This window comes from Neoarius graeffei, chromosome 8 (assembly GCF_027579695.1).
Source record: "Neoarius graeffei isolate fNeoGra1 chromosome 8, fNeoGra1.pri, whole genome shotgun sequence".
NCBI lineage: Eukaryota > Metazoa > Chordata > Actinopteri > Siluriformes > Ariidae > Neoarius > Neoarius graeffei.
This window is the reverse complement of record NC_083576.1, coordinates 84,965,149-85,037,237: the sequence shown is the minus strand read 5'-3', so window position 1 is coordinate 85,037,237 and position 72,089 is coordinate 84,965,149. Positions and strand designations below refer to the sequence as shown.

Genomic DNA, 72,089 nt, shown 5'->3' with positions numbered 1-72,089 from the left:
GAAGGTGTTGATGAATTTTCTATAACGGCAGCTCTGACAGTAGTGCTGCTGCTAATCAAAAGTTGATATTAATCAGGCACTCATTGGAACATGGTATGGCTTCTATAGTCACAGCTTTTTCACTTAACCAGATAAAAACAAAAATATATGTCAAAGTATTCATAAGCATAAATAATCCTTCCCCAAGGTTACAAGGGTTCTCCTGATGGACTCGAAATTTCTAAATTTTCAATGGGATTTGAGCCAAGGACCCATGCAAGGCCTTCTTGAGTTATTTCAGCTGGAGGTTTTCTCTCCTTCTCCATCTTCTCTCCAGATTCAGTTTCTTGGCCAATTAGATTACATTCTCCTCTGTTTTTTTGTACATCGCTCTGTTCATGTTTCCTTTGATGGCTTAAAAGTAGCCTTTGCAGAGAAGCAGCCCCATTTCATGATGCTCCCACCACCATGCTTCACTATGGATATGACGATGATGATGATGATGATGATCTTGGGCTCTTACACATCCCCCTCTTTATTCAGACATAACAAACTGAATTACTGTCAATGAGTTCTATTTTTGTTTTGTCTGACCAGGGTATATTGTTCAAAAAGAGTTCTGATTTGTCTAATCCATCATGCAACTTCTTGCAAGTGCCTGGTGGCTTCTTTGTTACCTTCCTTATATCCGTGAAAGTCAACCACAAATTACGTCCCTGCGACTCAAAACTCTCCGAGGTCGATGCAGAGTCACAGTGTTTTCCGCACGTCACCATCTTGGTGTGACGCAGTTCCATAGTTATGCTAATTAGTTCAATCGCCTCACGTTCGGCTGTTTCCTGTCTGCTGTTTCTGACTGTAAGCATGTTCATCTCATGCTAAAACTATAACGGTACGTTCCCCGGGATGACACTTGTTGCAGCCACATTTTGGAATCTTGAAGCTGATCTAAAAACCTGCAAGAATTTAAATTACATTATTATTATTATTATTATTATTATTATTAAATTGCACTGTTATTATTTTAAGTTATGGGGTGTGTCAGAAAAGTAACAGGACTTAGTGTGCTGTGTGAGTTATGAGTGGGGTACGAATTAGTGGGTTGCGTCACCGTGTGAAATAATATCCGGGGAGTATATAACTGCAATTTCAGCTCTCTGTAGCCATTGTATGTTTTTTCACGTGCTTTTGTTAACAGCTCCTCAATTTTAGCCATCAAGCGATGGGTATAGAGCAATGAACCAACCTGAAGTTTCTGGTCCAGCTGGGGAAAACTCTGTCAGAAGCACTCTGACTAAGGTAGCAAGTGTATGGAGGTGAGACGATGTCATGCTCACGGGTTTTCGAGTGGCACAAGAGGTTCAAAGAGGGACACAAGGACGTGGAAGACGACCCCAGGAGCGGAAGGTCTTCAACGAGCAGGACTGAGGCCAATTGAGTGCGTGAGGCAGGTGGTGTGTGGCGATCATTGGCTGACTGTTTGACTGATCGCAAGTGAGCTGGGCATGAACCATGACAGCATCTGGAAGATTATCACCGAAGATTTGGGCATGCAGAAGATCTGCACGAAGATGGTGCCAAAGCTACTGAACGATGACCAGAAGGAGCAATGCATGCAGGTGTGTCAGGACATCCTCGAGCATCTTGAAACCGAGCCAGACTTGCTTGGGAGAGTCATCACTGGTGATGAGTCATGAATCTTTGAGTACAAGTACAACCTGGAGACCAAGTGTCAGAGCCTTCAGTGGAAGAGTCCAGAGTTGCCGAGGCCGAAGAAAGCAAGACAGTCAAAGTCCAAAGTCAAACTCATGTTGATCACGTTCTTTGATGTGAGGGGCATCGTCCATATAGAGTTCTTGCCACAGGTCCAGACAATCAACCAGCATGTCTACAAAGAGATCCTGCGGCATTTGCTTCATTCAGTGCACAAGAAGAGATGAGAGTTGTGGCAGGACAACTCATGGCTGCTTCACCACGACAACATGCCGGCTCACAATGCCCTGAGCATCTGGCAGTTCCTTGCTGAGAAGAACATCACCGTGCTGGAGCATCCTCCTTACTCACCCGACCTGGATCCGTGTGATTTTTTTTTTTCCCTTTTTCCCAAGCTCAAGGGGGTCATCAAGGGGACCTGTTTTCCTGACATGGAAGCCATCGATTGGGCCGTGACGATGGAGCTGTGGAGAATCCCGGGAGAATCCTTCCAGGAGTGCATGGAGACGTGGCGGAGAAGGATGGGAAAGTGCATTAGACTCAAGGGGGTTTATTTTGAAGGTGAAAACTTGTAGTTTGGATTTGAAATATTTTTTTTGTAGCCCCAGTCCTGTTTCTTTTCTGACACACCTCATATGAAATGTTAATGTACTTACCTTTGATCTAGCCTGCAGCTCCTGTACTTACCTGTTATGTCTGTTGTGAACACATAGCTCCTCCTCAGACATGCGTCACTAAGACGTGAATATGCAGTTGTTATTTAGTTGGTTTGATCTGGTGTACGGCAGGTTAGGTGGTGGAGAGGAAACAGTTTTCCAACCACATAAGTTTTCGCTTTATTGTTTAGTACCACTTTATTTTATAGCCTTTGTTTCACTTCTGAAAAGTCAACCGGACTGTTGATGGAATAAATCTACACCTTATGATTTCATTTCAACTCTCCGTGCATGCTTTATCTGGAATGTGTGTCGGGAGACTCCCCATCAACCTCACATGGCTTTTGGAAAATTTTGGATTAAAATAGCCATGACAATAGTAGGACAACTACACCGAAGACCGACATTTTTCAAAGGATAACCAAGTGGATCATATCTCTGTGCATTACATCACTATGGACTGTGGAAAAGTTTGCTGTGGAAGGACGCAGCTGAATGAATGAAACAATGCATCGGTTGTGAGTAACCATACAATTCAATGAATGAACATATGCTGGAAAGGAACGTTTAAAACAAGGCATGTAAACAAGTAAGACGGTAACGCAAGCAGCGAAGCTTTATTGCTTGAACTTGGTGATTTGAATGTTTTGAAGATACTTAAAGAGAACTGTGAACTGTTTAAAGCAAAATGACTGATGTGGAACCTCAGACTGCCGAGGACGCCTCAAAGCTCTTAACATCACTCACTGCAACACGCAGAGGTAAATTAGGAGCATGTATGAGGAAGATTAATGAAATTAAAGCTCTACTTGTTGAAAACAAAGATGTTAATCAGGTTGAGGAGCACAGGAAAGCATTAGTGAGCTATATTCATGACTTTTTAAAACTGTGCATAAATCAGTGCAAGATCTCCTTGATGATAAATAAAAGGAAAATGATCATGTGGATTGGTATGAGCCTAGAATTACGCACTTTAACTACTTCATGAAAGAGGTTGAAACCTGGAAAAATCGACAGCAAAATCTGCAAACAACTATTGAACCAAAAGATATCATCTCCAATCTTTCTAAAACCTCTTCTACGTCTTCTTCTGCTAAAATAGCTGTGGCAGAAAGGGCCAGTCTGGAGGCACGTTCTAAAGCTTTACCAGCTATGCACGCACTACAAATAGAGGAAGTGGTTTTAAAATCAAAATGGGAACAAATGGAATTGCAAGCACAAATAGCTACAGCAGATGATCACGAGCAGATTTGATTTGTTACATAAATGACTTAACCACGACTTAAGCCGTGGCCTAATGGTTAGAGAAGCATCGTTGGGACCAAAAGGTTGCCGGTTTGATTCCCTGGACCAGCACGAATGGCTGAAGTGCCCTTGAGGAAGGCACCTAACCCCTAACTGCTCCCCAGACTGCTCTGGGTGTGTTGTATGTCGCTCTGGATAAGAGCGTCTGCTAAATAATGTAATGTAACCACAGCACTGTTGAATTCTTCATTCAGGGTGATTGTTCTGAAGGTGTTGATGAATTTTCTATAACGGCAGCTCTGACAGTAGTGCTGCTGCTAATCAAAAGTTGATATTAATCAGGCACTTGTTGGAACATGGTATGGCTTCTGTAGTCACAGCTTTTCCACTTAACCAGATAAAAACAAAAATATATGTCAAAGTATTCATAAGCATAAATAATCCTTCCCCAAGGTTACAAGGGTTCTCCTGATGGACTCGAAATTTCTAAATTTTCAATGGGATTTGAGCCAAGGACCCATGCAAGGCCTTCTTGAGTTATTTCAGCTGGAGGTTTTCTCTCCTTCTCCATCTTCTCTCCAGATTCAGTTTCTTGGCCAATTAGATTACATTCTCCTCTGTTTTTTTGTACATCGCTCTGTTCATGTTTCCTTTGATGGCTTAAAAGTAGCCTTTGCAGAGAAGCAGCCCCATTTCATGATGCTCCCACCACCATGCTTCACTATGGATATGACGATGATGATGATGATGATGATCTTGGGCTCTAATATATCCCCCTCTTTATTCAGACATAACAAACTGAATTACTGCCAATGAGTTCTATTTTTGTTTTGTCTGACCAGAGTATATTGTTCAAAAAGAGTTCTGATTTGTCTAATCCATCATGCAACTTCTTGCAAGTGCCTGGTGGCTTCTTTGTTACCTTCCTTATATCCGTGAAAGTCAACCACAAATTACGTCCCTGCGACTCAAAACTCTCCGAGGTCGATGCAGAGTCACAGTGTTTTCCGCACGTCACCATCTTGGTGTGACGCAGTTCCATAGTTATGCTAATTAGTTCAATCGCCTCACGTTTGGCTGTTTCCTGTCTGCTGTTTCTGACTGTAAGCATGTTCATCTCATGCTAAAACTATAACGGTACGTTCCCCGGGATGACACTTGTTGCAGCCACATTTTGGAATCTTGAAGCTGATCTAAAAACCTGCAAGAATTTAAATTACATTATTATTATTATTATTATTATTATTATTATTATTATTATTAAATTGCACTGTTATTATTTTAAGTTATGGGGTGTGTCAGAAAAGTTACAGGACTTAGTGTGCTGTGTGAGTTATGAGTGGGGTACGAATTAGTGGGTTGCGTCACCGTGTGAAATAATATCCGGGGAGTATATAACTGCAATTTCAGCTCTCTGGAGCCATTGTATGTTTTTTCACGTGCTTTTGTTAACAGCTCCTCAATTTTAGCCATCAAGCGATGGGTACAGAGCAATGAACCAACCTGAAGTTTCTGGTCCAGCTGGGGAAAACTCTGTCAGAAGCACTCTGACTACTGTAGCAAGTGTACGGAGATGAGACGATGTCATGCTCACGGGTTTTCGAGTGGCACAAGAGGTTCAAAGAGGGACACAAGGACGTGGAAGACGACCCCAGGAGCGGAAGGTCTTCAACGAGCAGGACTGAGGCCAATGTTGAGCGCGTGAGACAGGTGGTGTGTGGCGATCATCGGCTGACTGTTCGACTGATCACAAGTGAGCTGGGCATGAACCATGACAGCATCTGGAAAATTATCACCGAAGATTTGGGCATGCGGAAGATCTGCGCGAAGATGGTGCCAAAGCTACTGAACGATGACCAGAAGGAGCAATGCATGCAGGTGTGTCAGGACATCCTTGAGCATCTTGAAACTGAGCCAGACTTGCTTGGGAGAGTCATCACTGGTGATGAGTCATGAATCTTTGAGTACAAGTACAACCTGGAGACCAAGTGTCAGAGCCGTCAGTGGAAGAGTCCAGAGTTGCCGAGGCCGAAGAAAGCAAGACAGCCAAAGTCCAAAGTCAAACTCATGTTGATCACGTTCTTTGATGTGAGGGGCATCGTCCATATAGAGTTCTTGCCACAGGTCCAGACAATCAACCAGCATGTCTACAAAGAGATCCTGCGGCATTTGCTTCATTCAGTGCACAAGAAGAGATGAGAGTTGTGGCAGGACAACTCATGGCTGCTTCACCATGACAACACGCCAGCTCACAATGCCTTGAGCATCTGGCAGTTCCTTGCTGAGAAGAACATCACCGTGCTGGAGCAACCTCCTTACTCACCCGACCTGGATCCGTGTGATTTTTTTTTCCTTTTTCCCAAGCTCAAGGGGGTCATCAAGGGGACCTGTTTTCCTGACATGGAAGCCATCGATTGCGCCGTGACGATGGAGCTGTGGAGAATCCCGGGAGAATCCTTCCAGGAGTGCATGGAGACGTGGCGGAGAAGGATGGGAAAGTGCATTAGACTCAAGGGGGTTTATTTTGAAGGGGAAAACTTGTAGTTTGGATTTGAAATAATTTTTTTGTAGCCCCAGTCCTGTTTCTTTTCTGACACACCTCGTATGAAATGTTAATGTACTTACCTTTGATCTAGCCTGCAGCTCCTGTACTTACCTGTTATGTCTGATGTGAACACATAGCTCCTCCTCAGACATGCGTCACTAAGACGTGAATATGCAGTTGTTAATTAGTTGGTTTGATCTGGTGTACGGCAGGTTAGGTGGTGGAGAGGAAACAGTTTTCCAACCACATAAGTTTTCACTTTATTGTTTAGTACCACTTTATTTTATAGCCTTTGTTTCGCTTCTGAAAAGTCAACCGGACTGTTGATGGAATAAATCTACACCTTATGATTTCATTTCAACTCTCCGTGCATGCTTTATCTGGAATGTGTGTCGGGAGACTCCCCATCAACCTCACGTGGCTTTTGGAAAGTTTTGGATTAAAATAGCCACGACAATAGTAGGACAACTACACCGAAGACCGACATTTTTCAAAGGATAACCAAGTGGATCATATCTCTGTGCATTACATCACTATGGGCTGTGGAAAAGTTTGCTGTGGAAGGACGCAGCTGAATGAATGAAACAATGCATCGGTTGTGAGTAACCATACAATTCAATGAATGAACATATGCTGGAAAGAAACGTTTAAAACAAGGCATGTAAACATGTAAGAGGGTAACGCAAGCAGCGAAGCTTTATTGCTTGAACTTGGTGATTTGAATGTTTTGAAGATACTTAAAGAGAACTGTGAACTGTTTAAAGCAAAACGACTGATGTGGAACCTCAGACTGCCGAGGACGCCTCAAAGCTCTTAACATCACTCACTGCAACACGCAGAGGTAAATTAGGAGCATGTATGAGGAAGATTAATGAAATTAAAGCTCTACTTGTTGAAAACAAAGATGTTAATCAGGTTGAGGAGCACAGGAAAGCATTACTGAGCTATATTCATGACTTTTTAAAACTGTGCATAAATCAGTGCAAGATCTCCTTGATGATAAATAAAAGGAAAATGATCATGTGGATTGGTATGAGCCTAGAATTACGCACTTTAACTACTTCATGAAAGAGGTTGAAACCTGGAAAAATTGACAGCAAAATCTGCAAACAACTATTGAACCAAAAGATAGCATCTCCAAAGTTTCTAAAACCTCTTCTACGTCTTCTTCTGCTAAAATAGCTGTGGCAGAAAAGGCCAGTCTGGAGGCACGTTCTAAAGCTTTACCAGCTATGCACGCACTACAAATAGAGGAAGTGGTTTTAAAATCAAAATGGGAACAAATGGAATTGCAAGCACAAATAGCTACAGCAGATGATCACAAGCAGATTTGATTTGTTACATAAATGACTTAACCACAACTTAAGCCATGGCCTAATGGTTAGAGAAGCATCGTTGGGACCAAAAGGTTGCCGGTTTGATTCCCTGGACCAGCACGAATGGCTGAAGTGCCCTTGAGGAAGGCACCTAACCCCTAACTGCTCCCCAGACTGCTCCGGGTGTGTTGTATGTCGCTCTGGATAAGAGCGTCTGCTAAATAATGTAATGTAACCACAGCACTGTTGAATTCTTCATTCAGGGTGATTGTTCTGAAGGTGTTGATGAATTTTCTATAACGGCAGCTCTGACAGTTGTGTTGCTGCTAATCAAAAGTTGATATTAATCAGGCACTCGTTGGAACATGGTATGGCTTCTGTAGTCACAGCTTTTCCACTTAACCAGATAAAAACAAAAATGTATGTCAAAGTATTCGTAACCATAAATTATCCTTCCCCGAGGTTACAAGGGTTCTCCTGATGGACTCCTTCTTGAGTTATTTCAGCTGGAGGTTTTCTCTCCTTCTCCATCTTCTCTCCAGATTCAGTTTCTTGGCCAATTATATTATGTTCTCCTCATTTTTTTTGTACATTGCTCCGTTCATGTTTCCTTCAATGACTTAATGGCCCAGTACCCCTTGCAGAGAAGCAGCCCCATTTCATGATGCTCCCACCACCATGTTTCACGATGGATATGATGATGATGATCTTGGGCTCTTACACATCCCCCTCTTTATTCAGACATAACAAACTGAATTACTGCCAATGAGTTCTATTTTTGTTTTGCCTGACCAGAGTATACAAGAGTTCTGATTTGTCTAATCCATCATGCAACTTTTTGCAAGTGCCTGGTGGCTTCTTTGTTACCTTCCTTTTATTCATGAAATTCAACCATAAATTCCGTCCCTGCGACTCAAAACTTTCCAAGGTCAATGCAGCGTCATGATATTTTCCACATGTCGCCATCTTAGTGTGAAGCAGTCCCATAGTTATGCTAATTAGTTCAATCACCTCACGTTTGGCTGTTTCCTGTCTGCTGTTTCTGACTGTAAGCATGTTCATCTCATGCTAAAACTATAACGGCACATTCCCCGGGACAATAGTGGTCTTATTTCTGCTTCCTCTTCTTCCTCTTTATCTAAATAATAGCAGAGTTATGTTTCCATGATCACAAGCAGATTTGATTTGCAGTGTTGGGAGTAACGCGTTACAAAAGTAACGAATTACTGTAATGCATTGCTTTTTGCAGTAACGCGGTAATGTAAGGCATTACAGAAAAAAATTTGGTAACATTTTACTCGGTACAAATGTCAGTAACGCGCGTTACAATGCATTTTTAACCTGGAATGAAGTGGTGGGTTTTTTTTTTCCTTCATACAAATTCGCCAAAATCACGCGAGATCAGCAGAGGTGAAACATCCATGCAAAATGTTTCACTTTCTTTTCCTTTAGGCTAGTCAGACAGGACAGAGAGATGAGTGAACCTGCAGCTGATCTAACATCGGATAGCACATTCTCCAGATGGGCATACGCCCATTACTTTAAGTTTGTGAAAAATAAGGATGTGAAGAACATCATAGTCAAATGCACTTTGTGTGCTAAACCTAAAGAACTGTCCACTTCCCGAAATAGCACCAGTAATTTAACTAAACATTTACAGAGGTGCCATAGTAACATGAAGTTAGCAAGGAAGCAAGTGGAGGATGAGAGTGGCGATAAAAATCACAAAGCAGCCAAAATTAACGTTCTGCTGCTCTGAGATGCTGCTTCAGCCTCAGGAGGTTAGGAGACTTGTGGCGGAGTATGTTGTTGAAGATATGCTGACAGTTTGTTCACATTTTTGTCCTGTATAACTGAGTTTTTTTCTGGTCGGAAGTCAGACTAAAGTGATTGAGCTGCCTTTCCTTCGAGGGCTAATATGCCTAAGCACTTCAATCTCATTAAAAGCACTTTGATTTTGTTATTTCTAATTCCGTTTTTCGAAATGTGACTGGGTAGCCTCATATAGCTAATAGTCATTGTCTAGCCGTGATTTAAAAGGCTTGTGGGTTTTTTTCAGGCCAGTTTTATTGTAGGCTATGATTTGCCATAATATGTTCATTTTTGTTAAATTTCTGAAATGGAGTCATATCCCTTAAGGCTAATTTTTTTTATGAAGCATAAACTATGCTTAATGCTGTAAACTTGAAAACAATAAAGGCATAGAAATGCTAATTTTGTATCCTGTCATATCTTTAGACATTACAATACAATACAGTTCAATTAATGTTAATATGAATCGGCCTAAAGTTACAGTATTTCTATCACAATTTGCCAGACTTTCGCCTTTTGTCTGTTCTTGCAATGATTGTTCCTTGTATTGTGCCATGAGCATCACTGTGGCTGTTATATTCTAGTGTTTTTAACCATAAGCCTAGCTCAGTCAGATACCACATCACCTTCCACTGGATGTGTGATGAGCGTCTTGAGCTACATTTAGATTGCCAAATCCATACTTCCAGTTATTTTGGTGAGAGTAACTTAAAAGTAATGCAATAGTAGCGTGCCTTACATTTTAAATACAGTAATATTGTAATGTAACTAATTACTTTAAAATGACAGTAACAAGTAATAAATAATGCAAAACAGTTTTGAAGTAACTTGCCCAACACTGTTGATTTGTTACATAAATGACTTGACCACAACTTAAGCCATGGCCTAATGGTTGAAGAAGCATCTTTGGGACCAAAAGGTTGCCGGTTTGATTCCCTGGACCAGCACGAATGGCTGAAGTGCCCTTGAGGAAGGCACCTAACCCCTAACTGCTCCCCAGGCTGCTCTGGGTGTATTGTACATCACTCTGGATAAAAGTGTCTGCTAAATAATGTAATGTAACCACAGCACTGTTGAATTCTTCATTCAGAGTGATTGTTCTGAAGGCGTTGATTAATTGTGCCTCCAGTAGGGTGGTTCTGTTTACCTCAAGAGGGAGGAAAACGGTCCCAAAACAAACAAAAGCAACCCTCAAGACATCAAAATGATCACATCTTGTCCATATGATATTGTTCTTATGAGACACAGGAAAATGCCATGCACAATAATTTTTTTTTGACAATTTCAGATGACTTTGCAGTCAGCACCTTTTAAGTTTGTACTAAAAAAAATAGTGTTCTAAGACTTTTGCACAAATTACAGTTCCCGTTCTAATGCTACATTAGTATTGGGTTGTATCTACTTTAATACCATAGTTGACTCAATACAGGGTTAGTCAAAAGTATGTTAACACTAATGGATTATTTTTCTCCTGAATGTATGGTGCACTGTGACCGCTGCTGGAGTAATTGGGCCCTACTTTTTTTGACATCCCAACAGTGACATCAGATGTCTACTTGCAGATGGTGCAGCGGTACGCCATGATGAACTTCCACTACAGATCCGATTGGTTTCTACCATTTAAGTGTTAACATAATTTTGACTAACCCTGTACTTTATATATATTTTTGTATATATAGCGCTAGAGTGAACAATAGCCAAGTAGTTTCCAAAACTAAAGGACTAATCAGATGGTTCACAGCAGCTTAGACAGCCAGAATAAATCAGTGGGGCCGAGTTTTGAATGATGCCAGGCCTGCCAGGGTGATGTTACCAACCACACTATCTGGCAGAGTGTTCCAGACTTGGACTGCTTGGTGGATAAAGCAAGGGCAATGTGTGAGTCCTGGCATCTGTAATGGCAAGGGCATGGACTGGAAGGGATGTTGATGTTCGGGTGACACGTTGTTTAATTGGTTTACTTGGAAGCATGGAGTGTAGGTCTCATCTCATCTCATTATCTCTAGCCACTTTATCCTGTACTACAGGGTCACAGGCAAGCTGCAGCCTATCCCAGCTGACTACAGGCGAAAGGCAGGGTACACCCTGGACAAGTCGCCAGGTCATCACAGGGCTGACACATAGACACAGACAACCATTCACACTCACATTCACACCTACAGTCAATTTAGAGTCACCAGTTAACCTAACCTGCATGTCTTTGGACTGTGGGGGAAACCGGAGCACCCGGAGGAAACCCGCGCGGACACGGGGAGAACATGCAAACTCCGCACAGAAAGGCCCTTGCCGGCCACGGGGCTCGAACCCGGACCTTCTTGCTGTGAGGCGACAGCGCTAACCACTACACTACCGTGCCGCCCCTGGAGTGTAGGTCTGCTGGGCAATGTCCAGTGTGCATTTTGAATATCACTGATATTACAGCAATATTGCGCCTATGAGCTAGGCTAGGAGTGGAGTACTTGGTTCTGGTTGTGACTTCGTCAACTTCTATGATTTTTAATGCCTTTTTTTAATGGTATCAAGTTGCTTCAGGATAGTTAGGGCTGTATTTATCCAATATAGACATGCATGTTCCATGATGCTGCGGACTTGTGCATTGTATACTGTGGCTCTTCCCTTGGTGTCAAGCTATTTTGCAACCTTTCTTAATGCTCCTCGTTTTTTTGTTTTTGTTTTTTTCTGCTCTGAAGGCAATGGTTGTTATATGCTTTGACCAGGTGAGTTTACTGTCAACAGTCACACCCAGAATATTGATATCAACCTTTATGGCTATCACAGAGTCACCTAGGTGCAGAGTCAACCTCACTGGGGCAGCACGGTGGTGTAGTGGTTAGCACTGTCGCCTCACAGCAAGAAGGTTCTGGGTTCAAGCCCAGTGGCTGATGGGGGGGCCTTTCTTTGTGGAGTTTGCATGTTCTCCCCTTGTCTGTGTGGGTTTCCTCTGGGTGCTCCGGTTTCCCCCACAGTTCAAAGACATGCAGTTAGGTTAACATGGGGCTGCCTTGGGCTGAAGTGCCCTTGAGCAATGTACCTAACCCCTAACTGCTCCCCTGGCGCTGTAGTATGGCTTCCCACTGCTCTGGGTTTGTGTGCACATGCATTTGTTCACTACTTCAGATGGGTTAAATGCAGAGGAAGAATGTCACTGTGCTTGAGTATGCATGTGATAAATAAAGGCTTCTTCTTCTTCTTCTTCCTTGATATCATCATTGCTTTGCACTTTGATGGTTCAAATGTGACTTTCCAGCTGTCAGCCCAGTACTGTATTCTTTCAAAATCTTTATTGAAGCTGAGTTCAACAGCAGATCTGTCCTTTTGTGATAATATTGGTGCATAAAGAGTGACATCATCTGCATAAAGATACACTTCATTATTACACACATCAGTAAGGTCATCGATAAATATTGAGAATATAAGTGGCCCTAAGATTGATCCTTGGGGCACAGAAGCATTGATGGAGGAATCTCTTGAGACCTGGCCTGATAAGACTACAGCAATCGATTTCACTGAGATAGTTCTTTAACCAGGTCTATAGCTTTCCAGAAACACCCTTAGAGCTGAGTTTGGCCAGGAGCCCTTTATGTCATACCTTGTCAAATACTCCTTTGATGTCTAGTGTAATGACACACTTCTTCTCCATTGTCCAGTGTGTTGCACCATTTCTGGGAGAGGATGGTTAGCAGATCTGCTGTACTGTAGCCAGGTCAAAAGCCAAACTATCTGCTGGAAATCAGTTTGTTCTGGAGCAGGTACTTCTGCAAGTGATTGTTCACTCTAGCTTCCATGACGTTGCTGATGATACTTAGTAACAATATTAGTCAGTAATTTGCAGGCTTAGCTTTGGCACCTGCTCCAACTACTTCATTGTTGAACTTGTGTTTTTCACATTTGCATTGTTTGCTGCATTCTTTGGACAGTCAGAGGATCAGCTTCCTTCGTTGTCTAACACGTCTTTTGTGTGGCACAACACTACACAATTTCATTGTTTTTCTGCACATTGTACTCAGTTGTATGTTGCTACAGTATATTTAACAGTTATTCCACGAAATCAAGTCGTACATGAGCTGATAGCCGACAAGGCACTTAGCACCAAGTTGTCTATTGCTGGGTTTCACATGACGTCACATCCGCCTCATGAGTTATTTAAAACTTTAGCTGGTGGTCTACCAAAGCTCAGTTGACAAAGCATTTGTAGGGAGAAGGTGCATTGCTCGCATGAAAAATGCTTTATGTTTGCATTGTTTTAGGTTGTTTAAATCGATCAAACCATGAAACTGATAAAAGTTTCTTCAGGGTTCCCCATGAACTAATAATAAAGGGTGAACAAACGCAGGATTTCACAAAAAGACGTACAGAAAGGTGGCTTTCGAACCTCTGAGTGAAATCAAAGGGAGCCGAGTCGAAGCATGCTCGAGATTGCAGTGATCACTTGGTGAAAGGTTTGTATTTCCCTCTCAGCTCTGTCCTTAGTGTTTTCCAAGTACTTTTCTTGCTATGTGTCATTATTTTACGGTACTTTTTTTTAGTCACGAAGCACTAAAGTCCCCAGCTGTTTCTTTGTTTACTCCTCACAAAGTCCATATGCATGAAGGTCACGACAAAATTCTTCCCCAGCCATACAGTAACAATGCACCGTGATCACTTCTGCGTCTTGTTTAACTAAGATCCAGGTCTTTAAAGGGGTTTCTGATGATCTTTGTGAATGATTTAGCCAGGGCTGCCAACTTTTCAAAATTCCTTGGAGTGAGATTTTTTTTTTGTGTGGGGGGGGGGGTCGACAGCAAAATTTTTCCGCACACCACGCAGTAAGTGGGAATTTTGTATTCAGTTTGATATTCACTTGTCCCCCTGCATTCTGGTGTTTTGTTTGTGGGTCGTCCAGCTGGAGATGGACAATGGGGGGGGGTGTTTGAGATTTTGGATTTAGTAGATGTTCCTGCATTCTGGTGGATTTTTGGAGTGGCCTGCTGTGCCATACCTACATTCTTACACACCCTGACTTGCCAGGCCTTCAGCTTGTGGCCAACAAAAGCACCAAGTTTTGGCTTAAAAGCCCCCACACTAGAAAACTACAGATGACTGCCAATGTTCCTGTAGCCCTATAGATCTGTGTTTCAGATTTAAAGGCAAGTTCATGTTTGAAAATATTTCATCAGCTAAGCCTAAACACCTTCTGAATTGAAACTAAATGTTAAGTTTTTAATAACTGTTGCAAAAATAAGATTGTCCCTCACTGACTATTCATTATGCATTTAAGGGCTTTCCCCACCACTGGGTTCAGCAGAAGATTGGCATGGGGAAAAATATCAACAGCAAAAGAACAAATAAAATGCTTAAACAGTAAGCAAAATGTGCATGTGCTACAAGAAACATTAAAATGATTAAGTTTGAACAGTACTGAAACACAAAAAGCTGAACCTTGGCCATAGGTGGGAATGTGCACACAAAGTTGGGCTTAAAAATTTTGGTCATACTTAAATAAGCTATATTAATATATTTCTTATTAATTTATTTCTTATCTATGTTTCTTATTAGTAATAGAGCATTCGTCAGGGCCTGTTATCTGACAAATATTCTCTACCTGTCTTGCCCTCTTTGAAACCCTGTCTCCTCAGTATATTCTTCTCTGTCTTTTTTTTTAATTATTCACAAGTTCAAGTTCTTTGATATTATAGGTGACCATGCTTTTTTTTACTTTAACTGAGCAATTACATACATCATAAATAATTAAAAATAAATACCCTGTAAATAAACAATAGGTATAGTGGCTAATGGCTCTTCTTGCATTTGTAATATTATCTCTTACTTGCTTTATTTTACAACATTTCCAGTATGGCTTCAAATAAAGTCATAAAGTATGATAACATACAGTAAACAAACTAAAAATGCGCCTTAATAAACATGCTAAGGAGGTGCTGTCCCATTGGGGAAGATAGAGGCTATGGCACGGCAATAGGCCTATAATGATTTAGCATGCCTAGTACACAGCTCTCGATATGGCATTAAATATTCTCACAACACTTATATGCTAAAATGATTCAGAAACTTTATATAAGTTCATAATTACGCCAGTAACACCACACATTGGCGTGCATGTGTACAAACCTGTCTGAGACACCCGTCTTCAACTCGGATACCTTCTTCTCTCTCCTCTTCCTCTAAATTGACGGTAGGCAATTATCCAACTTCCGGCGAGTGCAGCATCATTAGATGCGCCACCTACCATAGGGGAGTGTGTACAGAAGGGAACACCTCTCTGCCTGTTTAGCCGTGCGTAAGGCATAATTGATCAATCGCAAGCGGTTGGCGCGACGCAATGGGTAGCCTAGATCAGATAGATAAACTAGATTTTTTTTTTCTAGCATGAGAAATCGGAGGTATGGCGTGTGAGCATGTGAAGACAGTCAAATGTGTGTGTCTCACGCTCATTGCGTGAGAGTTGGCAGCCCAGATTTACCTGAGAGATAAGAGCCAACACAAGTGAGAATCAAGGAAACTGTTGTTTGTTTACACTTCAACTTGCAGCACTTCGTTGTAAAGATGCAAACAAAAAGCTTTAATAAAAAACATACTTACACGGGCAAAAACAATACAGGATTCATTCGGCAACAACTTGATCCCGAGGTCCTTTACCCAGCTGCATACAAAAAAGTTGTAAGCCTCCATACTCTTCCATGCTTTCATCTGTTTTGCGGTGTAGAAGGACGTCTGCAACACCAGATAGTTCGAGATGTCGGGAAACTCGACTGAAGGGTAGTTTTCGAGATCGTATGACAAATCCTTCTTTCCCAGACTGTCGGGGTCGATTCCACTGCACATAGCAATCTTCTGAATATATCTAAAGTGAGCAGTGGCTTCTAGATTACAAGCATATTCTGATAAGTTATTGCTAGTTGTTTGCACTACAGCAGCTGTTTAGACCGCCAGCTATTTCACTTCCTGTAAAACTGCTAAGAAAAGTCATGTGACTGAAACCCAGCAATAATCCATGTACGAAGAGATTGAATGGAATAACTGTTTTATTCTATTAAAAAACAAAATAGTTCTTACCATCAAATACTTTCATTCCATATTTTGTTGCTTTTTTTTTGTATTTTTTGGGGTTTTGTTTTCAAGTTTTTTATTTTGTCCTCGGTTAGTTCAGCAACACGCGACGACATTTTGTTTTTCTCTACTCACGGTATATGAACTGATAGCTGTTTTGTTTGTGTTGTGAGTTCTTGAATAAATACACCTTGTTACTTGAAGAGAACAGTCTTTATCTATGAATTGCACTTACATTACACATACATGAGGACTGTGCATTTTTCACTGAACTCACCATCTTTTTTAGTCTGTCTGCGCATGCACCATATCTAACCCATAGAGAAGTAGCTTAACTGCAGAGGCGTGGACCTCCTCGTTCCAGAGTTTAAGTAGATTGAGGTGGTAGATCTGTAGTGCCCCCTCCCTGTCTGTTCGCCTTACCTCATAGTCGACGTCCCCGACTCGCCGTGTGACCTCAAAGGGTCCTTGCCACTTGGTGATTAATTTGGAGCTCGATGTGGGCAACAGGATGAGTACCTTATCTCCCGGAGTGAACTCTCTAAGGCGCGTGCCCTTCTTGTACAGGCGGGCTTGCCGTTCCTGGGCCTGCCGCAAATTCTCCTGAGTTAGGTGGGTGAGCGTGTGGAGTTTTGCGCGCAGGTCCATAACGTACTGAATTTTGTTCTTATTCTGTGAAGGTCCCTCCTCCCAATTTTCCTGCAGTACATCTAAGATGCCGCGCGGCTTACGCCCATATAATAATTCAAATGGGGAGAACCCCGTGGAGGCTTGGGGGACCTCTCGCACTGCAAATAACAAAGGGTCGAGCCACTTATCCCAGTTAAGTGTGTCCTCACTTACGAATTTTTTGATTATATTTTTGAGGGTGCGATTGAACCGTTCGACTAAGCCGTCCGTTTGTGGGTGATAAACGCTGGTGCAGATCGGCTTAATACCCAGTAGCCCATACAGTTCGCTCAGTGTTCGTGACATAAACGAGGTGCCTTGGTCAGTCAGAATCTCTTTCGGGATTCCAACCCGGGAGATGACGTGGAAGAGGGCCTCTGCAATACTGCGTGCTGAGATATTGCGAAGAGGCACCGCTTCCGGGTATCGTGTTGCATAGTCCACCAGAACCAATATAAAGCGGTACCCTCGTGTTGACCGATCTAATGGCCCGACGAGATCCATCCCAATTCTTTCGAACGGGGTCTCGATTAATGGTAGGGGGTGCAAGGGCGCTTTTGGAATGGCCGCTGGATTTACTAACTGGCATTCGCGGCACGCCGTACACCACTTACGGATGTTGCCGCGAATCCCCGGCCAATAAAATCGGGCCATTATCCGGGCTAGTGTCTTATCCTGCCCTAGGTGTCCAGCCATGGGATTAAAGTGAGCCGCCTGGAATACCAATTCCCGGTGGCTCTTTGGAATTAATAACTGTGTGACTCGCTCTTTTGTCTGAGTGTCCTGCATCACTCGGTATAATCTCGTCTCGTCTCGTCTCGTCTTCTTCCGCTTTATCCGGGACCGGGTCGCGGAGGCAGCAGTCTAAGCAGGGAAGCCCAAACTTCCCTTTCCCTATCCCGGTATAATCTATCCTTCAAAATGGAAAAATAGGGGAAGGACGGGGTGGCGTTTGGCTGGAGCGTTTGACCATCGATTACTCTCACTTGGTCAAACGCGTGTCGCAGAGTCTCGTCTCGCGATTGTTCAAGTGGGAAATCCGCGAGGGATTCCCCAACAGAAAGAGGAGGAGCCGGCGGCTCCTCGCTCTGTCGCGGAGATGACGTAGACGGCTCTGTGACCGCAGCTCCAGCCAAAGCGACACCGGGACCTCCCCCTGTCAAACGGCAGGACCCACTCTTTACTAGGCGCGTCATCAAACCCTGAAATCCCAGCCAATCAGTCCCCAAAATTAAAGAGTGGGTAAGGCGAGGATTAACCGCCGCCTTTACTATAGATTTTTCCCCTCTGAAATATATGTGGACCGACACCAAAGGGTACCTGTGAACATCCCCGTGCACACACAACACCTTCACCCCCTGTGCTCCCCCCAATGCCTCGTCTTGCACCAGGCTTTGGCGGATCGAGGTCTGATTGCAACCCGAATCCACCAACGCCTGATATGTAGCCCCTTGTACACTCACCGGTATGCGATACGCTCTGGCCCGATCGTGGGCAGCCTCTGGCGTGTCGGGGATCCGCACCACCATGCCCACCTCCATTGCTGCGCACTGTTGCTGCAGGTGGCCCGGTTCCCTGCAGCGCCAGCAAACCGGCCCGGGCCTTCCCTCTGCAGCTGTGCTCTGGGGCTCACTCACCTGAGGGGGGTGGGGAGAGGCAGACACAGAAGGGAGAAATGGGAGGGCACCACGGGTGCGGCGGGCTGGCTGGGGTGGAGCCAGCCCCCGCCTCCGTGGTGGGGGAATGGGGCGAGGACGGGACACAGAAGGGGGGGGAAGGAAGAGAGAGAGAAGTGGAGAGAAGAGACGACGTCGTCGGTCGTCCTGCTGCTGGAACAGCTGCCAAATGATCCTCCGCCAGTCCTACGGCCTGATCCAGCGACGCCGGGCGGTGGCACTGGACCCACTCCGCGGTTCCGGCTGGTAAGCGGGCGATGAATTGCTCCAGCACCACCTGATCAATGATTCCCTCGGCGTCACGATCGTCGGCCCTCAGCCACCGCCAGCAGGCATCCCGGAGCTGCTGGCCGAACGCGAACGGCCGGCCGACTTCCTCCATCCGCAGCGCGCGGAAGCGCTGGTGTTGTTGTTCGGGCGTGCGCCCCACGCGCTGGAGGACGGCCCAGCGAAGGTCCGCGTAGGCCAGCCGGCGGTCAGCGGGGAGCTGTAGTGCGGCCAGCTGCGCCTCTCCTGTCAGGAGGGGGAGGAGGCACGCCGCGCGCTGCTCCATTGGCCACCCCGAGGCTTCGGCGACCTGCTCGAACAAGGCAATAAATGCCTCGGAGTCGTCCTGCGGGCCCATCTTGGTCATGGTGAGGGGAGACGGGCCCGCGGCCGGGGCGCTGGTGGACCCCGCCGACGCGAGGAGATGCCGGAACGCCTCACGATCTTCCTGCTGGGCCAGCACCAGGGCTTCGAAGCGGCGCTCCTGCTCCTTTCGGAGCGTGACGAGTGCCTGGTGCTGGCTCTGCTGAGCCATGGCGAGGGCGTGGACCAAGTCCACGAACGGGGAGGATTCCATGGGACTGCAAGCTGGGTGCTCCACCTTTTCCCGGGTTTCGGCACCACTGTAACGCTTTTGGCGTGTGGGTGAAGCACAGAGGACGGCAGGACAACGCTTTAGATATAGGCAAGGCTTTTATTTCTCAACTTTTCAGTTTAATCACCGGTTTCCAGGATGTGCCGTAAACACACACACACTCAGTGTTCTGGTCCCGGGTTGCGCTCCCTCTACTCTCCCTCTGCCTCCTTAAATAGGGAGCGGTTACTGGGAAAAAACACAAAACACAGGTTAATCACCGTCAGGTGTAGCGATTCTGCCACTCACCTTCCCTGGCTCCGCCCTCCTGTCACAGACCGGCGCTTGACCACGCCCCCACTGCCACAGTGATGTACACATTAGACAAGACAGAAGCCTGAGCATCGAGGTCTACCGGAAACCCACACACACAGACCAGTACCTACTCTTTGACTCTCACCACCCACTGGAACACAAATTGGGGGTGTAACATTCCCTAAGCGTGGGTGGAGCACAGAGGATGGCAGGACAGAGATCAGGTTCACAATAAGGCTTTATTGCCACACTTTTCAGTGATCAATCTTTCACATGAACAGACACACACACAACCAGCATCTAGTTCAGGGATGAGACCCTCTGCTCTCGCTCTCCCTCCTTAAGTAGGGCGCGGTCACTGGGAAGACACACACAAACACAGGTTAATTGATGTCAGGTGTAGTGATTCTGCCACTTACCTTCCCCGATTCCGCTCTCCTGTCACAGACCGGCGCTTGACCACGCCCCCGCTGCCACATACCCCCACCGCCCGACTCAGGCCGGGCGGCCGTCCAGCCTGCAGCCGACTCCCCCCCCCCTTGACGAGAGAGGAAGTCCACCACGACCATCTGCGCCCCCGGCCTGTGGACCACCTTGAAGTTGAAGGGTTGGAGTGCCAGATACCAACGGGTGATCCACGCGTTGGCACCCTTCATGCGGTGGAGCCACTGGAGGGGCGCGTGGTCCGGACAGAGGGTGAAAGGGCGCCCCAGCAGGTAGTACTGGAGGGCGAGGACCGCCCACTTGATGGCCAGACACTCTTTCTCTATGGTGCTGTAGCGCCCCTCATGCACTGACAGCTTCCTGCTGATGTACAGGACGGGGCGGTCCTCCCCCTCCACCTCCTGGGACAAACTGCCCCCAGCCCTCTGTCCGACGCATCGGTCTGCAACATAAAGGGGAGAGAAAAGTCAGGGGAGTGTAAAAGCGGCCCCCCACACAGTGCAGCCTTTACCTCAGAAAAAGCCCGCTGGCATTGCTCCATCCACTGGACCGGATCTGGTGCCCCCTTTTTAGTGAGACCAGTCAGCGGGCTGGTGACGTCCAAATAATTAGGTATAAACCTGCGATAATAGCCAGCCAGCCCCAGGAACTGTCTCACCCCCTTTTTGGTCTTGGGCCTCAGGCAGGCCGCAATTGCTGCGGTCTTGTTAATTTGGGGACGCACCTGCCCGTTGCCCAAGTGGAAGCCCAGATACCGTACTTCCACCCGCCCAATCGCACACTTCTTTGGGTTGGCTGTGAGACCTGCTCGCCTCAGCGACCTAAGGACAGCCCTTAGGTGTTCGAGGTGCCTTGGCCAGTCATTGCTATAGACGATGATGTCGTCTAGGTAGGCGGCCGCATAGGTGGCGTGGGGCCGGAGGACCCTGTCCATCAGCCGCTGAAACGTAGCGGGCTCCCCAAACAGCCCAAACGGAAGTGTGACGAATTGGTGTAAACCAAACGGTGTGGAAAAGGCCGTTTTCTCTCGGGATAGTGGAGTCAAGGGGATCTGCCAATATCCCTTCATCAAATCCAGTGTTGAATAAAAGCGAGCAGTGCCGAGTTGATCGAGCAACTCATCAATACGAGGCATTGGGTACGCATCGAATTTAGACACCGCGTTGACTTTTCTATAGTCCACACAGAACCGGACCGACCCGTCGGCCTTGGGAACCAAGACCACCGGGCTGCTCCAGTCACTGTGGGACTCCTCGACGATGCCCATTTCGAGCATGGTCTCAAGTTCTTCCCGAACCACCTTTTTTTTGTGTTCGGGTAGCCTGTAAGGGCGGCTACGCACTACCACCCCCGGGGGCGTCTCTATATGGTGCTCTATGAGGTTACTGTGACCGGGCAGGGGCGAGAACACATCCGAAAACTTGGCCTGCAACTGGGCGACCTCCGTGAGTTGGGTTGGGGAGAGGTGGTCTCCACAGGGGACTGGAGAGGTACGTGATGCCAATGCCCCTTTTTGAACCTCCAGCCCCAGCTCCGCCTTCTCTGGAACCACCGACACCAACACCATGGGGACCTCCTCATTCCAGAGTTTAAGCAGATTGAGGTGGTAAATCTGTAGCGTCCCACCCCTGTACGTTCGCCTCACCTCGTAGTCGACGTCCCCGACTCGCCTTGTGACCTCAAAGGGTCCTTGCCACTTGGCGATCAATTGGGAGCTCGATGTGGGCAACAGTACGAGTACCTTATCTCCCGGTATGAACTCCCTAAGGCGCGTACCCTTGTTGTACAGGCGGGCTTGCCATTCTTGGGCCTGCCGCAAATTCTCCTGGGTTAGGTGGGTGAGCGTGTGGAGTTTTGCGTGCAGGTCCATAACGTATTGAATTTCGTTCTTACTCTGTGAAGGTCCCTCCTCCCAATTTTCCCGCAGCATGTCTAGAATGCCACGCGGCTTACGCCCATATAATAATTAGAACAGGGAGAACCCCGTGGAGGCTTGGGGGACCTCTCACACTGAAAACAACAAGGGCTCGAGCCACTTATCCCAATTACGTGCATCCTCACTTACGAATTTTTTAATGATATTCTTGAGGGTGCGATTGAACCGTTCCACTAAACCGTCCGTTTGTGGGTGATACACGCTGGTGCAGATCGGCTTAATTCCCAATAATCCATACAGTTCACGTAGTGTCCGTGACATAAATGTGGTGCCTTGATCAGTCAGAATCTCTTTCAGGATTCCAACTTGGGAGATGATGTGGAAGAGCGCCTCCGCAATACTGCATGCTGAAATATTGTGCAGGGGCACTGCTTCCGGGCATCACGTTGCATAGTCCACCAGAACTAATATAAAGCGGTACCCTTGTGCTGACTGATCTAATGGCCCGACGAGATCCATCCCAATTCTTTCAAACGGGGTCTCGATTAATGGTAGAGGGCGCAAAGGCGCTTTTGGAATGGCCACTGGGTTTACTAACTGGCATTCGCGGCACGCCCTACACCACCTACGAACATCGCCGCGAATCCCCGGCCAATAGAATCGGGCCATTATTCGGGCTAGTGTCTTATCCTGCCCTAAGTGTCCAGCCATGGGATTAAAGTGAGCCGCCTGGAATACCAATTCCCGGCGGCTCTTCGGAATTAAAAGTTGCGTGACTTGCTCTTTAGTTTGAGTGTCCTGCGTCACTCGGTATAACCTATCCTTCATAATCGCGAAGTAGGGGAAGGACGGGGTGGCGTTCGGCTGGAGTGTTTGACCATCGATTACTCTCACTTGGTCAAACACATGCCGCAGAGTCTCGTCTCACGATTGCTCTAATGGGGAAATCTGCGAGGGATTCCCCAACAGAGAGAGGAGGGGCCGGAGGCTTCTCACTCTGATGCGGAGATGACGTAGACAGCTCTGTGACAGCTGCTCCTGCCAAAGTGACCCCAGGACCTCCCCCTGTTAAATGGCAGGACCCACTCTTTACTAAGTGTGTCATTAAGTCCCGAAATCCCGGCCAATCAGTCCCCAAAATTAAAGAGTGGGTAAGGCGAGGATTAACTGCCGCCTTCACTATAACTTTTTCCCCTCGGAAAAAAATGTGGACCGACACCAAAGGGTAGCTGTGAATGTCCCCGTGCACACATAACACCTTCACCCCCTGTGCTCCCCCCAATGCCTTGTTTTGCACCAGGCTTTGGTGAATTGAGGTCTGATTACAACCAGAATCCACCAAAGCCTGATATGTATCCCCTTGAATATTCACCAGTATACGATACGGTCTGGCCCGATCGAGGGCGGCCTCTGGCGCGTCGGGGATCCGCACCACCGCGCCCACCTCCATCGCTGTGCACTGCTGTTGAAGGTGGCCCGGCTCCCCGCAGCGCCAGCAAACTGGCCCGGGCTTCCCCTCTGCACCGGTGTTCTGGGGCTCACTCACCTGAGGGGGGGAGACAGACACAGAAGGGAGAAACGGGAGGGCACCGTGGGTGCGGTGGGCCGGCTGGGGTGGTGCCGACCCCCGCCTCTGCGGTGGGGGAATGGGGTGAGGACGGGACACAGGAGGAGGGGGAGAGAGAGAGAGAGAGAAGAGGAGAGAAGAGAAAACGCCGTATGCTGTCCTGCCGCCGGAACAGCCGCCAAATGGTCCTCCGCCAGCTCGACTGCCTGATCCAGCGACGCCGGGCGGTGGCACTAGACCCACTCCACAGTTCCTATGGGCAAGTGAGCGATGAATTGCTCCAGCACCACCTGGTCGATGATCCCCTCGGCGTTGCGGTTGTCGGCCCTCAACCACCGCCAGCAGGCGTCCCGGAGCTGCTGGCCAAACACGAATGGCCAGCTGACTTCCTCCAAGCGCAAGGTGTGGAAGCGCTGGTGCTGCTGCTCGGGGGTGCGCCCCACGCGCTGAAGGACGGCCCGGCGGAGGTCCGCGTAGGCCAGCCGGCGGTTGGCGGGGAGCTGTAGCGCGGCCAGCTGCGACTCTCCCGTTAGCAGGGGGAGGAGGCATGCCGCGCGCTGCTCCGTCGGCCACCCCGAGGCCTCTGCGACTTGCTCGAAGAGCGTGATAAAAGCCTCGGGGTCGTCCTGCGGACCCATCTTGGTTAAGGTGAGGGGGGACGGGCACGCAGTGGGAGCGCTGGTGGACCCCGCCGACACGAGGAGGCTCCGGAACGCCTCATGATCTTCTTGCTGGGCCAGCACCAGGGCCTCAAAGCGCCGTTCTTGTTCCTTTCGGAGGGTGACTAGCGCCTGGTGCTGGCTTTGCTGGGCTGTGGCGAGGGCGTGGACCAGATCGGCGAACGGGGAGGACTCCATGGGGCTGATCAGCTGCTGTGCTCCACTATGTCCCGGGTTTCGGCACCACTGTAACGTTCCCTAAGCGTGGTTGGAGCACAGAGGACGGCAGGACAGAGATCAGGTTCACAATAAGGCTTTATTGCCACACTTTTCAGTGATCAATCTTTCACACGAACAGACACACACACAACCAGCATCTAGTTCAGGGATGAGACCCTCTGCTCTCGCTCTCCCTCCTTAAGTAGGGCGCGGTCACTGGGAAGACACACACAAACACAGGTTAATTGATGTCAGGTGTAGTGATTCTGCCACTTACCTTCCCCGACTCCGCCCTCCTGTCACAGACTGGCGCTTGACCATGCCCCCGCTGCCACAGGGGGTCATTAGGACCTTGCAACACAGGGCTCAGAATATCCCTACAACGATAGAGGGAAAAGAGAAGGAGCAGAATCACATCAAGAAAGCACTTCAGAACTGCGGGTATCCCAACTGGTCTTTCCTCAAGAGCAGAAAAAGGAACAGAACGGACAAGGAGGATAACAGGAACAAATGCAAGAACATTGTCATTCCCTACATTTCTGGTCTATCTGAGAAACTCAGGAGGATCTTCTACAAACACAACATTCCGGTACATTTCAGACCCAGTAACACTCTGAAGCAGAAACTGGTCCACCCTAAGGACAAAATACCCAGACACAAACAGGACAACGTACTGTAGTGTATGCCATTCAGTGCAGTGAGGAATGCACGGACTCGTATATTGGGGAGACAAAGCAACCACTTCACAGGCGCATGGCTCAACACAGGAGAGCCAGTTCCTCAGGCCAGGACTCTGCTGTCTACCTTCATCTTAACAACAAAGGACACTCATTTCAGGATTGCAACGTATGCATTTTAGCCAGAGAGGATCGTTGGTATGAGCGAGGAGTTAAAGAAGCCATTTTTGTCAACCTGGAACGGCCATCACTGAACAGAGGTGGGGGTCTAAGACATCATTTATCAGCCACCTACAATGCAGTCCTTGGCACACTTCCCAGACAACTGAATGCACACCAAAACCCAGCTGTTTTCAGTCAGTGCGTTTACATGCACATAGAGAAAATCGAATTTCTGCCATTGCTCAACTGAAATCGAAGCTCTAAATGGCATGTAAACACCTTAGCTAGGCTGAAATTGAACCGAACTTGATTTCTCGCAATCGAGCTACACGACCTAGATTATGCGATTGTAGCCGAGCTACTTAGTGCATGTATACCCTATTGAGCTACGGAGTCGAGCCGCTTACTTCAGCGCTGCCCCTTCCGGAAGTGACGAGTGACGAGACCAAAAGCGGGAAAAACAACAGCCTCGGTCGGTATGACAACGAATCATGACAACGGCATGAATCTTTTCTTTTTGTGGCATTGTTTGCACTGTTAAAATTTAGCTCACTTATAGTATCACCAAATATATCTGTACAGCTGTTGCATAGCTGTGAATTGTGTACATAAACAAGTCATTGTATTTGTATGTGTGTGTATATATATATATATATATATATATATATATATATATATATATATATATATAGGGGCGGCACGGTGGTGTAGTGGTTAGCGCTGTCGCCTCACAGCAAGAAGGTCCTGGGTTCGAGCCCCGGGGCTGGCGAGGGCCCCTCTGTGTGGAGTTTGCATGTTCTCCCCGTGTCCGCGTGGGTTTCCTCCGGGTGCTCCGGTTTCCCCCACAGTCCAAAGACATGCAGGTTAGGTTAACTGGTGACTCTAAATTGACCGTAGGTGTGAATGGTTGTCTGTGTCTATGTGTCAGCCCTGTGATGACCTGGCGACTTGTCCAGGGTGTACCCCGCCTTTCGCCCGTAGTCAGCTGGGATAGGCTTCAGCTTGCCTGCGACCCTGTAGAAGGATAAAGCGGCTAGAGATAATGAGATGAGATATATATATATATATATATATGTCCAACATCTGAAGAATGTCAACAAAACAATTTAACTTTTTGTGTGTTTATTAAGACATAAGTTAAATTGTAAGCAAAAAAAATATTTTTTTGTAAGCAAAAAATGGACTTTAGAAAAATATTATTGTGCAAAATAAGTTGTCTTACAAAACAGCGGTCTGCGCCGGACAGTTTGTAGCCATACAGTCTGTTAGAGCAAGTCTAACAGCTTGAACACGGAACTGCCAGTGTTGCCAGATTGGGGGGTTTTAAGTGCATTTTGACGGATTTGAACATGTTTTGGGCTGGAATACGTCAGCAGTATCTGGCAACACTATAGCTCTTCTTCATGACGACAACCAGAAGTGTACCAACACGATGGGGTGTGTAGCACCATGTGTGGCTCGGGTGCACAATGCACCTTGCACAATAGCCCGATTTCACTTGTGCATGTAGGATTGGATTTCTCTGGCACCCCTGCTGGGACCCTTTGCTCGATTACCGACAGTAGCTCGATTTGGATGTGCATGTAAATGTACTGAGTGACTCACAGGAGAACAGAGAGAATCAGCATTCCATTGATCACCCTAATGGGCAATCCATTGATCATCCTAACAACTCTCGAGGCCGTTCACAACCAGCCCCCAGTGACCCACACCAGCAGGATGACTCAATGATACCTTAGATGAGCTTTTCATCCATGAGAGGATAAATACCTGATGCTCCCTACCAGTCAGACAGAACTGAAGAAGCCTTTCGGATGAGAGGTAAAACGTCTTCAAGAATCTTCAAGCAAGTCCAGTTGCTCTCTTTTACCACCCACAGTTCGTCATAATCTGTATCTTCTTCATTTTCCACTACTAGCACTCTCTCTTTACTAGGTTCAGTCTCTCACAAGCCTAATATGGTCTGCACATTTCCAGGCACCACTATGAATGCAAGTGTATGCTCTCTTTCTTTGTGCATCACCTTGACCATGAATGAAAACAGGTATTGCTGCTCCTGAATATCCACTTGCTTTCACTTTTGTTGCATGTATTTTTGGTCTGGGTCTAATTTTGTTAAACACAGTCTCTGAAATCACATTTGCCTGCGCTCCAGTGTCCAATTTCATTACAATGTCTGTGTCATTCACTTTCAATTTCAATATCCAGTCTTTTTTATCTGTATTTTGTTCTGCTACTACATCCACATGAAATTCCTCAGATTCACTCTCATACAATGTATGCATTTTGCTCTGTTGTGCTTGACTCTTGCACTGTCGTGCATAATGGTTCTTTTTGTTGCAATTATGACACTTTACCATGCACGGGACATTTTCTGGGAGGATGCTGCGTGCCACATCGACCACATGTCATTCCCTGCACGTGTCTCTGCGCTGGTTTCGTTTCCTTCTTGACATCAGGAGTGGCACTCTTCTTCCTAACTGCTCCTTGTTCAGCTCTTCTCACTGCATCAGCATTGCAGCTCTCACTGACCAGCTCTTTTGCTTGTGTTCTCACCGTTTCCGCAGTTCTGCACGTTAATCACTTTTTCTAGATCCAAATCTTGTTCTCTCAGTAGCCTTTCACATAGACCATTATCTGGAATTCCGCACACAAGTCTGTCCTTTATCAACAAGTCAGTCAGTCCTCCAAATTCGCACGTCTTGCTTCTGTTCCTCAGCTCAGTCACGTACTGATCAACTGTCTCTCCCGATTTCAGAATGCACGTAAAGAATTTGTGTCTCTCAAATGTCATGTTTCTTTTCAGAATACAGTATGCCTCAAACTTCTCAAGTATTTTATCCAACTTCATTTTGTCGTCTTGTGCTTGAAACTGAAAATTGTTGTAAACTTCTAGCGCATCGTCACCCACTACATGCAAGAATACTGATGCTTTCGTTTTCGCACTCTTGTCCTCAGCACCAATAGCTGATAAATACAACTGGAAATGTTGCTTAAATTTTCTCCAATTCTCAGCCACATTACCTGTCAGCTGTAGAATAGGTGGTATTTGTAGCGCTTGCATTTTCGTTTCGTTATTTTCGTTATGCTCTTTTTCTCCCTCGGAAAATGGGCTAACAGATCCTCTTGTGGGTTGACGGTAACTTGCTAGATTTCTCACCGTGCTAGCATCCGAAGTTTCGGCTAATCCTTTCTCCTTCACTTTTAAGGTCGTACTTCCTCTTCAAGTCCATCTTCTGACACCATGTTTTGTTTCTGTTGTGAGTTCTTGAATAAATACACCTTGTTACTTGAAGAGAACGGTCTTTATCTGTGAATTGCACTTACATTACATGTACATGAGGACTATGCATTTTTCACTGAACTTGCCATCTTTTTTAGTCTGTCTGCGCATGCACCATATCTAACCCATAGAGAAGTAGCCTAACTGAGAATATCCAATGACATTGTTCATATCATTACAATAGCCTAGTAGTAGAGTAACCAATCAGAATGCACAGTTGCTCATATCCAGTGAATATGGATAGAATAAAGTATGTGATGTAGACTGTGGTCCATGGAGATACAGTGGTATTTGAAAGTTTGTGAACCCTTTAGAATTTTCTATATTTCTGCATAAATATGATCTAAAACATCATCAGATTTTCACACAAGTCCAAAAAGTAGATAAAGAGAACCCAGTTAAACAAATGAGACAAAAATATTATACTTGGTCATTTATTTATTGAGGAAAATTATCAAATATTACATATCTGAGAGTGGCAAAAGTATGTGAACCTCTAGGATTAGCAGTTAATTTGAAGGTGAAATTAGAGTCAGGTGTTTTCAATCAATGGGATGACAATCAGGTGTGAGTGGGCACCCTGTTTTATTTAAAGAACAGGGATCTATCAAAGTCTGATCTTCACAACACATGTTTGTGGAAGTGTATCATGGCACAAAGAAAGGAGATTTCTGAGGACCTCAGAAAAAGCGTTGCTGATGCTCATCAGGCTGGAAAAGGTTACAAAACCATCTCTAAAGAGATTGGACTCCACCAATCCACAGTCAGGCAGATTGTGTACAAATGGAGGAAATTCAAGACCATTGTTACCCTCCCCAGGAATCGTCGACCAACAGTCGGTGAGGTCACAAAGACCCCTGGGTAACTTCTAAGCAACTGAAGGCCTCTCTCATATTGGCTAATGTTAATGAGTCCACCATCAGGAGAACACTGAACAACAATGGTGTATATGGCAGGGTTGCAAGGAGAAAGCCACTGCTCTCCAAAAAGAACATTGCTGCTCGTCTGCAGTTTGCTAAAGATTATGTGGACAATCCAGAAGGCTATTGGAAAAATGTTTTGTGGACGGATGAGACCAAAATAGAACTTTTTGGTTTAAATGAGAAGTGTTATGTTTGGAGAAAGGAAAACACTGCATTTTAGCATAAGAACCTTATCCCATCTGTGAAACATGGTAGTATCATGGTTTGGGCCTGTTTTGCTGCATCTGGGCCAGGACGGTTTGCCATCATTGATGGAACAATGAATTCTGAATTATACCAGCGAATTCTAAAGGAAAAGGTCAGGACATCTGTCCATGAACTGTATCTCAAGAGAAGGTGGGTCATGCAGCAAGACAATGACCCTAAGCAAACAAGTCGTTCTACCAAAGAATGGTTAAAGAAGAATAAAGTTAATGTTTTGGAATGGCCAAGTCAAAGTCCTGACCTTAATCCAATGGAAATGTTGTGGAAGGACCTGAAGCAAGCAGTTCATGTGAGCAAACCCACCAACATCCCAGAGTTGAAGCTGTTCTGTACGGAGGAATGGGCTAAAATTCCTCCAAGACAGTGTGCAGGACTGATCAACAGTTACCGCAAACGTTTAGTTGCAGTTATTGCTGCACAAGGGGGTCACACCAGATACTGAAAGCAAAGGTTCACATACTTTTGCCACTCACAGATATGTAAAATTGGATCATTTTCCTCAATAAATAAATGACCAAGTATAATATTTTTGTCTCATTTGTTTAACTGGGTTCTCTTTATCTACTTTTAGGACTTGTGTGAAAATCTGATGATGTTTTAGGTCATATTTATGCAGAAATATAGAAAATTCTAAAGGGTTCACAAACTTTCAAGCACCACTCTACTGTGTTTCACTTCATAATGTACATGTACAGAATTGCTGTAATGACAAAAACAAAACCTCATAACCATGTTTTGCTGTATGTGAATTGGAATTTTTCTGTCAGCAATTACTTCAATCTTAAGTTCCTTTGCGGGAAATTTTTCACATCCTTATTAGAAAATAATGACCAATAATATTCACATTAACCAACACTGTTTCTTCAGTTCTTCAAAATAATTGCGACATCTCTGTGTGTGTGTGTGTGTGTGTGTGTTCGATCATACTTATAAAGACTTATAGAGAAGCTCAGACACTCAGTTTGATCATGATCCTGCTCGTGCTGCTTCTCGCCGCCACTGTAAGTACCGACATGTCGCTTTCAACTACAATCCTGATCACAAAACCCAAAAATACAGAATAAACAAGGCACTTGCAGTATAAATAAAAAAATCAAACATTTTAAGTGTGTTTATAAACAACTTAATTATCCATTTTAGGTAATATTATGACTTTAACAATAAAATTAGATTGAATTTCAAATAGCTTTGGATCTGATATCTTGCATATAATTTAAAACCGCTTGATAAACACAGTTATCATTATAATTTCACGTGTTATATTTTCCTTTCTGTTTAATTTTATCACTCAATTATTATTTTGATTTCAGCTTATTGAAAGGTTAGGAATATTATCAGCTCTAATTACTGACATAATTCAATTCCTGATTGTGAAGAAACTGTAAATAAGAATAAGATGATGTGCTGTAATTTATTTTATTATTTACTGTGCTGCACTGACGGACTGTATAATGCTTTTATTTATTTATTTTAAAATGTCTTCCCTTTTAATTACTCTGGGTAACTGAAAACACTGCATTTACTGTGTGTCCCACATTTTTTGGAAAATGTTTAACAATTATTGATGAAACTGTACAGCATTAGGTATGAGAGCTGTATGAACTTTTTCATAGATAACAACATAACCTTTTATACTGTAACTATATAAGCACTACTGTGTGAAAGTCGCTTAATCATGAAAATTAACAGAGTTATAAGTGATTGAAGAAAAAAGCCCATTTTTCATGGTGTCAGTAACAACACAGAAAGCCTGAATTTGGCGCAAGCATGACCACTGCGGACTACACTTCCCAAGGATCACAGCGCCCCCCCATCACCAGAATACTAATTACATCACCTGTCACTAGTTCATCTGCTAATTACCCTGTCTATTTAAACCATGCTCAAACAATCACTAAGTGTGAAATATTGTTCTGTGTCTCGTACCTGACTTTACCAAGTAATAGACTTCCAGTTATAGACCTCTGTTTGTTTATTCCCGACTTCATCTTCTCGTCTGCCCTATGCTACTTTGTTTACTAATCGACTGACCTCTGCCCATTTTCCAACTACGATTCCTGCCTTACGATTTGGCTCCATTTGCAGTTTGCGCCATACCCGCTCTCCCCTGCAATTGCATCCGTAAGTGCTTGTGCTCTGACACATGGATCATTCCAGATCAGTGATCCAGATCAGCACCAAAAGTCATAGCAATGTTATTCAGCCCAGAGGTATACTTCATGTGAAATTTGGTGATAACCGACTGGTTGAAAACTGAGGGAGAAAGTGTCGAAAAAATGTTAGGATAATAATAAAAATAATAATAAGAAGAAAAGAAAGTAGAAAGATCCTGAGTGAGAGCAACAATTTGCACTAGCGGTACTAGCGCAAATTAAATTTTGACTTGGTTTAATTTATATAGAAGTGTTTATTAATGTCATTATTTTTGAACACCCGTGACGAAGACTTTTGCCCGGCAGGGTACTGTATGTGTGAAGAAGCTAAAGCTTGTGGTGAATTTTAAGAAACTTCAGTAACGTTCCAAACAGCAACTCCATCCATATTCTAAGCTGAAACAGGAAACACACTCCGTACAGCTTTATGATAACACAGTGTTCAGTGTGTGCCCTGTGCACTGTACGTTCATGTTTGTGTATGATGTATTGTGTGTGTGTATCAGGGGAGTGGCCATGCTATCAGCATTCAGGGCCAGGAGAAAAACGGCGCGTGTGTGTGTCAGGTGAACAGCTCGACCTGGGCTTTTCCTGCTGCCAAGTATGATGCCGTGACAGAACTGCTGCAAAACTGCCAAGACTCACTGCAACAACTCCACGCACAGGTTACACACTCACACACTTTGCATAAACACCACACACAGGTCTCATACATGTTAATAAATTACAAGAAACAAATAATGAATCACTTCATTTTGGCTGACAGACGGTGACTGGTGCGAAGACGGTGCCGGAGATGGAGGCCAGACTGAGTAATGTGACAGAGCGGCTGAAGAAGTTCCAGTACCTGAACACTCGGGGCCTGTACAACGCACTACACCTGAACCAGCTCAGCCAAGAGATCCAGCAGCTACATGACACCATGAACGATGTACAGCTCGACAAAAATGGAGGGGAGGCACAGCGGATACGTACAGAGGTGTTTACACACACAGACACACACAATTAATTACAGAATTAATTTTATATATACAGCCATAAAATTAAATATAGCTGTAAGCGGTAAAAGGGGACACGGTGGTATAGTGGTTAGCACTGTTACCACACAGCAAGAAGGTTCTGGGTTTGAGCCCAGCAGCCGACGGGGGCTTTCTGTGCGGAGTTTGCACGTTCTCCCCGTGTCCGCGTGGGTTTCCTCTGGGTGCTCCGGTTTCCCCCACAGTCCAAAGACATGCAGGTTAGGTTAACTGGTGGCTCTAAATTGACTGTAGGTGTGAATGTGAGTGTGAATGGTTGTGTCTTTATGTGTCAGCCCTGTGATGACCTGGCGACTTGTCCAGGGTGTACCCCACCTCTCGCCCATAGTCAGCTGGGATAGGCTCCAGCTTGCCCATAATCCTGCACAGGATAAGCGGTTATGGATAATGGATGGATGCAAGCGGCGATGAAGGGTCTGAGCACCTCTGGTACACCAAATCTGGCATGAATCCAACAAACTGCCTAGGAGGAGAACATATCAAAATGCACAAAACCAAAAATAACTCACTTCCTGTTGAGTATGGCTAATACAATGCACATTACAGTTTTGTTCGTCTTGGGGTGTCGCACACACCTACCAAATTTGACATGGATAGGTGAAACTATATACCGGGCAAAAGTCTCAATGACGTGAAGGCGCTGTGGAGTCCACCGGACACACCCAGGGCCGAGCCTCTATCCTTGAGTAGTGGTGACCAGGACTGATGTGTGTACCAAATTTCATGAGTTTTTGCCCATGGGAACCACCTCAAAAATGGCCAAGTCTTGGAAAAAAAAAGAAGAATCATCATTAGGAAAACAATAGGGCCTTGCACTTTGGTGCAGTGCCCTCCAGTGCTCAGGCCCTAAAACCACTAATAGGTGAAGTGAATAACATTAAGTATCTCATTACAGTGGCGCCTGTCAAGGGGTGGGATATATTAGGCAGCAAGAGAACAGTCAGTTCTCGAAGTTGATGTGTTGGAAGCAGGAAAAATGGGCAAGCATAAGGATTTGAATGACTTTGACAAATTGTGATGGCGAGATGACTGGGTCTGAGCATCTCGAAATTGGCACATCTTGTGGGGTGTTCCCAGTATGCAGTAGTTAGTACCTACCAAAAGTGGTCCGAGGATCCAAAGGACAACTGGTGAACCGAGGACAGGGTCATGGGTGTCGAACGCTCACTGATTTGCATGGGGTACAAAGGCTAACCCATATGTGGGTCCAGTCCCAAATAGAAAGGTGTCAGCATTAACTTTTTTCAGCAGTTTGTGCTACAGTAGCTCTTCTGTTAGATTGGAGTGTCTTTTTTGAATGGACAATGAGAAAAAAAGTTTATGGCTTCATTCAAGTCACTCAGCATTTCAGATTTGCTTCACATTCAACAACAAGGATGCTCTGGTTGTTGAAAATAACATAAAATACATATATTATTCATTACATTACAGGCATTTAGCAGACACTCTTATCCAGACTGATGTACAAGATACCCAGAGCAGCCTGGGGAGCAGTTGGGGGTTAGGTGCCTTGCTGAAAGGCACTTTAGCCATTCCTGCTGGTCCAGGGAATCAAACCAGTAACCTTTTGGATCCAAAGCTGCTTCTCTAACCATAAGTCCATGGCTTCCCCATAGTATCCATCAATACAATGCATTTACTTACAGTATCTTATAATGTTCCCTGTAAATCAGGACTTTATGAAGATTAGTGTTTGTTGGAACAGATGAATTGGTTTCCCACCTGCCCCATGGATGATCTGCCACTGATGTTATGGTTCTTTGGTTTCTTGTGCTATCCTCCACTTTCACATTGAGTCCTTGAATAGATTTATTAATTTTGATATGTATAGAAATAAATCTGTGTTTATGTATTTGTACCTCAGCTGCAGAAGTTTCAGGAAGATGTTGACAAGATGTACCAGAAAAACATCTTCAACCTAGAAACAATGAGGGAGAGGCTACGTTCCCTCAATAACCGTGTCCAGACCTGCAAGACCATCCCACAAGACTTCAGGAGTAAGAGCACAATTCATAAAGCACTATTCAGTTTTATTTTTCTCACTATTTTAACAATAGGCCTCGTCTCAAAGCAGCTTTACAGAAATCTGAAGGTAGATTTAGGTGATTTAGATGGCATGAGAAAGAAACCTTGAGATGAACCAGTATGGAAGTGTATTGAAAGGATGTTCATGAGAAGCAGATCGTGAATAAGAGTCCAGTAGAAAGGGAGAAGACTGAGGAATAAACTGTTTGGGGAAGTTTAAATCTTTAGGGTGTCTATGTGAGACCAGTGACAGCAGCAGAAGTTGAGTCAGAAGTGATGAAGTTCCAAACAGAAGGAGATCAGGATGGATGAGGCAGGTCTGGAGAGTCAAAGGAGCCAAAGCAGTAGAAGTGTCTCAGGATTTTGCACTAGCATCTTTTGATTGTCCAACTGGCAATCTGGCACTTTTTGTTATTATTAGCTTATCCGACCAATAGGCGATGAGTTTATGCCATCATGTTTTATCCATTGATGTCTACATTTCACGAAAATCACTTCTTCTCTCTCAATTCTTCAGAGTTTTATTATTTTTGTCAGGAAGGCAGGTCTGCCTGGGGTGCATATAGCTTCTACCCAAATTTGCATAATTGCAGTTAATAATGAAGATATGGAGTAATTAATCAATCCCTAACGAGCAGTTTCCACACAAATCGCTTCTTCTAGGTCAATTCCTCGCCATTTTGGATTCTTTCTGGCAAATAGGTCTGTATTCCTAGGGTTTATATAGTTTCTATATAGTGTATATAGCTTGCAACATTTATTGCACAAGATGGCCCACTTTAGAGTGTTCCTTCTGGACTAGATGGGGCCAGAGTGAGCTATGCCATCATTGACAGTCTCATTTCTTTTTCAGGCTCTTGTTCTCAGCGCACAATGAGAAATATCAGTGCACCAGTGGTTACTAAGCTGAACCCCTTCAGTACATCCTACATTGCTGGAGCATGGGGTCACGACCCTGGAGTTGATGGTAAAGACACATACTGGATCCAACCTCTAGCTAGTGGGAACAGGTTGGGCATCATGGTGCGCTTCTACCAGACTTATGAGGACTTCATGGCTGGAAGGAACCACAATGATGAATCACTTGTTGGCTCATACACTCACGCTAATGCGATTCAGGGTCCAGGGACCATCGTCCACCGTGGTGTTGTGTATTATCAGTGCTATAACTTGCCTGAACTCTGTGCCTTTGATGTAAAAACCAAGGAAGTCCAGCGTCTCGCGCTTCCTGGTGCTGGATTCAACAACAAGTTCCCCTACTGCTATTACAACTGTTTTGACTGGACAGATATCAACCTTTCAGCTGATGACAATGTCTTGTGGGTAATCTATGCTACTGAAGCTAACCACGGGAACATCGTCGTGAGTCGAGTGGAAACCGAAGGCTTCAACATAACCCACACGTGGAAGACACGCCTGTTCAAGCGTTCAGTGACCAACGCCTTCATGGTGTGTGGGGTGCTTTACGCAACTCGTTACATAAACACCTACAAAGAGGAAGTGTTCTACGCTTTCGACACAACCACAGGGCTGGAGGACAACACGCTCTCGCTTCCGATGGAGAAGGTGGCGACGAGCATCGCCAGCCTTCACTACAACCCCACTGACATGAGGCTTTACATGTACAATAATGGCTACATGCTTGCTTACCAAGCTTACTTCTGAAAATTCAATTTGAATATGCATTAAATTTACTGGAATCTAGCATATTGTAAATCATGCTCTGTTTTCAGGCTGTTCATATTTTCCTGACCAAAAGTGAAATCCCACCCAATTTGTTAACAAGTCCTGAAAGTAAATTGAAGCTAAATCACGTTTTATTGTTTATTTTTCACAATTTGATAGGAATTAATGTGGTATACTGCTACATCTAATGTATGCTCAGAATATACTTTGAAAATAATGCTTCATTAAAGAGAAATACATATTTTATATCGACTGATGACTGGATATATTCTGTACAATAAATCGCATCTAAAAGTGAGGTTTGGTTTTAATACAGTTTGGCTTTTAATGCAGTTCATGGCTGTAATGGAAACTTCTAATAAACACTTCAGAATGCTTAGCAGTTGTCTTTTCAGTTATTTATTATAGTAGATCATATAAAACAGGAAAGGAAGAAGAAAAAGACACCACTTCAGGTGATGCCGAGAGTGCGCACTCTGAGTTGTCATAGTGGCTGTTATCTATTATACTCTAAAGGCATTCACTTACTGCTCGCGTCTGTACATGATTGGCTCAAGACTTTCTATGAAGCTTTGTTAAAGCGTGCACCTGGCGTGCTCTGGGATGTGTGGGCGGATGCATGGTTAGGGAGACCTCAGACACCCTGCTTATCACCAGCCAAGGGCACAGAAAGGTGATTACAGCATGTGGGAAAAACAACTTTTCTCAGTACACTAGGCCACTTGAGCTCAACACACAGAAACACAGAGAATAGGAATGTTCATTCACTAAATTTCCTTCACATGGCACACAGAAGAAAAAATGTCTTATGAGTTTATGATTGTGACTCATGATTGCCCTCTATTCGTACTTCAGCTGGACACGGGGGGCGTGGCCACCCAGGATAACAGAGGACAACTCAAAAGAATACATCGCAGTTAATAAGCATAGTTTAACCACAGACATTACACTTGCACTGTTTTTTTTTTTCACATTCACCAAATAAATGATTACAAATCCAAATATAGGTGGGACGGTGATGTAGTGGTTGGCACTGTCACCTCACAGCAAGAAGGTTCTAGGTTCGAGCCCAGTGGTCAACAAGGCCCTGTCTGTGTGGAGTTTGCATGTTCTCCCCGTGTCTGCGTGGGTTTCCACCGGGTGCTCCGGTTTTCCCCACAGTCCAAAGACATGCAGGTTAGGTTAACTAGTGACTCTAAATTGACCATAGGTGTGAGCTTGCTGAGATCCTGGAGCTCAGGGGGAAACTGAAGAAAAGCATCACCTCCCACAAGCAGCTCAATGAGAGCACGGCCTCCAAGGTGACTTGCTGCGCCACACTAAACATCACCACATCATGTGTCTTTATGGACTATACAGTGAACACCAGCTTAAACTAGTGGCTTTAAGCACCACTCAATAGCACCATTGCTGTTTTCTTCTTCTTCTGTGCCAAAATAATGAGGCTAAACTCATAGCCATGGTTCAGAAATTGGTGCTCATAAAGTACAGCCTCCATTAGTGGTGGAAACTGCCATAACACACCATTATCAGTTATTTTGCCAAAAAAAAGGAATGTCAACTGGAATCTATAACAATTGTAACTAGAATTGTGTACCTTCGCCAATCCACATATTCGGATTTGCATCAAAATCTAATCAATTGTTCCTTGGCCCATGACTCAGCTTTCCTCAAAATTTCATCAAAATCCTTTCAATACTTTCTGAGTTACATTGGGAACAGCAAGCAAATAAACAGAGGCAAAAACATAACCTCCTCCAACACAGTTAGCAGTAGTAATAAAAATAGGTTCTATGGCTGGAAAGTTCAAAAATGAAGCATCAAATAAATAACCAAAATATTTCAGATTTATTGGCCAAATATATTAACACATGCAAGGAATGTGGTTCCAGCAGTTGGTGACTCTCAGGCAGCTGGGCCATAGAAGGTTCACGCTGCATGCTGCACGCTACACGCTACACGCGTGTAAAGAAAAGTGGACAAACGTAGCATGACTTGCTCTGGGCCATAGAACGGCGTTCACGTTGCACGCTGCACGCTGCACACTTCACGCGTGAAGCGAGAAATGAACATGCACACTTTTTTCTAGGCGTGAAGATGGAAATTCCAGTCAATGCATGCGGTCACCGCCGCGCCAGCCAATCAGAACGGGTCTAGGGAGATAACTCTATGCTTTCAGGGGAAAACTTCAGAAAAAATATAATTGAATGGTATAATTGAAAAATAGTTCTTCATCGGGATTGTCAAGCAGATTATAGAATGTTCGGTGAAATTCACCACGGGTTTCTCTCAGAAGGAAATGTTCTCGGCTCCAAATTCTGTTCCTTTTTCTCTTCCTCTGTCTCAGTAAAAGCAGAATGAGGTAATCGTCGTCATCCGAAGAGTCCATATTGTTGGTTACTCGGTCAAAGTAGAACAGACACAACACGTGAACATCCAAGCATGAAGTTTAATGGCCCAGGGTCCGGTTCTTCACGTGAACGTGTAGCGTGTAGCGTGCAGCATGCAGGGTGCAGCGTGAACCTTCTATGGCCCAGCTGCCTCAAACAATACCGGCAATATACGGACAACATACATATTATTTACAGACAATTCACAAGGAAGATATGAGGTGCTAGTTTCTAAAAAATATAAATTCCTATCAGTCTTTAGACGTTAGCTGCTAATGATTGCTATAACATCAATGTTAGCATAGACTAACTAGCTAGAGCATTACTTAACTTCATCAGGTGTTTAGCATCACTGGAGAAAACAAATAAAATCCGTATTTTTGAGATTTACAGAGAGGACCAAAACTAAACCAAAATGCTGCAAAAAATGAACAACAACTAATAATAATAATAATAATAATAATAATAATAATAATATTGGCTGGTGTTGAGTGGTATATCAGATATATTCCATTCAGCTAGCATGATACTGAAAGAGTCAAAGACGAGGAGCTGAATGGAATACATCTGATAGACCATGAAAAAATGCAGCCAATATTATTATTATTATTATTATTATTATTATTATTATACATACATACATACTCTCTTCATATCAGCATTCTCAAAGGCCAGTGCGAGCTTACCCGCAAGTTGACACCATCAGCGTGGCAGTGAAGTCACCTTCCAGCAGGTGTAGCATTCATCCGTAGTGTTAAAGCAGTGCTATCAAGACAAAGTAGCACAGGCTAACGACAAAGAAACTAAGATTTCTGTCTCCAGACTCTTCTTCCACGCTGCATGCTCGCTACAGTATTTTTCACTCAGACTTAAGTATCAATTTCCCTCTGTAATTTACTGAGTTACTTTTAAAATCAACATCGACAGCTACACACAACGGAGTGACCTGTCAGCCAAACTTCTCTCAAAATCTTCCGTATTTAATGAAGCAAACCTGGTGGCCATGTTTGTTTACAAATTGTTACAGTTGCTCACTAGCACGGAAGTTTTACATCTCCGACATGTCTCTTTTCCAGTTTTCGATGTCCGTTGGTATGTTTTTCTCTTGTAAATATCTCATCTCATCATCTCTAGCCGCTTTATCCTGTTCTACAGGGTCGCAGGCAAGCTGGAGCCTATCCCAGCTGACTACGGGCGAAAGGCGGGGTACACCCTGGACAAGTCGCCAGGTCATCACAGGGCTGACACATAGACACAGACAACCATTCACACTCACATTCACACCTACGGTCAATTTAGAGTCACCAGTTAACCTAACCTGCATGTCTTTGGACTGTGGGGGAAACCGGAGCGCCCGGAGGAAATCCATGGGGACAACATGCAAACTCCACACAGAAAGGCCCTCGCCAGCCATGGGGCTCGAACCCGGACCTTCTTGCTGTGAGGCGACAGCGCTAACCACCGTGCCGCCCCTCTTGTAAATACGCGTGAAGAAAATATACAGTGGGGAAAACAAGTATTTGATCCCTTGCTGATTTTGTTGGTTTACCCACTAAGAAAGACTCGATCAGTCTGTAATATTAATGGTAGGTGTAGTCTAACATGCTGAGACAGAATATCACAAAGAAAATCAAGAAATCGACTTTAAAGAATTTGTATTAATTTATTTGCATTTTATTGAGGAAAATAAGTATTTGAACCCTCTTGCCAAAAGGACTTAGTACTTTGTGGCAAACCCCTTATTAGCAAGCACAGAGGTCAGACGTTTTTTGTAGTTGATGACCAGGTTTCTGCACATATTAGGGCGAATTTTGGTCCACTCTTCTTTGCAAATGACCTCTAAATCATCAAGATTCCGTGGCTGTCGCTTGGCAACTCTGAGCTTCAGCTCTCTCCATAGATTTTCTATAGGATTCAGGTCCGGAGACTGGCTGGGCCACTCCATGACCTTGATATGTTTCTTCTTCAGCCATTCCTTGGTTGCCTTGGCTGTATGCTTTGGGTCATTATCCTGCTGGAAGACCCATCCACGACCCATTTTAAGCTTCCTGGCAGAGGGAAGGAGGTTTTCACTTAGGATTTTATGGTACATGGCTCCGTCCATCCTCCCATTGATACAGTGAAGTAGCCCTGTGCCCTGTGCAGAAAAACACCCCCAAAGCATAATGTTACCACCTCCATGCTTGACAGTGGGGATGGTGTTCTTGGGGTCATAAGCAGCATGTCTCTCCCTCCAGACACGACGGGTTGAATTGATGCCAAAGAGCTCAATTTTGGTCTCATCTGACCATAACACTTTCTCCCAGTCACTCTCCAAGTCATTCAGATGTTCATTGGCAAAGTTCAGGCGGGCCTGCACATGTGCTTTCTTAAGCAGGAGTACTTTGCGAGCACTGCAAGATGTTAGACCATTGTGGTGTAAAGTGTTACCAACTGTTTGCTTGGTGACTGTGATCCCAGCTGCCCGTGTTGTATTAGGTCTATTTCTCACCGTTCTCATGATCCTGGAAACCCCACGAGGTGAGATCTTGTTTGGAGCCCCAGACCTAGGTTGATTGATGATCATGTTGTGAGTCTTGTACTTGCGCACAATTGCACAAACAGTTGTCACCTTAACGCCCAGCTTCTTGCTAATGGTTTTGTAGCCCATACCAGTCTTGTGCAGGTCTACAATCTTCTCCCTTAAATCCACAGAAAGCTCTTTAGTCTTCCCCATGTTGGAGAGTTTGGAGTCTGACAAACTGATTGATTCTGTGGCCAGGTGGCTTTTATACAAGTCATTAGTGATATCAGGTGTCTTCAATTTAGGTGACAAGGTAATTTGGAGAGTCTAACTTGTCTGTATTAACAAGAACTCTTGATGGTTACTAGGGGATCAAATACTTCTTTTTCTCAATAAAATACAAATAAATTAATATAGATATTTAAAAGTTATTTTCTGGATTTTCTTTTTGATATTCTGTCTCCACATGTTAGAATACACCTACCATTAAAATTACAGACTGATCAAGTCTTTCTTAGTGGGTAAACCAACAAAATCAGCAAGGGATCAAATACTTGTTTTCCCCACTGTAATGAAGTTTTGTTAGCCTTTCAAAGAAATGGTTGTGCACATGCACAGCAGCAAAGTTTCTCACTGGATATTCACATCAACGTGTGATGTCATGTTGTTTTGCCAGCGTTTAATTTTGTAACAATATTGCACGCTCATTCTCTATTGGGTAGAGTGATGTAATACACATAGGATAAGCGATATGCAAACAATACTGCTTGCTATCAAACTAAATGAATGAAACATGCTAGAAGGGAATAGAACATGTTTGTATTCCATGGAAGAAGTTTCCTGTATGGATAATAATTATTTATACTGTGCAAATTAAACTATACAGTTTTGAAAAGTGCTTAAACTTACTGTCCATAACTGAGAATCAGAAATAAATAATAATGGTTCACAGACAAAATGAGGAAACAACTTGGGACTTTTTTGTTTTTGTTATGTTACAGCAGGAATCAACAGTCCTTCCTCAGAAACCTTTCCCACATCATTTTACTGTGAATATGGATGACCTGTTACTATAGAAACCAGTGGTTTGGAGCAACACTTTTCTTTTTTAATTAACACCTTCTGACCAATCAGAACGGAGAATTCATCAGCGCTGATTAAAGGATTTGACCGATGCATAAATTTGTTCACATTCAAATAAAGAAAACAAGAAGTTGGAAAAGATGAAGCAAGAACCTTAAAATTTCTTGAGAACGTGCTGTTCTCCTTTCAACACGAGTTGAATGTGTTCCACAGTTGCGCAAAAACAGCAAACCCAGAGTTATCCAACATCCTACTGTTTTTCACTTCTATAATTTCTGCACACATTGATATTTTGGTTCGTGAACCTTGATTATGTAAGAGGAGGCAGTGATTTCGTTTCACAGCCTCCGGACATGTTTTCCTGATATAAAGCTACAGTGTCTTCGTTCTGCTCGTCTTTGAAAACAAACATGAAGTCGCCTCTGTTGTCTGTATTTTATCTTGTCCTTTTCTCTCAGGTAAGAGGAACAATGTTGTACTTTAGTGTACACTTCACACTTTTGCTTTGTAAAAAAGAAAAGAAAAAAAGTTGAGCGTGTTTAAGATAATTAATTAAAATCTAATGAACATCACTGTCAACAAAGGAACGACTGCTGCAACCTGAACAAAGACTGTATTCTATAAAACTGTCAGAAAGTGTAATGTCTATCATGTGTATTGTTCTTGTCTGTATTTTTAATTTGTCATGTTTCTGCTCTCAGTGTGTGAGCGGGAAGGACTGTACGTGTGAGCTGAAGAACTCACAGCGTCCTTTCCCAATGGAGAAACTCGACTCCATCCATATTGAGGCTTCCAAGTGTGCGAAAACCATCACTTCAACACAGGTGTGTGTGTGTGTGTGTGTGTGTGTGTGGCTTAAGAGACATTTTTACGCACTCTGAACATTATGAAATTTCTGAAGTTGATGGGTAAGGGATAAAACTCTTGGCGTCATGCTGGTGAATGAAAATAATCAACGACAGGAAGGTGTGATGAAGCAGAGTTACTGTTACAACCTTAAAGTTGATTGTTTTTCTCAACAGCAAGTCCTGAAGTGTTATATTCCATTTATATCACAGCAATTTGTCAACAATTAATTTTTTTTTTTTTTTTAAATTTTGAATGAATGACATGTTGTTCTGGGGTGGGTTTCCCAAAAGCCTCTTAACACTAAGAGCATCTTAACTAGGTGAGAAAGTGTTCATTGTGCTGCTTGCTCTACCATTTGATGGTGATCTTTGTGCTATGATGCTTTTGGGAAACTCTGCGCTGTTTATGAGGGTACTTAAGAAAGTTTTCAGCGTCACACGGAAACAAGAGGCGATAGATAGATAGACAGACAGACAGACAGACAGACAGAGGATTTATTTCAACAGGGTGGCCCATTCAGCACAGCTGGTATCATAGGGGTCCTACAAAACTAGACTAATTTACAATTTCAAAAATATGTTACAATAATCTTTAATAATTTTACTAATGTGATCAGTCTAAAAAATAATTAAAACTACTATTATGGTCTTAAAAATCCAGCCACTGGGGGTGCATAAGTGTACTCTTGGTACTGGTCCCAAGCCCGGATAAATTGGAGAGGGTTGCGTCAGGAAGGGCATCCGGCATAAAACTATGCCAAATCTAACATGCGGATTGAAAAGAATACCATACCGGATCGGTTGGGGCCCGGGTTAACAACGGCCACCTCCGGTATTGTTGGTCAACAGGGTGCCGGTGAAAAGTGTGCTACTGTTGCGCCAAAATGGAGAAGGAGAAAAAGAAGGGGGAGGCGTGTTAGGAGAGAGCGTGAAAGATGGAAGGGAAGGAGCTTAGAATTGAGGGCAGGAACACTGAATGTGGGAACATTGTCAGAGTGAGAGAGTTAGCAGGTATGATGGAAAGAAGGAAGTTGGACATTTTGTGTGAGCAAGAGACGAGGTGGAAAGGAAGCAAGGCCAAGAACATTGGAGGTGGATGCAAGTTGTTTTATTATGGTCAAGTCAAGTCAAGTGCTTTTATTTGTCACATACATTTTACATGTAGTGAAATGTTGAAGGGGTCATCAGCTCAGCATATAAATAAATAAATAAATAAATAAATAAGAATAAAAACAACATATGCAAATAAGTAAAAGCACTAGAAAAGTAAAAGATGACTCCTGTAGCATGACATGTAAAAAATAAGTCTAAAATACTAATAAATAAGTTAAAATAGCCTGGAGATAACAACAAGATTAAAATGAAATGTGCACACTTAAAAAGAGGAAAATGAGTCCACGAACACTGATATAAAAACTGTAGTAAAAGGGATTATTTAAAATATACTGAGTTTAGCAGTCTAACTGCCTGTGGATAAAAACTCTTCCTCAGTCTCTCTGTTCGTGCATGGAGATTTCGTAGTCGTCTGCCTGAATTCAACAGGGTGAAGAGGTTAGAATTTGGGTGTGAGGCATCCTGCATGATTTTCCTGGCCCTAGCTCCCACCCTCTTTGTGTATATGTCCATCAGACTCGGTAGGGGGGCTCTGATCATCTGTTCCGCAGAGCGCACCACTCTCTGCAGTGCTTTCTGGTCGCGTTCTGTACAGTTCCCAAACCATGATGTAATACAGCCTGTTAGGACACTCTCCACCGCTGAGGAGTAAAATGTGGTCAAGATGGAAGGGGAGACCTTAAACTTCCTCAGTTGGCGGAGAAAGTACAGCCGCTGCCTGGATTTCGCTGTGAGGTGTTGTGTTTGTAGTGACCAGGAAAGGTCCTCAGTCAGGTGTACCCCCAGGTACTTGAAGCTGGGGACCCTCTCCACAGGCTCCCCGCTGATGGTGAGTGGTGTATATGTCCTGCTCTGCACCTTCCTGAAATCCACCACCATTTCCTTTGTCTTGCTGACATTCAGGGCCAAGTTGTTGGACTGGCACCACAGTGCTAGGTCAGCCACCTCCTTCAGGTAGGCCTGCTTGTTTTTTTGTGAGATGAGACCCAGCACCACGGTGTCGTCAGCAAATTTGATGATGGAAGTAGAACTGCTGATGGTTGTGCAGTCATGTGTGTCGATGTTATAGAACAATGGACTTAACGCACAACCCTGGGGTGAGCCAATGTTGAGGGTCAACTTCCCTGAAGTGACACCCCCCCATTCTGACCACTTGGGGGTGACCCGTGAGGAAGCTGAGCACCCAGTTGCACAACTGGGTGTTAAATCCCAGCGCCCTCATCTTGTCAGCCAGGCGAAGGGGGATTATGGTGTTAAATGCTGAACTGTAATCTATGAACAGCATTCTCACATAATTTCCCCTCCCCTCATCCAGATGGGCCAATGTAGTGTGCAGTAGGCTTGAGATGGCATCGTCCCTACTTCTATTTGCTCTGTAGGCAAATTGGTGAGGATCGAAAGAACTGGGCAGGGTGTGGCATATGTGTTTTTTCACTAGCCTCTCAAAGCACTTCATTACTGCTGATGTAAGGGCCATTGGGCGGTAGTCATTCAGGCCTGCTGGCTTGCTGTTCTTAGGCACAGGAACAATGATTGATTGTTTAAAGCAAGATGGAACCACGGCTTCAGCCAGTGACATGTTGAAGATCTCAGCATAAACAGGGGCGAGCTGATCAGCGCAGGATCTCAGAATCCTGCCAGGGATCTGATCGGGGCCTGTTGCTTTCCTCCCATTTATGCCTCTGAACACTCCCCTCACATCACTCTCACTGATAATGAAAGGAGGCGTCCCGTTACCACTAGACTTTTCAGTCACAGCTACCATGGGGTTAGCAAGGTCAAAGCGAGCATAGAATGTGTTTAGCTCATCAGCAAGTAAGGGGTCAGAGCTATGCATGGAGCTGGGCTTGTTTTTAAAATCTGTCATGACCCGAAGGCCCTTCCACACACTGGCAGGATCACCAGCCTGGAAGTCAGCTTCCACTCTGTCCTTGTAGCGGAGCTTTGCAGCCCTCACAGTCCTCCTTAGGCCATAAACTGCTTCTTTATAGCCTGTCATGTCCCCTGATAAAATGCCAGCCTTGTATGAAGCAGTTCGAGCTGAAAGTGCTTTCCTCACAGTTTTATCTACCCAGGGTTTCTGATTTGGGTAAACTTTTATTTTGACAGTTTGTATGATGTCATTGATAAGGAAGTGAATGTAGCTCCCAACCGCGTCCGCATATTCACTGATGTCATTTGAGGATACCCAGAAAATCTCCCAATCCGTGTTCTCTAGTGCGTCTTGAAGCAACATTTCTGATTGGTCAGTCCAACGTTGTACTGCTTTCGTCACTGGCGCTTCCTGCAAGATCTTGTGTTTATATTTTGGTACTAGGAAAACTGCAACGTGGTCGGACTTGTCAAAAGCGGGCATTGGAAGGGCTTTGTAACAGTCTAAAAACGGAGTATAGCAGTGATCAAGGATGTTATCGCCCCTCGTTGGAAAGTGGATGTGTTGCTTGAATTCTGGCAGACCGCGGGAAAGTTTAGCCTTGTTAAAGTCACCGAGGACGATGAAGGCAGCCCCAGGGTGACGATGCTGTTGTTTGTTTATAACCTCCTGTAGCTCAGATATGGCAATGTCAGTGCTTGCACTTGGGGGGATATAAACTGCAGTCATAATAACTGCTGTGAAATCACGGGGCAAGAAGTGTGGTCTGCATAAAATGGACAAGTGTTCCTGATTAGGAGTAGAGGCATTGGAGAGAACAGTGATGTTCCTCGGCTCACACCACCTGTTGTTGGTCATAAAACAAACTCCCCCACCCTTGAATTTCCTGGACTCCTCAGTTCTGTCCATGCGAAGGATGAAAAAGTGGTCGGCAGGCATGATTGAGTGATCCGGTATTGAAGGTGACAGCCAGGATTCAGTAAAACACAGAACATTGCAGTCCCTGATGTCCCGCTGGAAGGTGATCCTTGCTCTCAAGTCGTCCAGCTTGTTCACTAACGACTGGACATTAGCTAGCAGGATACTGGGCAGAGGTGGACGGTTTGCCTTACTTCTCAGTCGATTTCGGATGCCTGCTCGTCTGCCCCTGTGTTTCTTGGTCCGACGCTTGGGCCTACTTGCGTCTTGAGTCCCATCACTGTGCCGGAGTATCTCAGATGGAAACGCCGTGTTGTTATCAAAAGGCATGTCGCCAGGTAAGCACTGGTTTCTAATTTCTAGAAGTGTCCCGCAATCATATGTGATCATACTTAAAACTGGTCAGTGAAAACTTAAAAAGGGTAAAAACAAGAAAGATAAGATTAGATAAGGTTAAAATCTACAGAGCGACCCCGACGGCATCTGGAATCGATGGAAAGAGAAATGGTGTTGGTATTGTTTTGAGGGGAGAGTTGGTGTGATTGATGTGAAGAGGGTGTCACATAGAGTGATAGGCATGAAATTGGAGATTCAAGGAGTGGTAATCAATGTTGTGTGTGCGTACACCCCATAGGTTGGATGTGAGAATGAAGAGAGAGTCTTTCTGGGAAAAGATGGATGAAGTGGTAGAAAGTATACCGAGGGAGGAGAACGTACTGATAGGAGCAGATTTCAACAGACATGTTGGCGAGTGAAGCAGAGGAGATGAGGACGTGATGAGCAGATATGGTGTAAGAGAGAGAAATGTGGAAGGGCAAATGGTGGTTGAATTTTCAAAGAGGATGAATTTGGCAATTGTCAATACATACTTCGAGAAGAAAGAGCAGCACAGGGTGATGTTTAAGAGTGGAGGAAGATTTACACAGGTGGACTACATACTCTGCAGAAGGGGAAACCTGAAGGAGATTGGAGACTGTAAAGTGATGGCAGGGGAGAGTGTAGCTAGACAACATCAAGTGGTCGTGTGCAGCTAGACAACATCAAGTGGCCGTGTGCAGGATGAGCTTGAAAGTGAAAAAGAGGAAGCGTGAAATAGTGGAGCTGAAGATTAAGTGGTGGAAACTAAAAGAGGTTGAACATCAGAAGGAGTTTAAGGAAGAAATGAGATGAGCATTGAGTGGTAATGGAAGTCTGCCAGAAGACTGGGATACTACTGCTATACTAGTAAGAGAGGCAGCAAGGAAGGTGCTAGGGTGGTCATCGGGAAGGAGGAAGGAAGACAAGGAGACATGGTGGTGGAACAAAGAAGTGCAGGAAATTATAAAAGAGAAGAGGCGAGCAAAGAGGAATTGGGACGATCAGAGAAATGAGGAAAGCAGGCAGTTATGGAGAGAAATGAGACAGAAGGCAAAAAGAGCGGTAGTGAAGGTGAAAGCAGATGCATACCAGGAGTTATATGAAAGACTGGCGACCAAAGAAGGAGAGAAAGACCTGTACAGACTAGCTAGGCAGAGAAACAGGGAAGTGAGGGATGTGCAGCAGGTAAGAGTGATGAAAGATGTGCATGGAAATGTGCTGACAAACAAACAGAGTGTATTAAGAAGGTGGAAAGAGTACTTTGAGGATTTATTAAATGAGGAGAATCCAAGAGAGAAAAGGTCAGATTCGTTGGAGACAGCAAATCAGGAAGCAGAGTTGGTTAGTAAGGATGAGGTGAGGGCAGCCATGAAAAGAATGAAGACTGGGAAAGCAGTCAGACCAGATGGTATCCCGATTGAGGCTTGGAGATGTTTGGGTGAGATGGCTGTGGAGTTCCTAACGAGATTGTTTAATAAGATCCTAGAGAATGAGAAAATGCCGAATGAATGGAGAAAAAGTGTGCTGTTCCCAATATACGGGAATAAGGGAGATGTACAGAGCTGCAGTAAGTACAGAGGGATAAAATTGATGAGCTTGGAGGCAAGATTGAGAAGAGAGGTAGCAATCTGTGAACAGCAGTGCGGGTTTATACGAAGAAAGAGCACGTCGGATACAAGTTTTGCTTTAAGAATGTTAATGAAGAAGTACAGAGAAGGCCAGAGAAAGCTACATTGTGTGTTTGTAGACCTGGAGAAGGCATACAATAGAGTGCCGAGAGATGAGTTATGGTATTGTACAACTCCGATTCCAAAAAAGTTGGTACAAAGTACAAATCTTGTCTCGTTATCTCAAGCCGCTTTATCCTGTTCTACAGGGTCGCAGGCAAGCTGGAGCCTATCCCAGCTGACTATGGGTGAAAGGCGGGGTACACCCTGGACAAGTCACCAGGTCATCACAGGGCTGACACATAGACACAGACAACCATTCACACTCACATTCACACCTACGCTCAATTTAGAGTCACCAGTTAACCTAACCTGCATGTCTTTGGACTGTGGGGGAAACCGGAGCACCCGGAGGAAATCCACGCGGACACAGGGAGAACATGCAAACTCCGCACAGAAAGGCCCTCGCCGGCCACGGGGCTCGAACCCGGACCTTCTCGCTGTGAGGCGACAGCGCTAACCACTACACCACCGTGCCGCCCCAAAGTACAAATTGTAAATAAAAATGGAATGCAATGATGTGGAAGTTTCAAAATTCCATATTTTACAGTCCCCCCAGGATTTTGCAGGCCTTTTTTGTGATTGTTGTGGGCTAAAATGTCTGATGTTGCGGGGGGTTTTCCAAAAAATTGCGATGAAAGTTGCGGTGTTTTTTAGGTTTTGGTTGCGATTACATTGCGGGAGGAAGTGAAAGTTGCGAGAAATTGTTGCGATTTTCTCATTTTGTGATTAAAATTGAGTGATATGTTAAATATTAATTTATTACTGAAAAACTATTGATTAAAAAACAAAGACACTGAGAAATGGTCCTATAAACAACTTTACCAATATAAAAGATTACCAAGACTACAAAAATGCAGAAAAATAGGCTTTACTTATCCAAATGCAGCTGTTGGTTCAAAAGTTAAAGTGCATAGAACCTCACAGCACAACATGAAGTTACCTTAAAATATAATATAAATGCCTCAGCTTTCATGTAAGAAAAAAAGAAGAAGCCTTTATTTGTCACATGCACACTTCAAGCACAGTGAAATTCATTCTCTGCATTTAACCCATCTGAAGCAGTGAACACACGTGCACACACCCAGAGCAGTGGGCAGCCACACTAGAGCGCCCGGGGAGCAGTCAGGGGTTTGGTACCTTGCTCAAGGGCACTTCAGCCATTCCTGCTGGTCCAGGGAATTGACCCAGTAACCTTTTGGTCCCAGAGCTGCTTCTCTAACCATTAGGCCATGGCTTCCCTAAAAGCTAAAACTAAAAAAAAACCTATTAATACTAGTACTATGTGCAGGCAGTCTCTCCTGAAGACTAAATTAAACAATAATTATAAACTAATAAAATAAATGGCTCAGGCTTCATAGAAGAAAAAAAAACAATTTGAACAGAATCTCACAGTATGATGCTGAAGCTGCCTAAACAATGGAAAATAAAATACCATTTTGGCAAAAATGCTGGCATCCATTAATTTCTTGTATTAAGTAAAAAATAATGTAAAGTGCACACAGTCCTTCACTGTAAACACAACACACTTTCAGTAACAGAACTTAAGCCTACATAAACACTGACTCGCACATGCTGCTTCTCTTGAATGTATACACGGAAGTAAGGCGGAAGGTAGTTTGTCAACGTCACCTCAAGATGATGCCAACGATTGGTCAAATTTGCGGGAAAGTTGCAGTGATTGGATATAATTGCAACACCACCCTGAATTCGCGGGGATTGGTTGAATTTGCGTTGATGTTGCAAATCGCAACATCGCGAAATCCTGGAGGGTCTGATTTTATTCAGAATAGAACATAGATGACATATTAAATATTTAAACTGAGAAAATGTATCATTTAAAGAGAAAAATTAGGTGATTTTAAATTTCATGACAACACATCTCAAAAAAGATGGGACAAGGCCATTTTTACCACTGTGAGACATCCCCTTTTCTCTTTACAACAGTCTGTAAACGTCTGGGGACTGAGGAGACAAGTTGCTCAAGTTTAGGGATAGGAATATTAACCCATTCTTGTCTAATGAATGATTCTAGTCGCTCAACTGTCTTAGGTCTTTTTTGTCGTATCTTCCGTTTTATGATGCGCCAAATGTTTTCTATGGGTGAAAGATCTGGACTGCAGGCTGGCCAGTTCAGTACCCGGACCCTTCTTCTACACAGCCATGATGCTGTAATTGATGCAGTATGTGGTTTGGCATTGTCATGTTGGAAAATGCAAGGTCTTCCCTGAAAGAGACATCGTCTGGATGGGAGCATATGTTGGTCTAGAACCTGGATATACCTTTCAGCATTGATGGTGTCTTTCCAGATGTGTAAGCTGCCCATGCCACACGCACTAATGCAACCCCATACCATCAGAGATGTAGGCTTCTGAACTGAGCGCCGATAACAACTTGGGTCGTCCTTCTCCTCTTTAGTCCGAATGACACGGTGTCCCTGATTTCCATAAAGAACTTCAAATTTTGATTCGTCTGACCACAGAACAGTTTTCCACTTTGCAACAGTCCATTTTAAATGAGCCTTGGCCCAGAGAAGACGTCTGTGCTTCTGGATCATGTTTAGATACGGCTTCTTCTTTGAACTATAGAGTTTTAGCTGGCAACGGCGGATGGCACGGTGAATTGTGTTCACAGATAATGTTCTCTGGAAATATTCCTGAGCCCATTTTGTGATTTCCAATACAGAAGCATGCCTGTATGTGATGCAGTGCTGTCTAAGGGCCCAAAGATCACGGGCACCCAGTATGGTTTTCCGGCCTTGACCCTTACGCACAGAGATTCTTCCAGATTCTCTGAATCTTTTGATGATATTATGCACTGTAGATGATGATATGTTCAAACTCTTTGCAATTTTACACTGTCGAACTCCTTTCTGATATTGCTCCACTATTTGTTGGCGCAGAATTAGGGGGATTGGTGATCCTCTTCCCATCTTTACTTCTGAGAGCCGCTGCCACTCCAAGATGCTCTTTTTATACCCAGTCATGTTAATGACCTATTGCCAATTGACCTAATGAGTTGCAATTTGGTCCTCCAGCTGTTCCTTTTTTGTACCTTTAACTTTTCCAGCCTCTTATAAATAGTTTTCACATGACGTCACAGAGTTGGGGATTCCCTGGTGGCGGCCATCTTGGAGGGCTAGCTTACCGTACGGGTCACTGAGCACACATTGTAGCGCGCGAGTTACATTCATTTATATATTATTTACATTTATAGTTACATTACTACTATTTAAAGCTAGCAATGGTGCAAGCTTGTTGTATTCACGGCTGTCGTAATAGGTCAGATGATGACGTCAAGCGGAGCTTTTATGGAATTCCCATTGTACGGGAGCACGAAGGCGAGCAAACAAACTCAGCATACAAAGGAGAAATCTATGGCTTGCGAGAATCAACCGCAAGGATTATCAGCCTTCCAAACACAGCAAAGTCTGCTCCGATCATTTTATAAGTGGTAAGTTGTTTAAATAAACAATCAATTGTGTTTAAGTTTGTTTTTGGAAACCAAAACATCATGTGAACAATCTCTGGAGAATGCCTAACTGGAACCGCTGAGTGTACGTTTACATTGTAATGTGCACTTAATATCGCTCGTTTGTCACGTTTCTATTTGAAACTTGTCACTTCACTCACGCAAGGGTCATTTTTGAAAAACATTTTAGGTCTATTCTGTATGATTTAATTTGTGTTTGGGATGCAAACAGCACGCCTTTTGGCGGATGCCGCCTGAATCGCGCAGATCCGATTTTTTTTTGGCGGGGGGGGGGCGGCGTTGGAGTGTCTGATTATAATTTCAAAGTAAATTCTGTATTAAAATTACTAAATAAGCAAATCCATTACAGTCCATGAAACAATAAGGATGAGAAAAAAAAACAGTTTAAATCGGGAAGCTGCTTACATTTGTGCAGCCTGAGCGGTGTGCAGGACTGCGCAAATGTGCGCAGCTTCCCGATTTAAACTGTTTTTTTCTCATCCTTACACTAACTGTTTCATGGACTGTAACGGATTTGCTTATTTAGTAATTTTAATCCAGAATTTACTTTGAAATTATAATCAGACACTCCAACGCCCCCCCTAAAAAAAAAATCGGATCTGCGCGATTCAGGCGGCATCTGCCAAAAGGCGCGCTGTGAATATATAAAGTTGTATATATCAGACAGCCTTTAAAGTTTGATGAAGTCAGTTTCAGGCTTTGGAGCAGGCTTTGGCAGTTTCAGGCTTTCGCAGCCCTGCATAGTCACTTGAAAATGCATCTTTGTCCACTTCGTAGGGCTCAATTCCCCCAATCAAGGCCAGTTTGGCTGCATACCGTGAGATATGTATCTATATACTTCTGTTTGCTTGATTTTGCCGACATTGATCTTTATTTTAGAAAACTGACTATATAACTTCATAAATTCGTCCGAGATAACGTAGCCAGTAGTGGCGATGGTCCGTTTTGTTTGCCCACCAAGATGGCGGCTGGGGGGCGTTCCCCGGAATGCCGTGACGTCAGTGAAAACTATCCATTGCCCCTGTCCCAACTTTTTTGAGATTTGTTGCTGTCATGAAATTTCAAATGAGCCAATATTTGGCATGAAATTTCAAAATGTCTCACTTTCGACATTTGATATGTTGTCTATGTTCTATTGTGAATACAATATCAGTTTTTGAGATTTGTAAATTATTGCATTCTGTTTTTATTTACAATTTGTACTTTGTCCCAACTTTTTTGGAATCGAGGTTGTGTGAGAAAGAGTGGAGTGAATGAGAAGTATATTAGAGTGGTGCAAGACATGTATGAGAACAGTGAAACAGCAGTGAGGTGTGCAGTTGGAAAGACTGAATGGTTCAAGGTGAAGGTGGGACTCCATCAAGGATCTGCTTTGAGTCCTTTCTTGTTTGCCATAGTGATGGATAGCTTGACGGATGAAGTGAGGCAAGAGTCATCATGGAACATGATGTTTGCGGATGATATTGTGATATGTGGTGAAAGTAGAAAGGAGGTTGAGTTGGGTTTGGAGAGATGGAGGGATGCATTGGAACGAAGAGGAATGAAGGTGAGCAGGAGCAAAACAGAATACATGTGCATCAATGAGAATGGGGATGAGAGTGTAGTGAAGATGCAAGGAGTAGACGTAAAGAAAGTTGGTGAATTCAAGTACCTGGGTTCAACTGTGCAGGAAAATGGGGGCTGCGATAGTGAGGTGAGAAAGAGAGCGCAGGCAGGGTGGATCAGTTGGAGGAGGATTTCGGGAGTCATTTGTGATAGGAAAGTCCCAGCAAAAGTGAAAGGCAAGATGTATAAGACAGTAGTGAGACCAGCTGTGATGTATGGATTGGAGACCGTACCCTTAACGAAGAGACAGGAGGCAAAGTTGGAGGTGGCGGAGTTGAGGATGTTAAGGTTTGCGATGGGAGTGACAAGGTTGGACAGGATAAGGAACGAGCACATCAGAGGGACAACACATGTGGAGAGCTTGGGAATTAAGCTTAGATACATGAGACTGAGATGGTATGGGCACAATACATGAGACTGAGATGGTATGGGCACATCCTGAGAAGAGATGCAGAGCATGTGGGAAGGAGAATGTTGAGGATGGAGCTGCCAGGCAAAATAAAACGAGGAAGGCCAAAGAGGAGATACATGGATGTGGTGAGAGAGGACATGAAAGTGGCAGGTGTGGTAGAGAAGGATGCAGAAGACAGGGAGCAATGGAGACGAAAGATCCGCTGTGGCGACCCCTAATCGGGAGCAGCCAAAAGAAGAAGATGATCTTAAAGCGAGCCAGCCTTACGATTTCATAAAATTGGAGAAATTTTGTTCCCTCTGAAATTTGGTCATTGTGATTTATGTTTATTTTTGTAATATCTCAAAAAAAACCCCTGACCATTCTGTTCTGTGGCTGGGAAGTTATTTAATTTAAGGGGATTAAAGCAAATAATGTGCATGAAATCGCTCGTTTCGCGCAGTCAAGCAGACAGAGGAAGTCCGTGTGTGCGCATGCGCAGGTTTACATCATTCTGTCACTAAACGAACAGCTGATCACACCGAGGTGCTCGCTGAGCACCGATATTTATTAGTTTGGTCCTGCGTTTCCTTTCCTTCGTATATAACATAATGTCTTTCTTCTCACTTTCTGTTACTGTAGTCGCTCTTTCTTGTTTCATTAGCACACTCACGTCCTCCATTTTTCTCTCCTGTTTCAAATTTGCATCCCACAATGCTTTGCACAAACAGGGAAAGCCCACCATGTGATGCATGATGTAGTATCTTGTATTGGGTCATGGTGAAGCAGGAAAAAATAGCGGAGAATTTAGGGTCACTTGGAGATAAATTCATTAATTGTTCTTTTTTTTTAAAAAAAAACTAATAAAATTGGAAGTCTGTAATTTGAATTCAGTAGCTTTCGGTCCACTAAACAAAAATAATTGGGTGTCGGGGAAAATTCTTTTTATGACCTACACTTGAAAAATCTGAAAGGCAGTCTAGCTTTAAGAAGAAAAAAATACAATGAAAATTACAAGAAAAAAGAGATATGAAACTAACAACAATATCATAATAATTATAGTGTATAAATAAGACTATAAAAATGACCTAATGAGCCTTTTAAATTGATTTAGAGACATAGTTGATTTAATATTTGCTGGCAGTGAATTAAAAAGTATTGATGCTGAATATCTAAAAGTTTGTTTATGTAGTGTAAGCAGGTCAGATTTATGTTGAGTATTATAACTATGAACACTTGTGTTCCTGGTAGCATGGTGTAGTGGTTAGCACTGTCACCTCACAACAAGAAGGTTCTGGGTTCGAGCCCAGTGACCGACGAGGGCCTTTCTGTGTGGAGTTTGCATGTTCTCCCCGTGTCCGCGTGGGTTTCCTCCGGGTGCTCCGGTTTCCCCCACAGTCCAAAGACATGCAGGTTAGGTTAACTGGTGACTCTAAATTGACCGTAGGTGTGAATGTGAATGGTTATTTGTCTCTGTGTCAGCCCTGTGATGATCTGGTGACTTGTCCAGGGTGTACCCCGCCTTTCGCCCGTAGTCAGCTGGGATAGGCTCCAGCTTGCCTGCGACCCTGTACAGGATAAGTGGTTACGGATAATGGATGGATGGATGGATGGAACTTCAGTTCCTGTTGAAATAATTGCTCAGATATTTAGGAAATATATTATGAAGGTAGTTCAATACTATCAAACACTTATGAATTTTTCTGTTTGTCTCTAAATCAGTCCAGTTTAAAACTTCTGTAGCATATTTAGAGGAGTCTCGTCTGGTGATAACGCAAGCAGCGTTATCAGTTTTGTCGCCTCTGTAAGTTTGTGCAACTTCCAACGGATAAACTACCGACCCCATGCACTGTCAGCATAGTTTAGAACTGGTTCGATTCTACTTTGGTAAACACATTTTGCAGCTTTGAAAGTGAGACAGTGTCGAACACATGAGAGAAGACCCAAGTGTTTAACCACTTTATTGTAGACAACGTCAGAATGTTCCTTCCATGTAAGATTTTCATCTTGCATAATGCCCAGATCATTAAATTTTGTAACTCTTTCAGTAGTCTTCCCTTTGAGTTGGAGAATGAAATCTTACTCCCATTTTGGGGCAAAGCTGTATACTGTACCATAAAGCCTTATACTGTATCACTGTCTACAAAAACTCAGATTTGTGACAAATGATAGAAGCAATAAAAAAAAACAAGAGGAAAGAAAGCTTCAAGCTGGCGTGATGCTGCTCCAGGACAATGCGTCTGTCCACACAGCACAGATGGCAGGGGCAAAAGCAGCCAAATGTGGCTCTGAACTGTTGCCCTGTACACCTTACTCACCTGACCTGGCACCATCTGACCTCTATCCATTCCCCAAACTGAAATCCCACTTGCGTAGTTGCCATTTTCCGACTGATGATGAAGTCATCCATGCTGTTGAGGAGGATCCATGCTGGAGGCTCAAGATGTGACCTTCTTCCACGAAGGAATAATGAAGTTTGAACCTCGGTGGACAAAATGCATTGACGTTAAGGAAGACTATGTTGAAAAATAGTGCAAGAACAATCTTTCTCCTGTGATGTTTTCTGGGTGAGGGAGGCCGAGAACTTTTTGAAGCACTGCCAATCATATTTACAGACCATTTCATAGTTAGGAGTTATCACTTAAAAACATGCAAAAAGAGACCGGAATGATAGTTGTGCAGATGTTTTGAATGCTTCAATATTAATTAACACCCTGGAAGCCCCTCCCCCTTCCCCATCCCACATTATTAATCTTGTTACGTTTCAATTGTCTCACTTGAAAGCTTCAACCGCGCGTTCTATCAAGGTAAATTAAGAATTTGTTGTGTTGTGTTCATTAATGTGAAATAAAATCAGTGTATGTTCGACTTGGTTAACATTAACGTTAGAGTCAGTCTCTCTCTCTCTCTCTCTCTCTCTGTCTCTCAGTTGACAGAGGTGGATGTACTGATGCTGGGAGTGCAGCAGCGGCTGAAGCAGCTGGAGGAGAGCGTGTCCGTGTTGGAGAATGAGGACGATGGTGATCTGTATGGAGCCGTCTCAGTGCGAATCATTGAGCTTGAGCTTGCTGAGATCCTGGAGCTCATGGGGAAACTGAAGAAAAGCATCAACTCCCACAAGCAGCTCAATGAAAGCACGGCCTCCAAGGTGACCTACTGCACATCACACACCAAACAACATCACATCATGCGTTCTGAGTTCAAGAAGGTTCTGTGTTCGAGCCCAGTGGCTGACGAGGGATATTCTGTGTGGAGTTTGCATGTTCTCCCCGTGTCCACGTGGGTTTCCTCCAGGTCCTCCGGTTTCCCCCACAGTCCAAAGACATGCAGGTTAGGTTAACTGGTGACTCTAAATTGACCGTAGGTGTGAATGTGAGTGTGAATGGTTGTTTGTCTCTATGTGTGTCAGCCCTGCGATGACCTGGCAACTTATCCAGGGTGTGCCCCGCCTCTCGCCCATAGTCACCTGGGATAGGCTCCACCTTGCCCGTGACCCTATACAGGATAAGCAGTTACGCATAATGGGTGGATGGATAGATGATTATATCATAAGTGTTGTTTGTTCATTTCTCCTGAAGCTGCAAAAGATGACGGAGGGCATGCAGGAACTTGAAGCCTTCGATCTTTCGCATGTGGTGAGCAAACAGCGAGATTATCGGCGCATGAAGAGAAACTTGGTCGAGTGTCAGAATGAGCTTCAGGCCACCCCTCCGCCTCCCACTCCTCACGCACGTGCGTACACTTTAGCATCTAACCTTAAAGTGAGACGGCCTTTCGATTTCATAAAATCAGTGAAGTTTAGTTCCCTCTGAAATTTGCTCACTGTGATATGTTTATTTCTGTAATATCTCACAAACTACCAGACCGTTCTGTTCTGTGGCTGGGAAGTTATTTAATTTGAGGGATTAAAGCAAATAATGTGCATGAAATCGCTCGCTTCACGCAGTCAAGCAGACGGAGGAAGTCCGTGTGTGTGTGTGCATGCGCAGGTTTACCTTTGACCACATTTCCTTTCCCACCACGTGATGTGATGCATGACGTAGTATCTTGTATTCGGTCATGGTGAAGCAGGAAAAAATAGCGGACAATTGAGGGCCACGTGGCTCTAAATTCGCTAACTGTTCCTTTTAAAAAAAATGAATAAAATTGGAAGTCTGTGATTTGAATTCAGTAGCTTTCGGTCCACTAAACAAAAATAATTGGGTGTCAGGGAAAATTCTTTTTATGACCTACACTTGAAAAATCTGAAAGGCCGTCTAGCTTTAATGTAGGTTTAAAAGAACACATCAGCAAAAATACAGAACATAACCTACGTGCTATATCTGTCATAATATTGTGTGTGTGTGTTTCCTCTGGATTTTCCAGTTTCCTTCCATATCAGTAGGTGTAAGTGTGTGGACTGTTTTTCTATCCAGGGTGTATTCCCACCTCATACCCAGTTTTCCCAAGATAGAATCTGGAGCAGGATCTAGTTGTTATAGAAGATAATGGATAAATGTGTCATAGACTTGATTAGTCTTCTCTCACTATGTGTATGTGCAGGACGCTGTTCACAAGGCCAGTTGGTCAATGTGACCGGTCCTAGAACTTTCGCCCTCACCAAGTATGGAACCTCATACTCTTACGGCGCTTGGGGAAAAGACCCGAAACCTGCTCCAGGAAAGGAGGACATGTACTGGTTGGTAGCTCTGACCAGCAGCAATGCTTTTGCCAACTATGTGCGCCATTACACCAGTTTGAGCACTATACTGGTAGGTGTAGGTCCTATGGACTCTGTCATCTCTGCCTCAAACCCCACCACAAACACCATCATCGGCCCAAACGTGGTGCAGTACGGAGATGCGCTATATTACGGCTGCTATAATACACCCTCTGTGTGTCGCTTTAACATCTCCAGCCGTTCCGTCACCAATACACCACTTCCAGAAAACTCTGGCTTCAATAACAAGTTTCCTTATGGCCACCTGGACGCCACGTACGTCTACACAGACTTGGATTTTGCCACGGACGAATCTGGTGTCTGGGTCGTCTACACAGGAAAAGACAATTTTGGTAACGTGATCCTTAGCGAAGTGATCGAAGGAAGTCCTCCGTCTTTGGGCCAAACGTGGCGGACGTCACTGCACAAGCGCACTGCCACTAACACCTTCATGGTGTGTGGAGTGCTTTACGCCACACGCTTCCTGGACAAAGAGACGGAAGAAATTTTCTACTCATTCGACACAGAGACAAGGGAAGAGCGCTATGATCTGAAGATCCACATCAGGAAAATGCAGACCAATATCCAGTCTCTGAATTACAACCCACGAGACCAAATGCTCTACGCCTACAGTGATGCATACATCGTCTCGTACGATGCTGTCTTTCAGTAAACTGCCATCTTTGCTCCTATGATCACTGAATGAATATTGTGTCAGGGAATTCGTAAATTAGTGACACATTAAAGAGAAAAGTTTTCTTTACCTTCTTATCAGAATCATATCCGTACAAATAATCTCTTGAGTTTTCTGGAAATGTCTCTTTACCAATAAAACATGACTTTATACTGACTGTCTTGTCTCAAATGCTTTTATTCGAATTAGCATCCCACCATTTTCAACTCCTCCATAGTCATTTTTAATCAACTATTCCCTTTTGCTCATCATTACACGTGCATTGACACATTTTACATATTGCACAATTACGAAAGCATATACACTGCAAAAAAATATCTTGTTAAGAGAAAATATCTTTAATGTGGGTGAATTTATCTAATATTTCTTATTAGAAGATTATTAGAACTCAAATATAAGCTTATTTATCTTACTTTTAGATGCTTTTACTCATTTCAAGCTTTACATTTTATGATTGTATTGGCAGACAATTTTGCTAAATGTGGCATCCCAACAGCAGGGGGCAGAACATCACCACCTTTAGTGTAATATTGAAAGGCACGGCCAGGCGAGTTCCAGTTGAGTGAAAAGGTTTGCTAGGTTTAAAAAAGGAAAGCAAAATGCACTGAGAAAAAGAAATAATTTCGATTACTTAAATTGTAACATTTACATATTCCAACTGACAGGCTGCAGTAGTCATTCAGAGGACCGAAGAGCTTGAAGGCATGCTTTTCAGGGGAAAGTAGCAAATGTGTGCTCATAAAGTTGCCAGAAATCACTAGATAACATTAGACTAATTTGCATATTTATAGAATTGTCATGACAATTTGAATATCAAACCATGCTACATAAAAAGGAAGATTTTCTGAAGACAAAATAGAATTTTATCAAACGAGAAACTAAAAGCTCATAATTCATTTCATAAGTTTTTTGGAATAATGGCGATTGGAGATTTGAATAATTGTGATCAGTGACTGGTCTTTGGGAATGATGGTGATCAGTGATTGGCCAGTTTAAAAATATAGTGAGCAGTGATTGGTCTCTGGGAATGATAGTGATCAGTAACTGGTCGTTCAGAATGATGGTGATCAGTGATTGGCCAGTTAAAAATATAGTGAGCAGTGATTGGTCTCTGGGAATGATAATGATCAGTAATTGGTCATTCAGAATGATGGTGATCAGTGATTGGTCTTTGGGAATGATAGTGAGCAATGATTGGTATTTGGGAATGATGGTGATCAGTGACTGGTCTTCGGTAACAATGTTGATCAGTGATTACTCTTTGGGAAGGATGGTGATCAGTGATTGTCTTTGGTAACAATGATGATCAGTGACTGGTCTTTGTGAATGATGGTATTCAGTGATTGGTATTTGGGAATAATGGTGATCAGTGACTGGTCTTTGGGAATGATGGTGAACAATGATTAGTCTTTGGGAATGATGGTGATCAGTGATTGTCTTTGGTAACAATGGTGATTAGTGATTGGTCATTTGAAAATTATAGTAAGCACTGATTGGTGTCTGGGAATAATGGTGATCAGTGATTGGTTGTTGGGAATGATGGTGATCAGTAATTGGTCTTTGGGAACAGTGGTGATCAATAATTAGTCTTTGGGAACGATGGTGTTCAGTGGCTGGTCTTTGGGAACAATGGTGATCAGTGACTGCTTTTTGGGAATGATGGTGATCAATGATTAGTCTTTGGGGATGATGGTGTTCAGTGACTGGTCTTTGAGAATGATGGTGAACAATGATTAGTCTTTGGGAACGCTGGTGATCAGTGATTGGTCATTTGAAAATTATAGTGACCACTGATTGGTCTCTGGGAATAACAGTGGTCAGTGATTGGTTGTTGGGAATAACGGTGGTCAGTGATTGGTTGTTGGGAATAATAACGGTGGTCAGTGATTGGTTGTTGGGACTAATAACAGTGGTCAGTGATTGGTTGTTGGGAATAATGATGGTCAGTGATTGGACAGTGGTCACTGGTGAATGTTCATTGGGAACAATAGTTATCAGTGATGAGTCTTTGGAGAATAATTGTGTAGGCCTACATCTTTTTTGAAAATATATATTTAATTATCGAATTTTTTTAAAAATCCAGGAACATTCAACCTTATTATTTAGATATTTTTAATTTTTAATATCTTAATATAAACTCATACTTATTGTTTCTCCAGCCCACCTAGCAGTAATGAGAAAGTTAGAGAGAGAGAGAGAGAGAGAGAGGAGAAAGAAAAGCAATGTCTCTACCCCATTAGCTAATAGAAGCAATTACAGCCATTTCATCTTTTATCAGTATCCAAAGTGAGAGGCGGACAGAGAGAGAGAGAGAGAGAGAGAGAGAGAGAAATCACTCCATACCTCCTCTCTCTCTCTCTCTCTCTCTCTCTCTCTGCTTGTGTTAATACTCCACAATGTTAGTGCTGTGAGTGCTGGTCTTCATCATGAATAACAGGCCATTATGTTTTTCATCCTCATCCTTAGCATCATACACTTCCTGTTTATGAACATCATGCTTATCAGAAAGGCTGGCGAAGTGATGTGTTCTTTTCTGATCCACAGGACGAGAGGAACACGACACTCACATAATGCCTGATATATGTACGAAGCAGAGATTGGAACATTGATTTGATCAGAATTTTTAGAGCAGAGAAAAGTTCAAAACATGCACACACTTTTGCTGGACCGAAGTAAAGCTACGTTAATGAAATGCACATTTTCAAAACTTTGTAAGATCCTTATAGAAGAGTTTGAGTGAATAACTTTTAAACATTACATCACTGCATGCTAACCCAACATGCTCATTAGGTTAAAAAATGAGAGAGCAGTGTGTGTGTGTGTGTGTACCATGTGGAACCCATTTGTACAAATACAGGGGGCAGCTGAAAGACAGGGTGTGGGAGATGGAAGGGACAGAAAAAAAGAGCAAAAGAAAAAGACAGGCACGGTAGAGACAGAGAGGAAGACAGAAGGGGACAAGACATGCAAGAGAGAGACAGAGAGAGGAGTGTCAAAGACAAGAGGGATACAACCAGACAGAAAGAAAGACAGATGAGTGTGAGGCAAGAAAGGAGGAAAAGAGACAGAGAGGAAAAGACAGAGGAGTGAAAGGAAACTCAAGGGGGAGAGACAGCAATAGAGAAAGAGAGATCAGAAAAAGGAGACAGGAGAGATAGACAGAGAGACAGACAGAAGGACAGAGGAGTGAGAGGAAAGACAGAGATAAAGACATAAAGGAGAAAAGAAAGATGGAAGGCAGAGAATAAAAGAGACAAAGAGAAAAGTGAGTGGTAAGACATACGTCTGTGAAGGTTCTCAGTCATCCAGGTCATCGTAAACCGCAGGTGCTAAAGAAGGCAATTCTTCAATCTCTTCAAGAATTTCAAGCAAGTCCAGTTGCCTTCTTTAGCAACTATGGTTGAGTGGCAAGACAAGAGACAGACAGAAAGAAAGGCAGAGGAAAGGCAGGGGAGAGAGAGCACGTGAGAGAAAGAGAGAATGAAAGACAGGAAAGAAAAGAAAGATGGGAGAAAGGACAGAAGAGGGAAAACAAAGAAGTAAGAGGAAAGACAGAAGGTGAGAGACATGAAGGACAGGGAAACAAAGCGGAGCATGGGGAGAAGTAAAGGAGAGAGGACAACCTAGCGATAGAGATAGACTGAGAGATAGACAGAGAGAGAGAGAGAGACTATGGAGAGAGGAAAGAGCAGCAAGACAGACAGACAGACAGACAGACAGAGACTGAGAAAGAGAGAGAACAGCTATGGAGAGATGAAGAGGGGAGAGAGAGATAGAGAGATTGAAGGAACAGGGAAACAGAAAGTAGAGAGTGGGGAGAAGTAAATGAGTGAGACAGATGGAGAGAGAGAGATTGGCTATGGAGAGAGGAAAGAGCAGCAAGAGAGACAGACTGACAGAGAGAGAGAGAGAGAACGGCTATGTAGAGATGAAGAGGGGGGAGAGAGATAGAGAGATTGAAGGAACAGGGAAACAAAGTAGAGAGTGGGGGAGAAGTAAAGGAATGAGACAGATGGAGAGAGAGATTGGCTATGGAGAGAGGAAAGAGCAGCAAGAGAGACAGACTGACAGAGAGAGAGAGACAGGCTATGGAGAGAGGAAAGAGCAGAGAGAGACAGACAGAGACAGAGAGAGAGAGAGAGAGAGAGAGAACGGCTATGGAGAGATGAAGAGGGGAGAGAGAGAGAGATTGAAGGAACAGGGAAACAAAGTAGAGAGTGGGGGAGAAGTAAAGGAGTGAGACAGATGGAGAGAGAGAGATTGGCTATGGAGAGAGGAAAGAGCAGCAAGAAAGAGAGCTTGGCTATGGAGAGAGGAAAGAGCAGCAAGAGAGAGAGAGAGAGAGAGAGAGAGAGAGAGATTGGCTATGGAGAGAGGAAAGAGCAGTGAGAAAGAGAGGCTATGGAGAAAGGAAAGAGCAGAGATAGATGGAGAGAGAGAAAGAGAGATAGAGGCTATGGAGAGAGGAAATTGCAGCAAGACAGACAGACAGAGACTGAGAGAGAGAGAGAGAGAGAGAGAGAGAGAGAGAGAGAGAGAACGGCTATGGAGAGATGAAGAAGGGAGAGAGAGAGAGATTGAAGGAACATGGAAATAGAGAGTGGGGGGAAGTAAAGGAGTGAGACAGATGGAGAGAGAGAGAGAGAGAGAGAGAGAGAAACAGACAGACAGTGATAATAACACAGTGGAGTGTGTGAGTGCAGGGCAGGGCACATGTCTCTCTCCGCACTCCTTTACTGGAAATGGTGACGGGTGGAGCTCAGCCTCAGCGCCAACACATAATGACAAGCTCAGAGATATAAATAAACACGCTTTCTTTTACAAATCGGGAAGGAAATCCATGTTGAGGGTTCGGGGTGGGGCTGCAGGCGCACACACACGCACACACACACACACACAGTACTTCTCAGTTTGATCTTCACACCCAGAATACGTACCTCAGCACCAATGATTTCTGTGTTCTGATTGGTCAGAAGGTGTTGATTAGTTCTTGAGAACTGCAGCTCAGACAGCAGTGCAGCTGCAATCCACGGGTTTACTGTATATTAATGCGCTCCTTCTAATCCATTACCGTTTCTGTAGTAACAGCTCATTCAGCTCAGACATCAGAAAAGAAGCACAAGTTCCATCTGATCCGATAATGAACGAAATTGATCCTTCAAGTAAGTCCTTCATTATTTTTTTTCATGTAATCATTATACAATGGTTAATTCCAGTCCATGAGTCTGATTGGCTGAGTGTTCCATGAGCGCTGATATTTCACATCACATCACTGGGACATTTCACTGTGCGTATCACTCGGCTCATATGTGTCCACCACCAAAAATTCCACTTCCTAGTTCAGAACGGTTACTACGGTAGCGTTAGCAACATCATCATCCAACATGGGAAATGATCTTTTTCAGGAATAACTTTTGACATAAAATATGAAATATAGCCGCAGTGAAGGGCCTGAGTACCAAATCTGGCATGAATCCAACAAACTACCTTGGAGGAGAACGTCAAAATGTAACACGTGTCAAAACACACAAAACCAAAAATAACTCACTTCCTGTTGAGTATGGCTAATGCAATGTACATTACAATTTTGTTCATCTTGGGGCACCGCACACACCTACCAAATTTGACACGGATAGGTGAAACTATATACTGGGCAAAAGTCTTAATGACATGTGGGGGCGCTATGGAGTACCATGGATACACCCGGGGCCAAGCTTCAATCCTTGAGTAGCAATGGCCAGGACGGATGTGTGTACCAAATTTCATGAGTTTTCGCCCATGGGAACCACCTCAAAAATGGCCAAGTTTTGAAGAAAAATAATAATAATAATAATGAGGATAATAACAACAATAAGACCAAGAATCCTTAGGAAAACAACAGGACCTTGCAACTTGTTGCAGCGCCCACTGGTGGACACCCGAAGTCATGCACCTCCAGTGCTCAGGCCCTAAAGACGAAAAGGAAGCAGGGACGCCGATTTTACCGTAAGCACCTTTAACAGGAATGTACGGTTCAGTGTGCACTAGCTAGCAAGCCAACATGCGATAAAGTGAGTGTGGCTCCAGCAATCCGTCTCATATCACTTAATTAAAGACTTCAGGATGCACTGTTGAAGGAAAAGCCATGGATTAGTTTCCTATGAACGCACACCCCACTGTGTTTAATTCCTTCCTTATTGCATTATTCCTGAAGTGATTTGTTCATTTTATTGGCAGCAGAAACAGTTCTGATACTGATATAGCAGTACTGAAAGAAAGAAAGAAAGAAAGAAAGAAAGAAAGAAAGAAAGAAAGAAAGAAAGAAAGAAAGAAAGAAAGAAAGAAAGAAAGAAAGAAAGAAAGAAATCTCTCTTGCTGTCTCATGTTTGCAACTTTTGTGGGGTTAATACTGTATACCTGTAGTCAGGGCTGAATTACAGCACAAAATATTCCTGGGAATTTGGCCCTTGGGACAGATGACTGGATCAGGACACACCTCATATCCTGTAACACTCATTTTCTATAATAACAATCTCAAACAAGTAATCTGTGTGTATACACATGAGGGTGAGTCAAATGAAAAACTTAGAAGTGCGATATAAATTAGCAAGCAGAGGAATTTTTTATCTGGAGCAAATCCGGACATTTTTGTTAAGCGCTGGAACACTTGTGCTGAATGAAATGGAGATTACGATAATGTAGAAAACATTCATTTGACTCACCCTCGTATGTTCAGGATGCATTGTATTTACTAACTTAATGTTTTTTGTCTGTTTTTAATTATCAAAGTCCGTCTGGAAAGTCCGTCCATTGCACTGCACTGCACGCTGAACCCTGAAAACTTTTAATATGTGATGCACTTAAGCACTTAACCTCACACACGCCACATCCTGAACTACTATTTTCTTTTGTTCCACGTAAGTACTATTGAAATGGATACCTTAAGAGTGCTGTTAAAAACGACAGATGATAATGCAGTGCTGCCTTTAATTGATTTTGTTGCTAGGTGCTCCATTCCTCTCCTGCAGTTCAGCACGTAGCTGCAGTGTGTTTAATCACAGTGCACGGAAAACACATGGATGCACATGATGAAGTGCTCAGATGAGTGTTTGGACTGGTAAACTAACTCAGTAAGTCAGGAGGACCTCCAAGCTAATCCATCCATCCATCCATCCATCCTTCTCTCAGTCCATCTATCCATCCATCAGCCTATATGTACCGTACTTTTCCATAAATCCATCTAACTATCCATTCAACTGTCTTTCTGTCCTGAGGACTTCTCCATCCATCCATCCATCCATCCATCCATCTCTCCATCAGGCAGCCTTTCTGTTCTAAGAGAGCCATCCATCCATCAGCCTGTCTGTCTGACTTTTCCATACAGTGGTGCTTGAAAGTTTGTGAACCCTTTAGAATTTTCAATATTTCTGCATAAATATGACCTAAAACATCATCAGATTTCCACACAAGTCCTAAAAGTCGATAAAGAGAACCCAGTTAAACAAAGGAGACATTTATTTATTGAGGAAAATGATCCAATATTACATATCTGTGAGTGGCAAAAGTATGTGAACCTCTAGGATTAGCAGTTAATTTGAAGGTGAAATTAGAGTCAGGTGTTTTCAATCAATGGGATGACAATCAGGTGTGAGTGGGCACCCTGTTTTATTTAAAGAACAGGGATCTATCAAAGTCTGATCTTCACAATACATGTTTGTGGAAGTGTATCATGGCACGAACAAAGGAGATTTCTGAGGACCTCAGAAAAAGCGTTGTTGATGCTCATCAGGCTGGAAAAGGTTACAAAACCATCTCTAAAGAGTTTGGACTCCACCAATCCACAGTCAGACAGATTGTGTACAAATGGAGGCAATTCAAGACCATTGTTACCCTCCCCAGGAGTGGTCGACCAACAAAGATCACTCCAAAAGCAAGGTGTGTAATAGTCAGCGAGGTCACAAAGTACCCCAGAGTATCTTCTAAGCAACTGAAGGCCTCTCTCACATTGGCTAATGTTAATGTTCATGAGTCCACCATGAGGAGAACACTAAACAACAATGGTGTGCATGGCAGGGTTGCAAGGAGAAAGCCACTGCTCTCCAAAAAGAACACTGCTGCTCATCTGCAGTTTGCTAAAGATCACGTGGGCAATCCAGAAGGCTATTGGAAAAATGTTTTGTGGACGGATGAAACCAAAATAGAACTTTTCGGTTTAAATGAGAAGCATTATGTTTGGAGAAAGGAAAACACTGTATTACAGCATAAGAACCTTATCTCATCTGTGAAACATGGTGGTGGTAGTATCATGGTTTGGGCCTGTTTTGCTGTATCTGGGCCAGGACGGCTTGCCATCATTGATGGAACAATGAATTCTGAATTATACCAGCGAATTCTAAAGGAAAAGGTCAGGACATCTGTCCATGAACTGTATCTCAAGAGAAGGTGGGTCATGTAGCAAGATAATGACCCTAAGCACACAAGTGGTTCTACTAAAGAATGGTTAAAGAAGAATAAAGTTAATGTTTTGGAATGGCCAAGTCAAAGTCCTGATCTTAATCCAATCAAAATGTTGTGGAAGGACCTGAAGCGAGCAGTTCATGTGAGGAAACCCACCAACATCCCAGAGTTGAAGCTGTTCTGTACGGAGGAATGGGCTAAAATTCCTCCAAGCCGGTGTGCAGGACTGATCAACAGTTACCGGAAACGTTTAGTTGCAGTTATTGCTGCACAAGGGGGTCACACCAGATACTGAAAGCAAAGGTTCATATACTTTTGCCACTCACAAATATGTAATATTGGATCATTTTCCTCAATAAATAAATGACCAAGTATAATATTTTTGTCTCATTTGTTTAACTGGGTTCTCTTTATCAACTTTTAGAACTTGTGTGAAAATCTGATGATGTTTTAGGTCATATTTATGCAGAAATATAGAGAATTCTAAAGGGTTCACAAACTTTCAAGCAGCACTGTAAATCCATCTACCTATCCATCCAACTGTCTCTCTGTTCTGAGGACTTCTCCCTCCATCCATCCATCCATCCATCCATCCATCCAATTCTCCAACAAGCAGCCTTCCTATTCCAAGAGATCCAGCCAGCCAGCCAGCCTGTCTATTTTTTTCCATAAATCCATCTAACTTTCCATTCAACTGTCTTTCTGCTCTGAGGACTTCTTCATCCATCCATCTATCTATCCATCCATCCAGCCAGCCAGCCTGTCTATACTTTTCCATAAATCTACATATATACCTATCCATCCAACTGTCTTTCTGTTCTGAGGACTTTCCCATCCATCCATCCATCCATCCATCCATTTGTCCAACTCTCCAACAAGCAGCTTTCCTATTCTAAGAGATCCATCCATCCAGTCTGCCGGTACTTTTCCAGAAATCCATCTAAATATCCATTCAAGTCCTTTTCTGTTCTGAGGACTTCCCCATCCATCCATCCATCCATCCATCCATCCATCCATCCATCCATCCATCCATCCATCCATCAGCCTTTCTGTTCTCAAGACTTCTCCATCCATCCATCCTTCAATCCATCCACCCAATTATTCTTTCATAGTTCCATCCACCAGCATTCCTGTTTTCAGGACTTCCATTTATCCATCTACCCATTTACCGATTCCATCCACCCACCTGTCTGTTTTAAGGATTCCTCCATCCAGCCATTTCTCCACCCCTTCATCTGTCCATCTGTTCAGTCAGCTTCTTTTTTATCTATTTATCCATCCATCTGCTATAACATACAACCCCGATTCCAAAAAAGTTGGGACAAAGTACAAATTGTAAATAAAAACGGAATGCAGTGATGTGGAAGTTTCAAAATTCCATATTTTATTCAGAATAGAACATAGATGACATATCAAATGTTTAATTTGAGAAAATGTATCATTTAAAGAGAAAAATTAGGTGATTTTAAATTTCATGACAACACCACATCTCAAAAAAGTTGGGACAAGGCCATGTTTACCACTGTGAGACATCCCCTTTTCTTTTTACAACAGTCTGTAAACGTCTGGGGACTGAGGAGACAAGTTGCTCAAGTTTAGGGATAGGAATGTTAACCCATTCTTGTCTAATGTAGGATTCTAGTTGCTCAACTGTCTTAGGTCTTTTTTGTCGTATCTTCCGTTTTATGATGCGCCAAATGTTTTCTATGGATGAAAGATCTGGACTGCAGGCTGGCCAGTTCAGTACCCGGACCCTTCTTCTACGCAGCCATGATGCTGTAATTGATGCAGTATGTGGTTTGGCATTGTCATGTTGGAAAATGCAAGGTCTTCCCTGAAAGAGACGTCATCTGGATGGGAGCATATGTTGCTCTAGAACCTGGATATACAGGGTTCTCACCAGGATTTTTTTTTAGCGTAATGGGTTATGGCGAGGGAGCGTAGCGACCGAGCGGGGGGATGGTGCGGAGATTTTGAAAAATCATGCCCAAAATTGGCCATATTTGACGTTCCTGGAGGGGATAAATTGCATTTTTTATGTTGTATATCCTTGATGGAAAATTGTTACATCTTTGGATCTTGGCAATGTGTTACCTACTGTTGTATTTCACTGAACTACAAAGGGTGTTGTCAAAAGATATGTAAACTCAGACACAACCAAAGAGATAATGAATGTTTTATTGTATTAAGAAATTAAGAAATGCCTGAGCACATAAAAATAAAAAAAAAACAAATTGCATTTTCATTCAGGCATAACATACACCCAGCCCCCTTAATAAATAATTAATATATAATCTAAAACTATTAAATTTCTTGTTTAATAGAAAATTTACTATTCTAATTAAAATTATAAAATTTTATAATTCTTGTTTCCACAACGGGTCGATGCCCGATTTTCTCCTGTTTTGGTTCGCCGTCTTCTGTTAACACCACGGGAGTAACTTTGATTGTAACCACTGTTAATTCTCTGATTTAAAGCCACAAGGGCGATCACGTTTGGCACATTGGAGCTGAATCCCATGACTAAAATCATATCATTAACCTCATTCTCACCTGTGAATTTCCAGCCTCTGCTCGTCTTCCTCCATCTCCTCCTCTATCTCCAACAACGGGCTCTCCCCCACTAGGCCTACCTCCATCCTCTGCCCGTTTATCTGCTACCTCCTTTCCTCTGCCTCCTATGTCCTTTCCTTCATCTCCTCCAACCTCTCTTGTGCCTGTCTCCTTATAGAAATATAACGATGGATGGCATGCAGGCAGATTACCAGTGTGTTAATGTTAGCCACAGTGGGATCCAGTAAATTAGCGCTAATCATCCGATACGTGCGCCCTGTCATATTGCTAAACCTGCTTACAAAGTAGACGTTTTCATTCATCAAAGGGCTTTGGGTTAAGTTTTCAAGCGTGATGGAAAACCTGTAGAAGTGGTGCACTTACATTTCTAACTGTGAAGAAAGAGCGAATGTCTCTTTTTTTGCGAGGGGGTCCGTCATCCATTGTCATTCACCGAAGTCCAGCTCAAGAGAAAGTTATCACCAGGATCTCTCTCTCTCTCTCTCTCTCTCTCGGAACTGATTTCCAGGCATGGGTTTCCTAACAAACGTAGGCTGATTTTGACACCTTGAAAACTGCTCAAGTGCGCAGGAAAAAAAAAACTTTTGGCGATGGTGATGA

The 72,089-nt window shown here is 43.8% G+C and overlaps 2 protein-coding genes across 2 annotated transcripts; both read left to right on the top strand.

Moving 5' to 3' along the window:
* Positions 1-30,806: 30,806 nt before the first annotated feature.
* Positions 30,807-37,165, top strand: LOC132890986 (olfactomedin-4-like). Its single transcript, XM_060928405.1, has 5 exons — positions 30,807-30,886; positions 32,545-32,703; positions 32,805-33,017; positions 34,940-35,072; positions 35,954-37,165. Exons 1-5 carry the CDS (start codon positions 30,854-30,856, stop codon positions 36,763-36,765), a joined length of 1,350 nt encoding a protein of 449 aa, XP_060784388.1. The 5' UTR covers positions 30,807-30,853; the 3' UTR covers positions 36,766-37,165.
* A 5,936-nt stretch (positions 37,166-43,101) lies between these two features.
* LOC132890985 (olfactomedin-4-like) lies at positions 43,102-60,636 on the top strand. Its single transcript, XM_060928404.1, has 5 exons — positions 43,102-43,220; positions 43,464-43,586; positions 58,016-58,234; positions 58,665-58,818; positions 59,629-60,636. The coding sequence occupies exons 1-5, from the start codon at positions 43,173-43,175 to the stop codon at positions 60,456-60,458; spliced, it is 1,374 nt and encodes a 457-aa protein (XP_060784387.1). The 5' UTR covers positions 43,102-43,172; the 3' UTR covers positions 60,459-60,636.
* The last annotated feature ends 11,453 nt before the right edge of the window (positions 60,637-72,089 follow it).

Excerpts from the sequence above, each read along its gene's own strand:
- LOC132890986 (XM_060928405.1), top strand. The coding sequence starts at position 30,854 with ATGATCCTGCTCGTGCTGCTTCTCGCCGCCACT. Across the intron at positions 32,704-32,804 it reads TGCAACAACTCCACGCACAG|ACGGTGACTGGTGCGAAGAC; the intron begins GTTACACACTCA and ends TTTGGCTGACAG. Across the intron at positions 33,018-34,939 it reads CACAGCGGATACGTACAGAG|CTGCAGAAGTTTCAGGAAGA; the intron begins GTGTTTACACAC and ends TTTGTACCTCAG.
- LOC132890985 (XM_060928404.1), top strand. The coding sequence starts at position 43,173 with ATGAAGTCGCCTCTGTTGTCTGTATTTTATCTTGTCCTTTTCTCTCAG. Across the intron at positions 43,221-43,463 it reads ATCTTGTCCTTTTCTCTCAG|TGTGTGAGCGGGAAGGACTG; the intron begins GTAAGAGGAACA and ends TTCTGCTCTCAG. Across the intron at positions 58,819-59,628 it reads GCCTCCCACTCCTCACGCAC|GACGCTGTTCACAAGGCCAG; the intron begins GTGCGTACACTT and ends GTGTATGTGCAG.